Source organism: Candoia aspera, chromosome 1 (genome assembly GCF_035149785.1).
Source record: "Candoia aspera isolate rCanAsp1 chromosome 1, rCanAsp1.hap2, whole genome shotgun sequence".
Classification (NCBI taxonomy): domain Eukaryota; kingdom Metazoa; phylum Chordata; class Lepidosauria; order Squamata; family Boidae; genus Candoia; species Candoia aspera.
The window spans coordinates 313941242-314013330 of NC_086153.1; the positions used below are offsets into that span (position 1 = coordinate 313941242).

The 72089-nt window shown below is 39.2% G+C and overlaps 1 protein-coding gene across 2 annotated transcripts; it reads left to right on the forward strand.

Annotated features, from left to right (window-relative positions):
* The first annotated feature begins 15592 nt into the window (after nucleotides 1-15592).
* Nucleotides 15593-49212, forward strand: TNFAIP2 (TNF alpha induced protein 2). Of its 2 annotated transcripts, none has more exons than XM_063290368.1 (12): nucleotides 15593-15729; nucleotides 24820-25182; nucleotides 28515-29124; nucleotides 30682-30796; nucleotides 32031-32153; nucleotides 34827-34927; nucleotides 35031-35129; nucleotides 38051-38177; nucleotides 38907-39029; nucleotides 43475-43630; nucleotides 44712-44833; nucleotides 47263-49212. In XM_063290368.1, exons 2-12 carry the CDS (start codon nucleotides 24834-24836, stop codon nucleotides 47408-47410), a joined length of 2073 nt encoding a protein of 690 aa, XP_063146438.1. In that variant the 5' UTR covers nucleotides 15593-15729; nucleotides 24820-24833; the 3' UTR covers nucleotides 47411-49212. The 2 variants fall into 2 exon arrangements, with proteins under 2 accessions (XP_063146438.1, XP_063146439.1); XM_063290369.1 differs by lacking the exon at nucleotides 15593-15729 and adding an exon at nucleotides 15764-15835.
* Nucleotides 49213-72089: the final 22877 nt, after the last annotated feature.

A 72089-nucleotide genomic window follows, 5' to 3' on the forward strand; every position in this document is an offset into this window, starting at 1 on the left:
TATTTACTTTGTTAGCCTTCTATTCTGCCTTTCCTTTAAGACTCCAAGGCAGCACTCCCTCTTCTAGTTTTCCACACAATTGTGGGATATGTTGGGCTGAGACATAGTGACTAGCCAAAGTCATCCAAGGAGGTTCCATGTTGACAACAGACTCGAACCTGGATGTCTCAGATCTTAGTCTACTACCTTAACCATCGCACTACACTGATTCATCTTCCTCCCTTCTCCTTCAATTTGCTGTCTCCCTGTCATATAAATTTGTTGGTTTCAACCCCAGTCCTTACTCTGGCCTGCCTTCAAATAACACTCCAGTTACTCTTTCTTAGATTGTCAGCTGTCTGTGATCAACGTGTGGCTTTCATGTGATTGTGCCTCAAACCTTCCTCTAAATAAGCCTCAGGTCCTACAAATAGAGCTTGAACATGCTTGGGTGATCAGCTGCCTAGGCTAAGACAATAGACTTGTTCATTATCTTGGTTGTCTATAGATTTCCAGATAACATGCTTTATTTCTATGTTCATTGTATTTAGCAATATGAGGATATTGACCCAGGATTCTGCAAATATGTGTTTTGAATCCAAAATCCAAGTAATACTATTTCCTGAAGAAGCAAACAAGTGAAAATAGTGGTTTCATAACTTTATTGTTGTATTCATTTTTTCAGCCAATGCCAACACTTTTGAATAGTACTGATCAAAGAAAGATTGCATGCACTTTACTTTTCCAGCTATTACAAATCTAGCAGATAATAGCAAAAACTGGATCAATTTCTTACAGCAGAATTCACTATGAAAGAAAACTGTGATTTTACCAATTTCTTCAGAAACATTCACTTAAAGCACTAAGTCTGCTAGGGTTTTATATATTCCAGCTCCTTTTCCATACTAAGGAAATTGCTTATCTTCACCAACTGTTTTTCATCATTTCTCACTATCTCTCCCTCTCATCCGTATGTAGCTGCACATATATCCCCACACATACCTTTTTTTTCCTGTTGCAATTTCAAAATGTCTAAAGGGTCATCACTTCTCTGCCAGGGACATTAGCATGGATATGATATGATTCCCTAGTCCTTATGTAACCCAAATAAGATTCAGTGACCTTTCTGAATCAGCAGTTGACTTTGTCAACTCTAAATTTAGTCACACACAAACACACACACACACACACACACCTTAGAATGCAAGTCAAACTTAGGAAGTTGTATAAACTCTCAGAGAGAAAGAGTTTCCATGTGGGTGTTCAAAAAAAGTGAGAAAGTTACTAAGGAAGGAAAAACGTCACAATTTTAAAATTAATAAAGAATATTTGATATTTAAATTTCTCTCCAGCATAAAAGCAGACTCATTTTGAAATTTATGGCTGCAAGTAACATAGCCATTCAGTTGGAAGGTAATAGCAACCATAAAACAACTGCTTGCCTTAAATATAATAATGAAATACCTAGCATTTGGAATTTTAGGATATAACACCAACATACTTTTCTAGGATCTCTAAGATGCTCCAATATTATTAGAACCTGGAGTATAAAAATGAATTTTCAAAAAATATCTACACAGTCATCAAGCTGGAGTATCAGCATATTTTCAAAGGCTCGTGTCTGCGCATAAAGCAAAGGAATGTTCAGTTTCTAAGAACAGTTGAAAAGTAATGAAAAATACAAACATTTGTAAAAGAATATTGACAGTTCTGTGATACCACAGCAAGTGTGAGCAACCCCTTAAATATATACTGTATCTGTATCTGTATCTGTATCTCTCTCTCTCTCTCTCTCTGCCTCCTGGAGACCTTGCTTGTTGTTTCAAAGCAAAAAACAAATATGACAATAACATAAGCCATGAAGCAGACTTTATTTAAAAGAAGATCTTCCTCCAACTGCAGGGAAAATGACAAAATCTAAGCTCTGTCCATGTGCATAATAGAGCTGTATGTTATTCATCTCCAGAATAAGTATGGCCTCTGGGTATCAAAAGATGTCTGAGCAATGAGAAAGAAATATGTAACCCCCCTTACCAGTATTTTAAAACACCAGCCAACTGCTGCCAGGAACAGCTGTACATTGTCCACCACGTTCTCCAAAAGTTTAGTAGAAGGATGTGGATCTGCTTTGACTTGTTTGGTGATGACTGAAATGTCATCAAAATACTTGAAGCATATGCAAATGCTTGAAACTCTCTGATCTCCAAGGAGTTTCCAATGACTCCTGTAACAACCAAGATTCAACAAGCTAATCAAACCTTCCTCTAGTTTACTATGCTGATTTCCACAGTGGCCTGACAGAGCCTTTGAGAAGCCCACAAGCAAGCAGCTAATATTTGGAGACAGGCTGCCTTTGATCTGTGCACATCCATCAAAATTAGGAGCCACTGGGTTTTTTTCCTCCATCGATTTCTTATTCCCAATTTAAACCATCTTCATTAACGGCCAGTGTAGAGGCAGTAACCAGCCTGCTTTGCCTGATCCCAAATAAGGCTAAGCAGAGTGAATGAAAGCAGTCAGAAGACGTGATGAAACTCCTTAATCTCACAATACATGGACAGACTCAGCCACAGTTACAACTGGGAAACTGTGATCATCCCAGACCAAGCCAAATCCAAAAACACTAGGGAATTCCTGGAAGCTTGGCATTCAGACAAATCAGCCATCAATAGACACATAGAAATAAACCATATTTACGAACCATTCAAAAGAGGCAATAAAAAAGCTAAGAAGGAAACAAAAAGACAGAACACACCTCATTCTGCCGTGATCAGGTGCTCAGACAATTGGTTCTTTTAGATCCAGAGACAATAAGCACACCAGTGGATAAAGAGGTTTGAAGCTTTATTATAAACTTAAACAAATTTATAGCATAAAGAAAGGAAAACCATTACATACCAAGCAAGTTGAAACCCAGTCTCCCATAGGCTGTCAGGAGCCTCTTAATAAGGACAGCAGAGATACCCGCGGGCGGCTCAATTTCCACAGCACCCAGTGCTCAGGTCTGTGCAGAAGCTCCCAAACTCAAAAGGCAGTCCTAAGGTTTCTATCAAAGCCTGGCCCTAAAGCCTCGTGACCCTGTTTCCATGGTACAGGGACTGCAGGATCTGACCTTGACTGGATAGTTCCCAGGATCTGGAGCACCTGTTTATGACATAATCCAAGAGCCTGGGAAGCTATACAGATAAGGTAGTGTTAACATGAACAGTCTTGGAGTTTTCTCTTCTGCCCCACATTTCAAACAGAAATGAAAAACAAGCCAGCTAAACATTAGTATAACTCAAAATAAACTCTAAGCTTCTTCGTGTGAAGGAGAAAAATCAAAATATGTCACTTAAACTCCTTGAAATACAATGGTCTTCCGCGTTGCCACTACACATCTCTCCAGCAGCCAACACGCAGATAAGCAGGGATTAACACCAGATAAACAATCAAGCAGAAAACAATACCCCAATCAAGAAACTACCAAGGAGAAAAGCACCAACACTGGCAGGGCAAGCTACTGTATACAAACAGGGGGCAAACCCCACATTTACTCGCACTGATAATGTTACCTAGTTGGGTAACGAAATGTCTACAAGCAAACAACCAAGCTCAGAGAGCACCAAGGACTCCGCAGTTCAACACTGAGCTACACATATTCTCTTCTATCAGAGTTTTGAAATTGGTTATTTTAGATTGGAGTAGCTCACTTTCCTGCATTGGTTCAACACAATTTCTCTCGCTGGACAATTCAGATCCTGCTGAATTATTCTTTCCTCAACAATGCTATCATTGCCTCAGAAGAAATGAAGTGGAATATTACAAACATTTATTGTGGTGAAAACCTTGAAACTATCTGGCTCAAACCTTTTTAAGTTCAGGGTCTTCTAAACAGAAACTTCCCTGCAATCTTCATGAAATTCTGTCAAAAAATGAAGTCATTGCTGATGTTTCCGTGCTTCCCTAATGTTGTCTATGTTCATTTTTTAATTTAATTAAATTTCAAAATAGTTTGATCTTAGTCCTGTTTCTGTTAAATCTCACATTTCTAAATCAAACCAGATCTTGCAATGTTCAGATCTTGAATTTGAATCATATATTGATTGATTTGCACACTCCTATCCTTCATGACAATTGCCATTTTCCATTCTAATTTTCCCAAACCCTATGTTTTCCATCTAAGTTGGACATCAACATCCTTCTCTGGCTGAGCATTATGGAGCTGTAGTCAATCATTTCTTGAGTGCACCAGGTTGGGAATCTTGGCCTAAAATTTCTCAACTGAGAATCAAAGATTTAGTAATATCTCTTAGTGTAAAAGCTGTATGGGAGAAGGTCTCACAGAAAAGTCTAGATGGTGTAAACTCTTTCTTCCCATATATGGCTATAGAAGATTATATATGGCTATAGAAGATTACAACTATAAAAGGTCTGTATACAGACCTGGATCCCTCCCTCCCATGTTTTGGGTTGGAGGCCAATGCAGAACTTCTGGAAGGTGCAGCTCTTCCTTGTCAGGTAGATTCACAATCACTCTAGAAGCAATCTCCATACTTTTTCTACCTCCCATTCACCATTTAACTGATAAAAATAGCTCCGATAATAAAAATAGCAAGATGCAGAGGGAATTGCTTTGAAGCTGGCATGGTGTCTGGAGACTTATTTTGTTGACAGGTTAATAAGAATAAGGTTAGGTTTTAGAAAGTTAGACAAGATAGGCATATAAGTAGGCAATAGTTAGAACTGAGACTATGTTAGTAAAACTGACATTTTACTTTTCTAACTGTTAAGCAATAAAGAAACCCTTGTTAAGGTAAAACATAATCCTATACTTGTCCTGCTTGTGTCTGTAACATGCAGAAAAATGAACCTGTGACCAAAATGGTGGCAGTGCTGGGATGATACAATATCCAAGTAGGACAAAGTGAATGAAAAAGAGAAAAGAAACTGTACCCAGGAAGAGGGAATTTGGGTTTGGCCCAAGGGAACTTTAGTTACCATAGCCAGTTTATCACCAGATTCCTGTTAACATTTTGGATGTCCTTTTAGATACCCCCTTGGCTCAGAAACAAACTGCTAAGGTAGTTTAAATAATTACATTAAACTGTGCTGAAAAGCAATAACAGTGCTTGTTGTTGTTGTTTATTTGTTCAGTCGCTTCCGACTCTTCATGGACCAGCCCACGCCAGAGCTTCCTGTCAGTCGTCAACACCCCCAGCTCCCCCAGGGATGAGTCAGTCACCTCTAGAATATCATCTATCCATCTTGCCCTTGGTCGGCCTCTCTTCCTTTTGCCTTCCACTCCCCCTAGCATCAGCATCTTCTCCAGGGTGTCCTGTCTTCTCATTATGTGGCCAAAGTATTTCAGTTTGGCCTTTAATATCATTCCCTCAAGTGAGCAGTCTGGCTTTATTTCCTGGAGGATGGACTGGTTTGATCTTCTTGCAGTCCAAGGCACTCTCAGAATTTTCCTCCAACACCACAGTTCCAAAGCATCTATCTCCCTCTATTTGCCAGTTATCAATCAAGCTGGTTGCCATAATTTTTTTGAGGTTTAGCTGCAAGCCAGCTTTTGCACTTTCTTCTTTCACCTTCATCATAAGGCTCCTCAGTTCCTCTTTGCTTTCAGCCATCAAAGTGGTATCATCTGCATATCTGAGATTGTTAATGTTTCTTCCAGCGATTTTGACCCCAGCCTTGGATTCCTCAAGCCCAGCACGTTACATGATGTGTTCTGCGTACAAGTTGAATAGGTAGGGTGAGAGTATACAACCCTGCCGTACTCCTTTCCCAATCTTAAACCACTCTGTTGTTCCATGGTCTGTTCTTACCATTGCTACTTGGTCGTTATAAACATTCCTCAGGAGGCAGACAAGATGACTTGGTATCCCCATACCACTAAGAACTTGCCACAATTTGTTACGGTCCACACAGTCAAAGGTTTTAGAATAGTCAATAAAACAGAAATAGATGTTTTTCTGAAACTCCCTGGCTTTTTCCATTATCCAGCGGATATTGGCAATTTGGTCCCTAGTTCCTCTGCCTTTTCTAAACCCAGCTTGTACATCTGGCAATTCTCGCTCCATGAATTGCTGAAGACTACCTTGCAGGATCTTGAGCATTACCTTACTGGCATGGGAAATGAGTGCCACTGTTCGATAGTTTGAACATTCTTTAGTGTTTCCCTTTTTTGGTATGGGATATAAGTTGATTTTTTTCCAATCTGATGGCCATTCTTGTCTTTTCCAAATTTGCTGGCATATAGCATGCATTACCTTGACAGCATCATCTCACAAGATTTTGAACAATTCAGCTGGGATACCGTTGTCTCCTGTTGCCTTGTTATTAGCGATGCTTCTTAAGGCCCATTCAACCTCACTCTTCAGGATGTCTGGCTCTAGCTCACTGACCACACCATCAAAGCTATCCCCGATATTGTTATCCTTCCTATACAGGTCTTCCGTATATTCTCACCACCTTTTCTTGATCTCTTCTTCTTCTGTTAGGTCCTTGCCATCTTTGTTTTTGATCATACCCATTTTTGCCTGGAATTTACCTCCGATGTTTCTAATTTTCTGGAAGAGGTCTCTTGTCCTTCCTATTCTATTGTCTTCTTCCACTTCCGCACATTGCTTGTTGAAAAATAATTCCTTATCTCTTCTGGCTAGCCTCTGGAATTTTGCATTTAATTGGGCATATCTGTTGCCTTTTGCTTTCCTTCTTTCTTGGGCTACTTCTAGTGTCTCAGCAGACAGCCATTTTGCCTTCTTGGTTTTCTCTTTCTTTGGGATGTATTTTGTTGCTGCCTCCTGAACAATGTTGCGAACTTCTGTCCAGAGTTCTTCTGGGACCCTATCTACTAAGTCCAGTCCCTAAATCTATTCTTCACCTCCACTGCATATTCCTTAGGAATATTAGTGAGCTCATACCTAGCTGATCTGTGGGTCTTCCCTAATCTCTTTAGTCTGATCCTAAATTGTGCAATGAGAAGTTCGCGATCTGAACTACAGTCAGCTCCAGGTCTTGTTTTTACCGACTGTATAGATGTCCGCCACCTTTGGCTGCAAAGGATGTAGTCAATCCGATTTCGGTGTTGTCCATCTGGGGAAGTCCACGTATAAAGCCATCTCTCAGGTTGTTGGAAGAGAGTGTTTGTTATGCAGAGTGAGTTGTCTTGGCAAAGTTCTATCAGCCTATGTCCTGCTTCGTTTTGTTCTCCCAGGCCATGCTTACCTGTAATTCCAGGTGTCATTTGACTGCCCACCTTAGCATTCCAGTCTCCTGTGATGAAAATAACATCTCTTTTAGGCATGTTGTCCAGTGGTGCTGCAGATCCTCACAGAACAGCTCTACTTCAGCTTCTTCAGCATCTGTGGTTGGGGCATATATTTGGATCACTGTGATAGATGGCTTGCCCTCAGTTCAAATTGAGATCATTCTGTCATTTTTGGGGTTGTATCCAAGCACTGCTTTAGCCACTTTACTATTGATTATGAAGGCTACTCCATTTCTTCTGTGGTCCTCTTGTCCACAGTAGTAGATCTGGTGGTCATTTGATGTGAAGTGGCCCATTCCAGTCCATTTCAGTTCACTGACACCCAAAATGTCTATCTTTAATCTTGACATCTCACCAATAACCACATCCAATTTGCCCTGGCTCATAGATCTTACATTCCAGGTTCCAATGGTGTGTTGATCCTTAGAACATCGGATTCGCCGTTCACCACCAGCACCGTCAGCCGCTAGCCGTCCTTTCGGCTTTGAGCTAGCTGCGTCATCACGTCTGGGACTAGTTGAACTCATCCTCTGTTCCTCCCCAGTAGCATTTTGACCATCTTCCGACCTGGGGGTCTCATCTTCCAATGGTATACCGACATATCTCTGGTTGTACTGATCCATTTAGTTTTCATGGCAAGAATACTGGGGTGGGTTGCCATCACCTTCCCCAGGGATCGCATTTAGTCTGACCTCTCTGTCATGACCTTCCCATTTTGGGTGGCCCTTCACAGTTTAGCTCATGGCATCATTGAGGTGCTCAAGCTCCAGCACCACGACAAGGTAACGATCCTTTGCTGAAGACAAACACAGTGCTAAGGAACAAGGAAACAAGAAAACCATTTAAACTGCAGTAAAAACATTAAAGAGTCAATAAAACTAAGTATATTACACATGAAAATATTCATTAGAAGCTTGGTGGTTACTCTACACAAATAATGTGAACAATACAGTACATTAGCACTTGGGTAAACTAATATAATAATACATCACTTCTGCTGTATTTGTAACTAACATACAGTGCTAATGCTATACTATATATCATTTAGTGTGTTTACACTGTATCTATATCCAATATATAAATAATATACTATGAACAATAAATAGTGCTTGTGCTATACCATTTTGTGTTTTCTTACCAATTCTGTGTGAAGATTATCATTTTGACTTGATTTGTGACAGCAACTTACCCTTTCTTTCTCACGGACCAATTAAAATTGCTGGGAGGCAGCACCGATAGACCACTTCATAAACTGTTGGCTCTACAAATTAAAATAGGTATGTAATTCATATGTTAGCATCATTTTTATTATTAACATCACCTTACCACCTTTGTGCAAATGCTACCAAGACAATGACATAATCAATAAATGTATCAAAATAAATAATGCTATATTTTTAAGGTAACAACATTGCAAAAATAGCCATTACATTTCCAGAAACTTTTTGAGCTGGTAGGGACATGTGGGCACTCTTGCCAAATAGCTATGAACAATGGGGGCTTGTTTGTTCATAACATGGCTACCATGGTAGACTAAGTTATAGAACATCCATTTACCTAAATACAAAGAGGTACAGTAACTCCCACTCTGTCTACTCAGGAGACATCTTCTCATCCTGACTTACTTTTGCTGTTGTTCCTGGCAGGTAGAAACATTTTTCAAAAAAATACTGGGCTATAGCCAGCCACCAGTCTCAAAGCAAAACCCATGGACCACAGGTCATACAAGATCTACCAGGTAGTCTGTTGTCCACAGGCAGAGCTCCTTCGGCATCCCAAGCCTGCCTTCCCAAGCCTGTCTGGAGAGCCAACTGCCAGTTAGCAAGAGTCCAGTAGCCCCTGCCTCAGCCCTACCTCCCTGAATGCACCATCAGCTGGTAAAAACCCAGGTGTTGCCTCAGTTCTTGCCCATGGTGTCCATAAGTCATCTGACTTGTGAGAATGGATCAGAGGCTGAAAATTGGTTCATTGAAGCATACTGGTGATTACAGTAGAGGTGACACAAATGCTAAAATTCAGAAAATTTAGAATAGCGAAAGGGCTCAAGTGCATTTATCAACTGTGATTCCACATCTGCTGTGCAATGTGAAAATGTGATTTTGCACAAGCAGCGACTCTTCATAAAAGTGGGACTAGTAAATACAGTAATGAATATTTAAAAATGAGATTTCATTGAGCTGGAGATCAACTCATTCCTAACCCTTTAGTTGGCAGAGATTTCTGTTGAAGAATATGCTTCACTAGCAAATTTGAGCTAAGATTTGTTGTTATAATGATACATAACAGAGTTCAAGTGGTAAATAAATGCTTAATATTGGACTGATTTTGTGGGTGGGGGTACAAAATTAATCTTAAAAATGAAAAGAATCAGTCATATATAAATGCAATCGTAATCATCATCTGATTTGCCAAAAAAGTGAACTCCCATGCTCGTAAAGCCAAAAATGGGGTGGGGTGTTTCATTGGGTAATCCTCACATTATCTGATTGTTTATTCTTTGGTTCTACAATTGCAGAAAGTTTGAAAAACACCACCACAGTTCTTTGGGAGTCAGGCGAAGGAAAGTGAGATGGTTGAGTCATCTGGCATCCTACTATTTAAATTTACAGGCAGCAGTTCAGGAGGATTTCAGAGAGGAGTCTTTTGTAGTCCTATCTAGAGATGCCAGGGAGGAGTTGCACACCCAGCATGTCCTTTGTCACTGAGCAATGGTCCTTCCCTCTTTGCAGCTGGTGTCACACCCTCCGCAAACAATACAGTATGTGATGAATAAGGAATTCATAATTGTGGTGTAATTTCACACCACTGGGTCATGAGTATTTATGGACTGCATGAAAGTTGTGTTATGGATAATGTATGCCAAAATTTTATTATAAAGCAATTAGAGAAATTGCCATCAAAAGATAATCTCAAAGGAATGAACTTTGAAAATCAGACTGGATTTCAAGGAAGTTCATTCCTTTGAACTTTGAAAATCCAAACTTGGCATAACCTTGCCAAGAGAAATTATGGTTACCATTAAAAAAGCAAATTAACAATTTCAATGCTAGAAGCAAATGCCAATTTTTTTAGAGGTGTATCATCCTTTGGGTTTGCATTTTATTTGTATTTCTATTCAACATTTGTACAACTTTGAACTTCTTAAGAAGGTTACGGAATATATACAATATGTTCATATTATGAATAAATAAATATAACCCATTGAACACCCACATAAAGATTAACAATTGTATTTAATCCCCTATGTAGTAAAAGTCATCACTGCATTTATTTATTTTCTATGCCACCTTTATTATTTTTATAAACAACTCAAGGTGGGGAACGTACCTAATGCTCCTTCCTCCTCCTATTTTCCCCACAACAGCAACCCTGAGTGGTGAGTTGGGCTGAGAGGGAGTGACTGGCCCAAGGTCACCCAGCCGGCTTTCATGCCTGAGGCGGGACTAGAACTCACAGCCTCCTTGTTTCTAGCCCGGAGCCTTAACCACTAGACCAAACTGGCTCTGTTGCTGAATTGAACTAAATATTTTAATTGAACCCAGACAGAACAAATATAGAAATGATTATGAACATATACTTTCTAATGAGACATTAATGAAAAGCATTTGGAGGCAGGTAAGTTTGTGTTTCAGCCTCCTGAATAATGTATTTTTTTACTTCTTCATCAAATAGTATTATTGGTTCTTTGTATTTTTAGGAAGAAACAGATCTAGAAATAAATCTATGCTTAATTTTACATTATTTTTAATTTTCTCAAGGTATTTCCCAGGTAGGAATTAGTAATCGTTTGGAAAGTTCAATCTAACTAGTTTTTTTAAAAATACACAACTCATTCCACTGGATGATCAAGCATCGTAAATTAATGTCAGCTCCGAAGGAATTTCATTCAGATTTCTTAGTTGATTTGGATGCCCTTTGTATAAAAAAGATGGAAGTCATAAGAAACAAACATCTCAGCAATGGAAACTACAAAGTACACCCTACAATAAACTATAAATTGATGGTTAGAACTCTGCTTCTTAGCAAATATAAAACTGGAATTTTTAAAGGAACAATATTAACATTACAATTATTTTCACTGGAGATTTTACTTACTAAAAGAAGAAGTAGAAGAAATGCAGTTGTGCAACGTTAAATAACAATTTAAGCCTTCTTCCACATTTCATTTCGCAGTCCAGCATCCTGTTTCTCACAGTAGGCACGCATGCAACGCAGACATGAAAGCATGTGTACTGCTCCCTCTTTCCAGTTTTTTAATCAACCTATTGCTAGCAACTAGTCAGAAGCAAAGAATTAGTAATTCTTTTAGAGAAAAGCTTGAGGAGCCTGACCTGAAGTCATTGCTTAAAGCTGATTTCAACATGTTATGCCAAATCCAAGTTCACAGGGGGAGCTGCCTAGGGACAGAGCCATACGGATGGCATGCTGTAAGCACTCTTCTCTGATACAGTTTCATTTCACAAATATTTCATTATAGTCTTTAAAGCAGGATCTGGCTCCATGTGCTGGGAAACTCCAAGTGGAAACAGATGTGATCATTCTGCACGGTTTGGTTTTTTCTACAGGAGTGAAATAGTAAACTGTTGTGCAAGGCAATAGACAAACAAACATTTAGCTGCCACAGTCATAGCAATAATTCCTTTTCCAGCATCAGCTACATAAGGACCAAAACAGCCTCTCCTAGCCTGTTGTCCTCCAATTGTGCTGGACCACAGTTCCTATCCTCTATAGCTGTTGAGGACACATGGTCATCCAAACTATCCTGAGGAGTCCATGGCTGGAGACAGCTGAACTACATTACTCCAACTTCTATTGATTTGTTAAATTATAATGATTAACTCTTTCTCCATAGGAAGGAATGGAAAATTCACAAAAATAGTCTGTCAGATCCTTTTGACAGAAAGGGATTGTACACAATATTTTATTTAAGGTAAGGATCTTCACTCATATCTACATACACACCAAACAGATGGTTGGCATGTCACTTCTGACACTGCTGAAATAGTCAACTCAGGAAAAAATATCAGGATTATGGAGAAGAGGGCATTAACGCTTTCTTTCCTGCCCCATATGAGATGCTATTCCCCTCTTCTTTCCACCGCCACTCCCTACTCATATGATAGCAGCTATTTTTGCTCCAGAGGCAAAGCTTTCCACTTAGGACTAAGGACAGGGTTGGCAGACAATTTTGGTTAGAATTGTACTAGGTAAGCAGCTTAAAGAAAATCTTCTTACAATGGTTCAGCTTTAACCGCATAAAACCAATCCTTCAATAGATTAAACATACCACAGCAAGAGCAGACATTTCCAGCAACATAGTCATATCAGCAGTGTCCTAAAGCTGTGAAAGGTACAGCCTAAGAAAATCAGAAGTAGAGAAGATTTGAGTAATACATATGTGATGGAAAAGCAAACCCTAAAAATTTCTTGCAGAAATTTGCTGCAGAACTAGGCTGACCATACGTCCCATTTTGAAAGGGACAGTCCCGTTTTTTTAACATTTCCAGACCGTCCCGTCATTTTAACATAAATGTCCATTTTGTCCCATTTTCTTAAAAACCTTACTTAAAAATGTGAAAGTTCCCGTGAACCTGTCCGAATACAGTCTGACTTTGAGTGGAAGGGGGGGGAGCTCAGCAGAAACGGCGGGAAAAAAGCCACAGAGCTCAACCCAGCGGGAAACCTAAAAAGAAAAGAACAGGATCAGTTGATAGGCAGTGATCAAAGGGTGAGCCGATTGGCTCCTGCCTTGAAACGGCGGGAAGAAAAGAACGTCAAAGCACAGCCAGAGGACAAATGGCTTGTCGGGGACAACCATTTACCAGACTCTCCAGCCCAGCCTTGCCTCTCGCAAACGAAGGAATCCGAAGATTCCCAGCCCAAGAAAACCAGAGAAGTTCCTGCCTGCTGATCCAGCCCGTCGCCCAGCCCCGTTTTGCCATCCCAATGTCCCGTTTTTGTCTCAAGGAAATATGGTCAGCCTATGCAAAATCAAGTTCAAAAATGTCATCAGAATGGCACAAAAATGACAATATAAATGGGCAGGTCACGTCAATACACATGCAAGGAAATATATGGGTGCAAAAGATGACATACTAGTGGCCCTACATGCTCACAAAGTCAAAAACCTACAGCATAAGATGCAGAGTTGAAATATGAAAAGTTGAGTCCAGCTTAGACCCTAGCCCTGGACTGTACGGAGTACAAATGCCTGTTGATGCTCCAGGCAGTGAACCTACCCAAATAAATATCATGACCAACATACTGAAGGACTAGTAGCATAATGCTCAGTTGCCACCTGTCCTATGGCACCTAGTAAAAATTTAAAAGCAAACATGTTTGCACGCAACTATTAATCAAATGTCTAATTTAGTTCTCATGTGTTTTGATGGTACACACATGTATATAAGCAATAGATCCTTAAAGTTTCTGTCTACTAAATATACGAACGTATGACTTTGCAGAGCTATGAATCTGCTATAATTCAGCAGTGGCAAGCAGTAGCCCCCAAAGACTCAGTCATGAACCCTTTCCCATTCTGTTAGCTGCTGACTGACTCTAGGGCCTGCAACATATGTACTCCACACTCTTGAACATGAGTGTATGCATTCATACCATACACTCACCTCTTGAACACACAAGGAGTTCCAAAAGGATTATCCATATGCTACACCACCCAGGTCTTTATAACCAAGCAACCCTTGGCCTTGAATATTTTCTCACATTTATTAGATTATTAGGCCACCATTCCTATTCAGAAAGAATACTTGAGGCATCCCACAAGCATCTCTAATTGGATCAACTTAAATAGCTATGCAAGTGTTTGAATTTTATAGGAATTTTGTAAGCTAGAAGGCATGATATGATTCATAACAATTTCTAATACTGTTGGGGTTGCCACAGATGATCAGAGCTTCAGCCTAGGAGTAAAAGAGAAAAGCAGAGTCAGAGGGAACAATAATGGCAGCTGTCCTAGGCATAGCATTCATAATCTGCCAGTCAATCTCTGACAACTGGGAGTAAAATAACAAGGTGCCTTACCGCCACCTTCCTCCACCACCCTAAAACTGGCCAGAAAACATGGAGATAACAGAATGCATTTTATATACTTGGATCTCATTCACTGCAATGATCGTTTCCCAACAGGTGCATACTGATTTTTAGAATGTGAATAAACCTGGACTTAGTTGCTCATCTGAGCTATAACCACTCATTTCTAAAAACACCAGGCAACTTATCCTTCTTCAACCTGATGGCTTTCAGTAGTCTTGGCCATAGTTCCCATTATCCCCAGTGGGTGTGGCAGCAAGAAATAATACACACTGGAATGTAACCCATCTAGAGAGCATCAGGGCAGGGAAAGCCAATGAGAGGCCTGTGGTTTTAAAAAGACAGCACAGAGTTCTGGTTGCAGAGAATGTAGCCCTCCCATCCAGTGGATCTCCTGCTGGCAGGACTCAGGGCTACTAGTTTCATGCCTCTGGATGACTTAAGCCACTTCCTTCCAGCTATATTGCCCAAGGACAGAGGATGAAGGAGACACTAAACTGATGAGTGATCAGAAGACCACAGAATCTACCACTTGTTGGATCCCTGCTGCAGACAGACAGACTGAGGCACTAGAGGCCATGGCTTTTATCCAAAAGATTTGGTTCTCTGATCTTACTGTACTTTCAGTGACCAAGTACAGCTCTAAGAAAATCACTCGAGGTAGAAACTTAAGTGTCTTCCTGGTATGGGGCCACCGCAACTAAAAAAAGATTTGCCATCCAAACCAGTGGGAGTTACATTCCTGCTTTAGGGAAGATGAGTAAGCAGGGATGAATAGGAAAGCGGTTCTTGCTTCCTCCAGTTGCACGCTTCAAACATAGGCTGAGTCTGAGGAGCTTGGACGCAACGGCGCTCGGCTTTTCCTTCGTCAGGGAAGGGCGGGCACACGGCTTTGGTAACAGACCGCGGCGGGCCTTTCCAACGCCTGGCCTCTCCACGGACCTTATCTGCGGCGGGGAGGGGGCGTCCAAGCCTTACTGCTGAAGCGCCGGAATGGACGGCCAAAGACAGGCGCCAGGAGCAGCGTCTGCTTCCTCGCCCGCGCGCTCTTCTGCTCTCCCTCAAAAACGGCGAAGCCCGTGCGGGAGGGCGAAGGGATAGTCTTTCTTTTTTTTCTTTGCTACGAGACTAATTTTTCTCCAGTTTCCCTGGAGAGATAACCTCCTCGCTCGGGTGACTCCTGATGACCGCTCCCTCAAGCCGAGGCTGTTGGCTGGAAATTCCACTTTCCGGGAAACTTTCCCAGAGCCTCTTGGCTCATCTCGGGCGAGGCGGGGTTTCCAGCCGTTCACCCCCAGGGATGCGTGGGCTGGATCGCCGACGAGCTCCCGCCTCTTCCTTGTTATATAGCCCTGAGCGCACCCTCTCCCAAAAGCGGAGTCCGTGCATCAGCCCGAGGTGGAGCAAGGTTGTTCGCCTGCCAGCCCTGACTTCCAGACCCCGTAAGTCGCTTCCTGCCCTCCTTTCCGTCGCCTGAGCCGTCGCGCTGGCTTACCCAGCTCCGTTAAGGACCTCGCGCTCGTATTTGCACCACCTGTGCTAACCTTGGTTAGTTTTCAGCTCGGTTAATTTTTTGCATCTCATGCCACTTCAGCCTGTTGGGTTGGTTTATGGTTTATTGAGCAAGTCCAGAAAACGAGCGTGATCTGCGAACGCCATCGAAGTGGCGGATCTCGGGGCTTTTTTTTCTGGCCTGGTTTGTCAGCGCCTTTGTCCTTTACCTTCTGTACCTGCTGCCCTCCTCCTTTCCCACTGGAGCTGCTCAAGGAGAAAGCGAAGTAAATATCGTACGTGGGTTTGTGAAACAGACAATTCTTTAATAGAGTTGCCGGAAAGATTCGCCTAGACATCGTACCAGGGTTTGTGTCTCCTTGTTCCCGTCTCCTGGATGGGTCCAGGTTCTCTTTGGGAAAATTACACGCGCGTGGGAATGGACGTCCAGGGCAGGCTCAATTAGAAACGGGGTCTCCCAGGTTTAAGGGAGCTTCTGGTGATCTACTAAATGCATCATGGCAATCATGAGTGAGAATTAACACAATTGGAAACCACGCCAAAAAACTATGAAGTGGTATATTTAGCTTAAGCTATTGTGCAAATCCAGCCAACTATGGCTTTTAAACTATGATTTATGGTAGCCTTTTCTGACCTGATAATTTCCAGATGTGTTGGAATGGCAATTCCCAATAATAATGTTATAATTTTATCATTAATGTTATTAATATCCCATGCATTCAGTGGGAAGGCTTGCTTAATTTGATATATGAATTCAGCCATCTGTGGCTTATTCAATCCACATTTAACAAACCATGGCTTAAAATGTTTGAAATTGCAATATTTCTTTTAGTGATGGATTAAAAGGTGACAGTTGACTAAGTGGCAAGTCAGTATTTGTGGTCACTGAATATTTGAGTCAACCAACAGGTAAACAACATCCTGAGTCACAGATACACCATGCATTCAGATCGTATATTACATGCTTTGTTTACATATGGCAAGAAACCTAAATTTGTGGTGTGTTTAGGATTTTATCCAAACCAGAGTGCCTAGCTGAATTGTCTCATAATAAACCAGAACCTGAAAACAAGACTTGTCTTGTAAGGAGAAGAATCTGTCAGAGATCCTGGTTTAGTTAAAACACTAGGCAAACCAAACCACAGATGGAATTGAGTTTCTCCTACTAGTAGAGGGTTAGGGAAGGATGGGCAGCCATAGGGCATAGAAAGAAATGTGCTTAACATGGAGTTCCATCTGTCCCCAAATATCCTCTCACATCACCAGGCCAAAGAAACCACAGAATTCTGATAACCATAGGCTGTGATCCAATCAAACAAGTGAGCCAAGTCATAGAACACAGATGGTGTGGAGGACAACTTGACAAAAGGTCATCTTTAGGACTAGAGATTTTTCAGATGCTTACAGAAAGCTTGAAATGCCTGCTTTAATTTTTTCATTTTAAAGGTATAAATTTTGCTTCCTTTTAAAAATATTTTAAAATTGTTAACCCTGCTTCATCATGGAGCAAAAGATTTTCTTCTGAGATAGGGTGAAATATAAAATTAACTTTCATTTTTGTCTAGAATTACATAGTATTCACAACCCAAAGTGCAGAGAGTCAGCTTTATGCAGTCTTCCTTAATTGATGATGTTTCAAGCAATCCCATTTATCTGGTTTGATGAAAAAGATTCAAACCACAGAATAATACTGTAAATAGTTTAATTGAAATTAGTGGTTTATGAAAGTACTTACCTTCGATTGGAATGTGCCCAAGTAATGTTTTTGTTCTAGCATCGATTTTTTAATAAGAATTTTATTAAGTTTCAAATAAAGATAAAAGCTACAGAAAAACAAAAAACTACAAAGAAAAAAAACTAAAAAAGTGTAGAAACACAAGATAACATTTTTCAAAATTACAAAAAGAGGTGACTTCCGACTTTTAACAGCAAGGATATGCAACAATATTCCATAATCAATCCCTTACTCTATATTAAACCAAAATCACATTATTTCTATATATCATTCCATTGGCACATTATAAAAATCACTAAATACAGTTACTCTGTCTTTTTATAATAATATATATATATATATATATACACACACACACACACACACACACACCTCCTAACCAACTCCCCCCAAAGATAACATTTATTTAATTATTTCCTTCCTTCTACTATTCTATACATTCCTGTCTACTATAAAGATCAAACTAAAAAACATATAAATTGTCTGCCATTGAACTTGATAATACAACAGTTTTAATAGTCTTAATCATATTAAACCCCAAACAAGATATTTATTATTTTTTATTATACCTTAATAATCTTAATCCAAATTAAAGATAAATGAAATCAGCAAATCTTAAAAGCAATCCAGATAAATATTCTTAAACCCTTATCCCATTTCAAAATAAACCAGAGCATTTACATAGCCCCACAATGCGCACAGAGCTTTTTTCTTAAAAAAAAATCGAACAGCCCAACAGCCCCCCTCAAAAACTCTGACTTCTCTTCAGGAGATCTCCCATACATAATAACCCCTTCTTTTCCATGGTGTTCCATCAGAAGATCAATTTCACTTGTGGCTTGCAACTCCATCTCTCCTTTTAATTTCTTCAACTCAGCTATCTGATCTTCATCCAGCATTTCAACAGAAGTCCTGAGCTCACTCTTAGAAGAGGCATTTCTGTCGCTATTAAATTCCTCAGTTTCATCCACGACATCCCCAACCAGATGACACATTTTAGACCTCATATTTTCCACAGTGTCCTGAATCCCTTGCATAAAAACTTGATATGAATCAGAAAGAATCTGTTTAAAATCTTGTTGGAAGTCAGAGAAAGTCTGTTTAAAATCCTCCATGGCTCACGCAGTAGATTATGGCACCCCCTAGGAGCTTAACCAGCAAAAGTTGAAGATATGAAAGAATTCTGGAATGTGTTTACATAAGCAAAAGTGAGATATGCAGACAGTTCCCCAGGGAAAGTAGAAGCAGAAAACAAAGTTCAAAACAGCCAATTCAACTTGTAGGAAAATGCTAATATCTTCAAATTCAGTACAAAAATAATAACAGGGAGACAATTATTTACTCTCAATCCTCCTTAATATTAGGATGGAAAATAAAGTCCAAAACTTAAAAATATTTTTTTTAAAAATTGATCCCCAAAATAATGATAAGCACCAAGAGAACCCGCTTCTCCTTGCTGTAGAAAGCCTCTCTTAGGGTACGCGTACTTAAAAGAAATATAAATTGGGTGATTTAGAAATGGGGCAGCCGGTCTTAGTGTCCCTTTATGGCTACAGCACGGCTTGGAAATGGTGTCGTCCCAGCCTCCCGGCTAGCTCTTATCAGTCGAGCGCAAACACTGTTTGAGATCTTCTGGCTGCAAGCAGCCATCAGGACAGATGGGGTGATTCCAGATGTTTTCCTCTTTCCGGAAACACACTCAGGTTTAGTATAAAACAGTTACCTGTAACTGTTTTAAATTTTAAAACAAGATTAATAAAACTGATTTGAAACACTTCTGATGCTTAAATTTTGAACTGATTTTTATTTAATTCTGATGTTTATGATTTGTTTTTTTATACATTTTCCCTTTTTCAAAATAAGTCAGCTCAATGAAATCTAAATAAAAGCATTTTATGCCTACATTTATAGTCTTTTCAAACTAATTAAATTGAGAAATGAACACAAGGAAGCAACATTTGAAAGCACAGAGTATATATTCTCAGAATGTATAGATATGATGTGGGAAAAAATCCAGTGTTTAATCGTAATGGCTCTTGATATAAACCATGATGCTCTCCATGGAGTTTTAGACTTCAGCTTCAGTCAGCTCCAAGTAGCATAACCAGTGGCAAGGAACAGTACATATTGTAGTCCAAAACAAGGCACCGTGATGCCTACCCTTTGCTGTAAAGGACTAATGCACAATCCTTTATAAGTGTCAAGGTAAAGTAAATGTCACATTACTTTTTTTTTAAGTCTGCATTTTACAGATATTCTGGAGTATACAGTGGTTTGGGAAAGGAAGCATTACACATCACGTGTACTTTCTGCATAATTCTTAGGTAGCATTTTAAACTTGGAAAATTATAGAGCCATTGTTTTGCAGATGCAATTAGAGCTAGATTATGGTTGTATTCCTCCCTTGAGAGACCCTGCTGTCAGTATTTCCTTCTTTCCAGTCACAAGAAAAATAAACAATAGATTAAAAGCAAGAACTGTTATTCTACAGTTGCTACTGCTCTCATATTTTTCAGTCATTATTTTGCTTTAAGCAGCTATACATTTTCTCTGCCTTACTGGGCAATTTTGCTCTGAGAGACACCTTGATCTTGTCAGATGTGTATGGATTTACCAAGGGAAAACAAAAATCTTTTGCAGAGATAATTGAGAATATACAGACATTCACCTTATGTTGCTGTCTGCAGTGGAGGTGGGGCAAAGTCAGCAATATTCACCAGAATTAGTTATGGTCACCTGCAAAAGTCTTTCATCAGCAGAACATATTCTTGTGGATCTTCTGCTTTCTTTGCATTTATTTAGGGCTAACCCAAGATATGTTGCTAAGATGGAGCAACAATGGCCATGTACCTCGACCCACCAGATTGCTTTGGCACAGGAGGCAAGAAAGCAATAAAAATACATCGAAAGCAAATGAAGTAGCAACCTATTTGCTGCCTTTTAAAAACTGATGCTGCCAGAAGTAGATGCTACGAACTTTTTCATTATAAAATTTTACAATTATTTTCAATATTATGATTTATGAGGCACCAGTGGTTTCCCCATAAAGAGTAACATAAACTGAAACATAACATAGATTCAGCCTTAAAGTTACTTAGAATCCAAATTTCAACTACAGAAAGAAAATAACAGAGATAAAATAAATGATTAAGGAAGAAATAATTGATGCAGCTGTCTCCAACCTGGTGTCCTCTAGATGGTTTGAACTGGAGGACATGTGCAATCCAATGTATCTGGAAGACGCAAGGTTGGGAAAAGGTGATGATCGGCAGAACTGGAGAAGAAAGAGGCTGGGCAAGGAAGATAGGCCTCTTTGACATGGACTCTCAGTTGCTCCACACTCCATATTTAATATTTGAATCACTGAATCCTAGAACTGGAAAGGGGCACTTGTTGTTTATTCGTTTAGTCGCTTCCGACTCTTCGTGACTTCATGGACCAGCCCACGCCAAAACTTCCTGTCAGTCAACACCCCCAGCTCCCCCAGGGACGAATCCACCACCTCTAGAATATCATCCATCCATCTTGCCCTTGGTCGGCCCCTCTTCCTTTTGCCCTCCACTCTCCCTAGCATCAGCATCTTCTCCAGGGTGTCCTGTCTTCTCATTATGTGGCCAAAGTATTTCAGTTTGGCCTTTAATATCATTCCCTCAAGTGAGCAGTCTGGCTTGATTTCCTGGTGGATGGACTGGTTTGATCTTCTTGCAGTCCAAGGCACTCTCAGAATTTTCCTCCAACACCACAGTTCAAAAGCATTGATCTTCCTTCTCTCAGCCTTCCTTATGGTCCAGCTCTCGCAGCCATATGTTACTACAGGGAACACCATTGCTTTAACTATGCGGACCTTTGTTGTCAGTGTGATGTCTCTGCTCTTAACTATTTTATCGAGATTTGTCATTGCTCTTCTCCCAAGGATTAATCATCTTCTGATTTCCTGACTGCAGTCAGCATCTGCAGTAATCTTCACACCCAGAAATATGAAGTCTTTCACTGCTTCTACATTTTCTCCCTCTATTTGCCAGTTATCAATCAAGCTGGTGCCATAATCTTGGTTTTTTTGAGGTTTAGCTGCAAGCCAGCTTTTGCACTTTCTTCTTTCACCTTCATCATAAGGCTCCTCAGTTCCTCTTTGCTTTCAGCCATCAAACTGGTATCATCTGCATATCTGAGACTGTTAATGTTTCTTCCAGCGATTTTAACTCCAGCCTTGGATTCCTCAAGCCCAGCACATCGCATGATGTGTTCTGTGTACAAGTTGAATAGGTAGGGTGAGAATATAGAACCCTGCCATACTCCTTTCCCAATCTTAAACCAGTTCATTGTTCCGTGGTCTGTTCTTACTGTTGCTACTTGGTCGTTATACAGATTCTTCAGGAGGCATACAAGATGACTTGGTATCCCCATACCACTAAGAACTTGCCACAATTTGTTGTGGTCCACACAGTCAAAGGCTTTAGAATAGTCAATAAAACAGAAATAGATGTTTTTCTGAAACTCCCTGGCTTTTTCCATTATCCAGCGGATATTGGCAATTTGGTCCCTAGTTCCTCTGCCTTTTCTAAACCCAGCTTGTGCATCTGGCAATTCTCGCTCCATGACTTGCTGAAGTCTACCTTGCAGGATCTTGAGCATTACCTTACTGGCATGTGAAATGAGTGCCACTGTTTGATAGTTTGAACATTCTTTAGTGTTCCCCTTTTTTGGTATGGGGATATAAGTTGATTTTTTCCAATCTGATGGCCATTCTTGTCTTTTCCAAATTTGCTGGCATATAGCATGCATTACCTTGACAGCATCATCTCACAAGATTTTGAACAGTTCAGCTGGGATGCCGTCTTCTCCTGCTGCCTTGTTATTAGCAATGCTTCTTAACTCAACCTCACTCTTCAGGATGTCTGGCTCTAGCTCACTGACCACACCGTCAAAACTATCCCCGATATTGTTATCCTTCCTATACAGGTCTTCTGTATATTCTTGCCACCTTTTCTTGATCTCTTCTTCTTCTGTTAGGTCCTTGCCATCTTTGTTTTTGATCATACCCATTTTTGCCTGGAAAAACTTAAACACTATTAAATCCAACCTCCTGCTCAGTGCAGAAATCCAACAAAGAGATGGATACTGAGCTTTGTCTTGAACACATCTTGTGAATGGAAGCCCCTCCGCCTGCTATTTCTGTGTAATTGTTCCTATTGTTGAAATGTTCTTCAGGTTAGAAAACTTTTTCTAACATTTGAGTTGCTTTTTGTAAATAAATACATTTTTCTGTAACTTGTGAGCTGCCTTGGTAGAATACAAATGTTTGCTAAAATCATTCAGTTAAAAGAAGTGTATATAGCATACTGTCTTTGTGAATATAACAAATGACTCTGAGTCCCATTCATAACTCTAATGTGCCACTAAACCTTTCTATAGCATCAGTTATACCATTACATGCCTTGTAAAGCTAAGTTTAATCTCCATTCTAGGCCAACTGGCAAATTCTTCTATAGATACAAATTCTTACTTATTTTGGCTACTGCTTCAGTACAAGGTCACCAAACAATTCATCATGAATATTTCATGCTGTGTGAGCAGTATATAAATTTAATAAATAAATAATAATATAAGAATGAAAGTGATTTGTATTAAAACATGTCACTGATAAAAAAAATAACGTTGATATTTACACGTCACCCAAAGAAATTCCATTATTGGATGGGTAAAAATAGAATTAACAACAATAATAATACAACAGATGTCCTGACAAGCAGGAACCACGCCGAGACAAGGAATGAGTCTCTAGTGTTTATTACTGCTACAGTAGACAGAAAATCCTACCAAACTGAAGAAGCGTGGGAAAAACCCAGACAGATAAACCCCAAAGTCAAGGCGGGTCTGTTCTGGTTCTCTTTGAATGACAGCTCAAACTCTCTCTACTACGCATGTGTTTTCCCCCCTGGATAGGGGCCCCCTCCTGCTCACCATCAGTGCTCATGACAACAGAGGTGTGTTTAGTTTTCAGGAATAAGAGTAATAGGAGCCTTATGTGGCACAGAGTGGTAGGCGGCAGTATTGCAGCCAAAACTCTCCCCACGACCCGAGTTCAATCCCAGCAGACGCCGGATTCTCCGGTAGCTGGCTCAGGTCAACTCAGCCTTCCATCCTTCCGAGGTCGGTAAAATGAGTACCCAGCTTGTTGGAGAAGGTGATGACTGGGGAAGGCAATGGCAAACCACCCTGCTATAGTCTGCCAAGAAAACGTCGCGAAAGCAGCATCCCCCCAAAGGGTCAGACATGACTCGGTGCTTGCACAGGGGACCTTTCACCTTCACAATAGGATTATACCATCTCTGGAAAAAAAACACCTGTTCTTCCTGCTTTCTTCAAACCTGTTTTACCTGCTTTCTTTAATTGCAGTGGCAGCAATTCTTAATTTCATGGTAAATTAGACTTCCTTGGTCTGGTGCCTTCCAGCTGTGTCAGACTCCAAGTCGCATAATTCTAGTATTGGGAAGAGGTTGAAGTAATTGAAATCTGGCACAGCTGCAGGGTGTTGGAGTGGGGAAGGCTGACATGAGATCACCAGCCAACGTATAGCAAGCCTATTGGGTCTGCCTGAAAAGCCTGTGTCAGTTTAAGATAGAGCAATGTTTCTCAGCCTTGACAACTTTAAGCTGCGTGAACTTCAACTCCCAGAATTCCCCAGCCAGTGTATAAAGCCATTTCACAAGCCATTATTGCAAGGACTATAGATTGCAGACTGACTATCCCAGCTATAGGGAAGGAGGACTTGCACTAGATCCCCAAGTTGTTGGTTGTGGATCCTTGTAAATACACAGCTGATCAGTGCTGATCAATGAATGATGTGCTTTACTCTCCTCCCTTCCCTCAGGCACAATTTCAGGTGGGGAAGCAAGGAAGATATCTAAAGACTAAATATCTATATGGATTTTAGAAGCAAGGATATTTAATGTAATCAATATAACTGTTTCTTCCTATTGCACATTAAGTGTGTTCGTATACTGTACAGTACTGAAAACCTTTAAGTCATATTGCCAAAATATATTCTATAAAGTTAAAGTATTTTATTTTTCTCAGTTATATACGGTAGAATCCAAAGACTCTTAATATAATGTTAAGCATTATTATTTGAGCCTCAGAATAGTCTTGCTTTCTCAACTCATGGGGATTCATTGTCATAGTATGTTAAGACTATTTTATCTCTATTTTGCTTGTAGTATTACTTGCCTTTTTAATTACTGAATGAAAATTATGGAGCCTGATAATTTCTTAATATAATTTGCAGGGTCATAGAAGAAGATGCTAAAATCAATGCCCTTTTTATATAGCAGTCCTCCAAAACCTGCTAAAGAGGCTGAAAGCAAGAAGGCAGCCAAACCTTCATCATCATCTGAATCAGAACCTGATTCAGTGTCAATTGAATCATCCTCTGAAGAAGCCCATCCAAAAGACAACATGAAAACTGAAAACCACAGGCAGACTCCCTCCCTTGAACATTTTCCTCAGCCACCTTTGGAAGTCACTGGAACAGACCATGTTAAAGGAAAGCATAAAAAAGGACTAAGGAAAAGAATTGTTTGTTTATTTGACAGAGGTGGGAAAAGCAAAGAAAATAAACCTCAGAAGGAAAACTGTCAACTAGTTACAGGTATATAATGACCATATGGAAGGACAGCCTGTTCCTATATGTTATTGTCCAGTATTGTAGATTTACAAGAGGAATTGGCAATGTAGTGTCCCTAGGCATCAAACACTCAAAATATTCTAAGTGACAGCCACAGAACCTCAGTAATGAAAATGTTTTTTTTTAATTAAATGGTGAAATATGAAATTTCAAGTGTGAGTTGGCTGAAATTTCACAAGATTGAGCCATCTTGAAAATTGCAATCTTGTTTTTAAAAATTGCATCTGTCACCATGAAAGAGAATGACATCTGAAATAGTTGGTAAGTTTTGTATAGAGTTGGAGAGTCATGTAGACTATAAGATCCAATCCCATGCTTAATGCATGATATGTGGGCCTATTTCATCCCTAAGAAATGACTTGCTGGCTGATCTACAAAAGAGAAGGCTCATTCTTCTTATCAATTGTCCCTTTGTCAAACTGCTGTTAACTTTCAGAAATGATTGTATATGATCTACCAATATTAAAGTAATTCTTCCATTGGGATCAATTAAAAGCAGGAGGACTTCAAATTGATGCTTGCCCTCTGGAATATCATCCACCCTGAGATCATCCTGCCCCCACCCCCCGCTGCCCTTTCACAAGGCATTAAAAACCTGGCTTTACCATCTAGCTTGGGGCCCTGATAGTATGCGTGAGCCCATTTCATGGTTAATTTGAGTGGGATGTTCTAAATGTTCTCAGCTGCTATTTTATGCCGTTTATGTTTTTTTTAATTTTGGTTGTTTTTATTTTGTCATTAATTGTTAGCTGCCCAGAGTCATATATATGTGGGCAGTTATATAAATGTATTATATTAATTAATTCTTCACAGTGTACATATTTTAAAAAATGATAGGGTTGGAGAAAGAAAGAGGAAGTCAGGGTGTGATATTCTTCAAGGCTACTCTGAATAGTTGCTAGATTTTTTTTTGAGAGAGATTCATCCATGATTCTCCAACTACAGAGTTAATGGATAGCAGCTACATATAGGGTCTTTGTGATGGGACCTGCTTTTGGAATTCCCTTGCCAAAGAGATTTGCCTGATGCTATTACTAAATCTGTTTTTGATTATGTTCCATCAAATCAGTGTCAACCCTTAGCAACCACATAGATTTCCTCCATGATGATCTGTCCCTAACCTGGTCCTTCAGGTCTTCCAAAAGGGCATTCATTGCTGCTGTAACTCAGTCCATCCACCTTGGTTGGCTGCTGGTTGTCCTCTTTGCCTCTTTCCTTCCAGCCTTTCCAGCATTAGAGCCTTCTCTAGAGAGCCAGGTCTTCATATAATGTGTCCAAAGTAGGATAATTTGAGCCTGGTCATTTGTGCCTTGAGTGAGAACTCTGGTTGATTTGGTCAATGATCCATGTGTTTGTTTTCTTGGCCGCCCATTGAATTCTCAGAGTCTTTTCCAACACCAGAGTTAAAAAGCATCAATACTCTTCCTATCCTGCTTCTTCAAAGTCCAACTTTCGCTTCCACAGAGTGTCACAGGGAACCCCATTGCTTGCACTGTTCTGATCTCTACAAGTATGGACATATCATGGCATCTGAATATCTTTTTCAAGGCCATCGTGGCCGCTCTACCAATTCCTAGTCTGCAGCATATTTCTTGACTGCTTGTTCCTTTACTGTAATTGGTGATCCTATAAGGCAGAAGCTATCTATTGCTCCAATATTCTCATTATCAGTTCTAAGACTGGTAGTTATACCTGTTGTCATTGGTTTGGCCTTCTTTATATTTAATTTTAGCCACATTTTTTGATTGTACTCCTTGACCTTTATTAATAGAACTTGCAAATCCTTTGTATTTTCAGCTATCAGAGTAGACATCAACTTAGCGCAGGTTATTGATGTTTCTTCCTCCAGTTTTAAAACCATGCTCATCTTCCAATCCAGCTTCCATTCAGCATATAGGTTGAATAAATAAGTCTCTGTCCTTCTTCACAGCTCAGAGGGTGAGAGATCATCCTGCTGGAATGGCTGCCACTAGGTAAGATTTGGAATTGAAACCCTTTATTCAGACAGGTGATCTTGGACTAGCAATTACCTCTCTGCATGTGCTGCATCACAGATTTACTATAAAACTGTACTGATGTACACATCACTTAACATTTCTCAGAGAAATGGTACAGGGCAAATGCTACTCACTAACACTTCAAAGAACATTATTCTTCTGCCAGTGAGCTCCTGATTCATTTTGGCTACTATTAATCATCAAGAAGTTCTGTAAAGGCCAAAATGGATTTTGGAGTATCAGAAACATAAGTTTCTACCCAACTGAGACACAGTCAAACCACAGTTTAACAGACCTACATTGCAATGGACAAAAGTTTGATCCCGCTATCACCCCCAAATAAGGCAATTCTGTTGTATCCAAGGAAGTCCAGACAGTTAAATGTACAGTATGTAAATTACATGTTCGTGTAAATTCCGCAAATGATCTTAATTGATTAAAATGATAGTTATTTATTAGATTTCTAACGTGCCTTTCATTCAGGAGTTATTTGCATCATTTGTGTAATAATGGCATAATACAAATGACATAAATCACCAGAAATGATGTTTTTAGATTCAGTAGACATCCAGAATAACAGATACTCTCTCACCTGAATGGCCCATTAAATTTATTTTGAAGCTGGATTGATCAGTTCAACAAAATAAGGTAACAGAAATATTTAAATCACAGACAGGAAATAAAGAATTAGCAAGATATAAAGCTGCTAGATCAGCCTTCTGTCTGCTTACTTCTTGAAGAGAATTTGTATCCTTGAGGAGCAAGTCCAAAAAGACAGTAAAGTCTCATTAAGATCAAGAAACACTGAGGGATTTCTTTTTTTTTAATTGAGATCCCATAATCAAGGTGAGTTCTCACACTTCTTCTGTGGATGAAGTAGTATAAGTTCTGTGATGCCCGACTGCCTCCCAAAACATTCTAGAAGGGCAGTAGACCTTAATGAAATTACACAGTGCCTCAGAGAGCCTTTTCACTGCTTTCTGAGGGTTAATATGTTGGGGATGATCTCTCACCCTGTCAGCTGCGAAGAAGGACAGAGACTACACAAGTATGCTCAGAAGGTCTTTTTCCTCCTTTTTAAGGTGGTAATCTTTGAAGTCATGGAGAACAAATTTAGGGTAGCTACAGAGACCAATCTAAATTGTTTCCTTGAAAAAAGCAACACGTACATAATTTTTTAAACCATGAACTGCTCTGAGTACACTTAAGTTGAAGTTGGGGGAATATAACTTGAATTAATTAGTAACCTGTTAATCACATGATATTGACTACCGCAGTATTCCTACTTTGTTTTGCTAGCTGACCAAATCAAAAAGCTGATTAAGGAACAAAATTTTTATGAAGCCAGTCAACATCTCCTTATCATGCGACCAGAATCCAACAGCAACCAGGACAACAGAAGCAAAGAAGAAACATTAGGCGATCAGACTGAAATTGAGGCTTTATTTGAAGTTTTAAAGCAAAAGGTCCTCAGCATCATATATTCATCTATCAGCATAGCATCAGCACAGCCAGAATTGCTGCATAATGCAGTGAGAGCAGTAATTAACCAGGTGGAGGAGGAGGAGAGAACTGTGCATTCCCAGCCCAGAAAGTGGAAAGAGGAATGGAGGAACACTATCCAAAAATCTGTAGAAGAACGAATGAAAGAGCCTCCTTTGGTTGTTAACAAGGACCTCTCTAGCACTGCTAACAGTTTCTTGCATATGGGGAAGACTATGAAAGAGGACATGATCACAGTGGTGCAGCATATTAAACAACATTATCCTGAGCATTTTCAGGTGTGCGACACTTATGCCAAGTTCTACCACCATTGTTTCTCTTCTCAGATGGAGATGTTTGCTCAGTTTGGACTGAGCAATCGGGACATTTACCTTCTCCTCACCTGGGTGCAGAATTTTTATCCAGAGTAAGTAATGATTTATACTATAGCTGGGTTCTGCTGCAAGTCTTGCCAGTTAAGACACCAACCAACTCTGGGAAGTGTACAATAAAACTGGTGTACAATAAAACATAAAAACAGGATACAATAATTATAAAAAAATGAAAGGTAAACAACAAAAACTGATGGTGGATCTAATTAATTACAACTGCACATAATCTAGCAGGGTCCTCAACCAACCTAGCCCAAAGCCTAGGAGAACAGTTAGGTCTTTAAGGCTTTCCAGGATGCCAGCAAGATACCTAAGAGCTAGTATCAGCCACACAGATACCAGAGGGAATCTCATTCCAGAGGGCAGGCACCACAACAGAGAAGACAGACTTCTGGGTCTTGATAGATGGTGATGTTTAATTGAAGGGATGTGGAGCACACCAACTCTTGTTGGATCGAACTGGCTGGTCTGATATTATGGAAGATATGCAGTCACTCCTGTAACCAGGCACTACACTATATAGGGCTTAACAGGTTATAGCCAGCATCTTGAATCACACCTGGAAGCATACCAGTAACCAATGCAGCGTTTATTGAATTCTTGATTTGGAAAGTAATTGGCCTTTAGTTTTGAGACTTTTTATCCAGTTCTTCTATTAAAAATGCATACAAAAATCCAACCATGAAGAGAAAATTCCATCAGAATGTGTTAAAAATAGGCCTTAGGGGAAAATGTTTACCAAAATGCACGTTAGTACAGAAATTTGAAAATACATTCTTCTGAAAATGTACACCATTTTTCATGCTGGTTTTAAAAATATGTACAAACTGATACAAAAACAAGCTGTAATAGGCTTATGATTTAAAAAAATATGAATATTAGCAAAATTGAAGTCAACAAATTCTTCCATTCCCAGAAGATAATGCTGAGGTAGATAAACAAATACTTTAAGCTGGTGTAAAGCAGCCCTATGTTGATCATAATAGGATTAAGGATGCCTCTTTCATTGTTACTTGTTAGAGTGTTATGTATTTGAATCTGTTCAGTAGCGGAGAACATATTAGTCTATTTAGACTCTAATGAGGATTATTAAGGAGTTTGGGTGTAGCATAAAAGCAAGGCAAGCTTGAAAAAATCTAAATGTAAGATGCCCTCAATTACTGTTTAAGGAAATAGAACAATGGCAGAATATGGATATTCAAATGCAGTATTTGTTTTCTTTGAACAATTGTCCTCAGTGCTCCCCACTAATTCAACTCCAGTGCTTTCTCAGATTTCTTGCTTATAGCAAGATGGATTCATCTAGCCTTCTTTTAAAAAGTTTGTTTTAAATGCCTTTCCCACCTGTTTCAGCAGCTTGAATTCTCACTATAAAGGTTGCCAGTAGCAATTATTTCTTGAAGACTAAAAGCAAGTCAAATGTGAAATGTTGGTCATATAATATGGGTGGTTTTCACATTGGAATCCAAGCATTCTGTGGCAGTTAGCCTACTTGCACATCTGCTTCTATTGAGAATTTTTGGGAAATCAGATTTTAAAAAACCAGGAATGCATACGTTACCAGCTTTTGAGATACTTTTTGGCTATTTCAGGGAAATAAAAAATCACAGTGTTTTAGTCAAAGAGTTGGATGAAGCTAGTCTTGGAAACCTGTTGCCACTGAGACAGATCAAACAGCTTGAACTGACTTATTTGACTCATGAAGTGGTAAGAGACCTACTTGTTCTTTACTCCACAGCTTTGCAAGTTAGTTGTGTTCATGTGCGAATTTGTGCAATGTATCACATTTGTTCTGCAATTGCAGATACAGCTTTCCACTTTTGACAGCGGTTGAGTTCTCACATCACACCCATGTGGGGGTCAAAAAAATCAAGACAATAGGTGCAACCTCATGATCAAAGCCCTGCCCTTTTCTAAGATTTAGGGGCAAGGCTTAAAAAATAAGAAAAATATAACGGAAATAAGTAAAATAAATATATATTATTTTAAAAAGCAATATAAATAAATAAATTTTTAAAAGACATGGAGCAAGGCTTTGATTCTGTGTTCATACCCACCATGTTGAGTTTTTTGATCCCCCTATAGATACCCATGTACTAAAGCCAGATTTTAGTTTCTTTAGCTTTGGTTTAATGTGATATGTGGACAGAACCACTGTGATTTGTAAGCTGGTTTCCAGTTTAATATTAAACTTGAAACTAGGCTACTGTAGCTTATTCAATTAACCATTATTAAAACAAACTTTAGCTTAGCATGATGTGGTAACCCAACCCAAATGTCCTCCAACAGTAATACTGTACTACTGCACTGGAAATACAATGAGAGAGGGAGGAACTCCATCTTAACCATGTAATTCTTGCTTTGATACAATTATCAGTAGTTCTTTTCTCATTGTTCTTGGGCAGTTTACAATTTGGAATGTAGATGCAAAGATGTTTCTGTTCCTTGCAGGCCCAATGTCAGCACCTGGTGTCCAATATAGATACCAGGGCCCTGGTGCTGATGTCCATTCTGCTTCCACTTACCTGTTCCCAGCAGGATCATATTAGGAAGCCAAGGGCTATTGCAGAAAATGTAGTATGTGTTCCTGAATACTTTTGGGCGATGCTGTTGCCAGAGAGTCAAAAAGGGAACCGTTGATGTAGGTGGGACTTTCCAGAATACACTCTGCTGGGGGTGGGCAGTTTGGCTCTTTATCAGCTTTCATTCCATAGTGCCTACATAGCTCTGTTGGGAGGGCAAAGGCCTATTAATCTGAAGCCCAGCAGTCAAAATCCTTGTTCATGTACCCTTTCTCACTTAATGGAGGAATTGTAGTTCAGTGTTTGGCATGTAGCAGAGCTGCTGTTCAATCATTTTAACAGCACATTCGACTTAAATATATGTGCCTTTCTAGAGAGATGGCTGCTAATCTATATTTTGGTGTTTTCTTCTTATAAAGGATTCTGTTAAACATTGGCTGGTCAGGTGTTTGGAAATGGAAGTCAAGAGATGGACGCAAGGGAGAGAACCAGAGAATTTGGATGGTTATTTTCATAGTGAATTATCAATAGATGCCATACAGGTAATAACATGTATTTTATGTTTGTGTAAGTATTATGCAATCAGCTCCTGAATATTTTCTCCAAAGGACCACAGCATACCTATGGAAAGATCCGTGGTTATAGATCTACCCGGCTAGTGGAAGTGGTGTGAACAAGGCATTCCTAGACATTCAAGGCAATTTTAGTTCCACTGGATCCTTCTCTTTCCCTCAGCCCATCCCCAGTTCTGGCACACTATGATAGTTGAGGCCGGCAGAGTAATTTGCCATGAGTCTTAGTGGGAGAGTTAAAAAGAAAATACGTGCCAGGACAAAAAATGGAAAGCAAAACTACTTATGCTTCCTACCATGGCTGTAGCAAGTCAGCAGGGCTTTTGAAATGATGGATGGCCTGCTGTATAACTATCTAATCACTGTTACAGTCAGTGGCACACTTCCAGTGCTCCTACACTGAACCCTTTCATTCCAGATCTTTGGACTGCCTAATAAACCCTTTGGTTGATTTATCATCAAGAGCTGTGCAAATATATTTTGTCATTAGAACAGATCCCAGATTATGATGTTCAGTTATCCATGAGTTTGACTAAGACTACTTTAAATCCAATTTTGTCTATGATTTGGACCCTGTTCTTCTGACACACATATACTCACAGTTGCCAAAAAGCAAAAAAACCCCACCACATAGGCCTACAGACACTGGGAAGTCCCCTATCCACAACTTACCCCATTTTATGTCAGAATGATAATTAAAGATGAAAAACTAAAATCAATTTGTTCTGTTTTACTAGGGAAAAGCAAGCACATTACACTGATATAATGAAAGTTTACTGACAAGAAATAGGTGACAAGTTTTTCCTTTATCAAGAGTTCAAAGAAATTACTGAGATGTAGGTTCCAGTTAAGGAGCCAATCCTAACTATAATCCCAATGAGATAAATTGTAAATGCAGATGCAAAAGATAGAGAAGCTGGGATGACATCAGAGGGTGGGCATATGCATCTGTTTTGCCAAGTGTCCAGGCAGTGATCAGGTGCCCAGACAATTGGTTTTTTTAGATCTAGAGACAAGGATCACAAGTAAGGAAACTTTAAGCTTTATTGTTTAACTGTGGCAGGCAAAACAGAAACACAAGAAAACATACCAAGCCAGATGATAAGAAATCTCACCTCAGCTGTTGGGAGCTCCAGTAAATGACAGCAGAAAGTCCCAAAGCCAATTTTGCACATAATACCCGGTACCAGGGTCTGTGGCCAAGCTCCAAACTCAAAAGGCTAAGGCTAATCCTAAAGTTTTTATGGAAGTCTGGCCCTAAAGCCTCATGACCCTGTTTCCATGGTTCTGAAACTGCAGGATCTGACCTTGACTAGATAGTTCCCAGGTCTATGGCACCTCTTTATGACATAATCCAACAGCCTGGGAAGCTATACAAATAAGCTAGTGCTAATGTAAACAATCTTGGGGTTTTCTCTTCTCTCCTCCCCTTTTTAAGCAAGAGTGAAAAACAAACAGGTTATACATAGCTCAGAATGAACTCTAAACTTCTATAATTTTCATAGAATGAAGGAGAAATCAAAATATGTCACTTAAACTCCTCAAAATATAATGGTCTTCCTCATTGCCACTACAGCATCTGATGCCCAGCAGTGATGGAATGCTACCTGGGGTCTTACCCATAATACTCTTCTTTTTATCCTCTCATGTCTAGCTTACCAATCCCATGCTTTCTGGTTTCGACTTTTTGACTGGCTCTTTGCTTTGGCTGCTTTTTGCCTTCTTTTCTTCTAGAATGGTAATCTTGCAGCCTTACCTCAGGATTGCTCAGCTTGTGTGTCCACTCCAGGCAACCAGGAAATGTTTGAACAATACTGCAAGCTTTATCTTCCTAAGCTGTGGTCTTCACCACCTGCTTCCTGCATTACCTCCATCTACAGATTCTGTAGACCTTCCACCAGTTGTGATTTCCCCATGTTGCATCAGCTGGCAGAGGAACAAACCATATCCTATTGCAGCCTTTAGCTTTGCAGTTTTAAAGAGACAAAGATTCATCTCCAAAATCTGCTTTAAATAATAACATTAAACAGTATGTATTAAAATAGTAAAGCAAACCAGTGCAAATTCCAAAAATTCAATGCCAGGTTCAAAGTTTCCCAACATCACAACCCATTAAGGTTACTCTAATTTTCATTTGAAAGTGTATTGAAATACATCCTCAACATTCCTGACTCTGGAGCGGAGCCACAGAGTTCAGCTTGTAATGTAAGCAGGAAGAACTTAATTACAGGGCTGGGGAATCTTGTTATTCTGGAATAGAAATGTGGAAGCTGTCACCAAAAAATGCATTATCACTTTAACATCCTTAGGAATTTCCTGGTTCCAGGTTTCAGTCAGCCTGGAAAAGGAATCTTGTGGTACCGATCAGAATGGGATTGGGTTGTGGAAGAGTGGGTTGAAAAGCATGGACAAAAAATAATGTTTCAAGGTCTGAAGCATAAGTCCTAGTCCATTTGTTTCTGGAACTTTTATTTATTTATTTCCCAAGTGGTATGCATTTCTCACCTTCGTTTGGGTTTATCCATTTTGCTTACTAGTAAATCCTGTTAAAGGGAATGTTAATGAGCATGCTTATAGAAAGGGAGAGTTATATATTAAAAGTTACGGTGCTAATTCTTTTATTTGGGGGGATGGATGCTTTAGGCTATCTATGGAGCACAAAAGCGTGCTGAGGAAATCACTCCAGAGCTGGGCAACCAAGTGTCCATCTTGCTTTTGACAGAATTCTTGACCTTTCTGCAAAGGTAAGATAACAAATTTTGGGGAGAGTGCATTTAATATCATGGCATGCTTGGATTCCAGTGCAAACTTACTAATGGTTATTTCTCACTTTTATGGTCTCTCTAGCTACAGAACAAAACTGGAGATGTTCATTAAAGAAAAAACACACAACCAATATTTTGAAGCAATAATAATTGCAAACCTTAACAATTGTGTGAGTTTCTGGTAAGAACAGAATGATAATGATACAAGTTTCTTATGTATGTGTTAGAAAACCAAGAAACATTGTAGGAGTGTGCAAAATGTTTCATTTTGAACATTCTCATTTTTTTTCTTATCCATAGCCTCTTTCACTTCATCATCACACCAAGCATTCTTCTTCATACTTCTCATTAGCCTAGCTCTACACATTTCTGTAGTAGTTCATAATGTGAACTACTTTCACTCTCTTCCAAGCAGCTTCCTCATCCTCTTTTCTTACATCCACTTTGCATTCATTTTCTTAGGAGATTCATCTTATACTTTTCCAAACTGGATTTACAATCATTCTACTTTCCCTCTAGTTTCTTTCATTTTCCTCTTTTTTTCCATGTCCATTTTTTCCCCAAAAGATGCTCTTGACGTTATCAGAAAATGATTTGTCCAACAATCTGACCCTCTCATCCATGTATCTTTTACTAATTCTTTTAGTCATTCATCATAAACAATTAAATTAATCAGGATTTATGACTCATTTTTTTCCAGGTGTACATATGAATAGACTTAAACCATTTCTTCAGAACAGATCTTTTTCTAAGCAGATACTATTCTCATTCATTCCCATGTCTCCAAAAGGTCAAATGTTTTTTCCATATGCTCTCACTTTGTTTCCATCCTGCATTCACGTCATCTATCAGAATAATTATTTCTTCATGGATCACATCTGTACAAAATGTTGTACAATGCTTAATTCTTCCATTACCCCATTTACTGATGGGTAACATGGAACTGTCACCAATACACGTACCTACTTTCATATGCACTCATAACAACCTAAATGAAAGTATGTAATACTTTCTGACACTATAGCCCTTTCATTCATAATTACACCTACAGTTTCACTTCTCTGCATATATTCGTGAACTGCACTCCACATGCTATGCCCACTTTCATTCAAGCACATTCATTCTTCCCGTTTCTTTTCTTTTCACAGCCAAATTATATTTCTTTCATTTATTTCTTTTGTTAATACAACTTCTTTACCATTTAATCCTCTTATATTCCAACCTGCAATCTTCCATGTGCCATGGTCGTCACCAGACAAACTTATACATACATATATACATAATACATGTTTGCTACCCATCATGGAGTAGGTCAATCAAATCTTTCATATAGTGTTTTTTAGTAAGATAGAAGAAGGTATAGTCTTGCTTACCAGCCTTTCTTATATTAGTGCCACATCTAGCGTTCCCTCCTAAAGGTAAGGACTGTATTGGCCAGTTCTGATACATTTTGGGCAACATGCCACAAGTTCAACCAAAGCCTAGTTTTTCCCAAGCATGCTCACACTATTCTGTGCAAGGTAGCACCTCTAACCTAGCGATATGTTTTTACCATTATATTGGTAGTACAAAGATCAGTTACTTAGTTTCATTACATCTCCTGACCATTTGCTTTAGTTGTCTAGAACTGAGAGCTCCTCCTGTAACAGGCTGATCTGCAGTTAGCTTATTTTTCCCACTTTGTTAACCAACATTAACTGAGCTCAAGTGTAATATAAATCTCTGCCTTAAAGCAAGCCATGAATTTTGCAACGGAGGCAGTAAACAAAAGGAGCCACAAGGGAGGAGTTCTCTGCTTAATTGCTTTTGTTCTGGTTTTGTAAACCATGGAGATTGTCTGAACTAAACCCATCATGAGATTCTGATTGCCAAGTGTCTGCTTGTGCACTATAATATTAAAATAGGGCTACTATATCTGGGCTACAAAAACCCAGAAAGCAGCAGAGATACAGAACAAATGAGCTGCCTAGGATTACTATGTGAGATGGGCAGCCATATAAGTTCAATGAATGAATGAATGAATGAATGAATGAATGAATGAATGAATGAATGAATGTCTCTTTGCTGCTATTGAATGGTCATCTTGACTTTGCAGCCCAGATCTTTTAGCCCTAAGCTGAAAGCTAGGATTCAGAAAGCTTCAAATATCCACCTGCTATGAATGTGTTCATTTAATGCTAAAAGTAAAGCATGCTTTTTATAATATATATAACTTTTATTAAAAGTTTTAAAGAGAACATAAAAACTAACACTAATACAGAATAAAAAGAACAAAGAGAGAGAGAAAGAAAAGAAGTGCAGAAAAAAAGATGAAAAAGATGAAAAGAAATAGAAGAAGCTTCCAATTTCCTCTGCAGCAAATACAAGCATAATTACAAAGTTATCTCCTATTCTGTTATTACAAAAAAACCCTCACTTTTCTCTATTATCCATTTTTTTTCTAATTATCAAAATCACAAATCATAAGTGAATTTTTTTCTGTTTCACGCAAAAGATCTATAAGGGGTTTCCAGTCAGCCATAAATATTGTCTTTTCTCTAATCAAAGAAGTAAATTTAGCCATCTGTGCAAGTTCCATCAACCTCACCAAAATAAAGCATCCTTCATGTTGAGCTTGAATCATAGTGACTTCATGGCTACGTCTGTGTTTTACAGCAATATGGAAGTAGTTTGCCATTGCTTTCTTCTGGATTTTTTTTTAATTTGCCTGTCAACTTTCCTTACAGTCCTGATGTTCCCTGGCAGTCTCCTCTTGAAGTACTAACCAGGCCCAACTCTGCTTAGCTTCCTAGCACAGACATTAGCCAGGTGTGGCTTCCTTTTGAAACTGAACACTACACATGTGCAATCTGTGCAGACCCTTATCCAGAATTGCCTGGAGTTGGGCAGCACCTAAATTGAATAAATCAAATTATCATTAGCAACCTTTACAAATATTGCTGCTGTTACTATTCTCATTTATTGTGCATACTTTTTTGGTTAAGAATTATATAGCATTGTGTTCACTGGACTTTGTAAGCTGCTATAAGCATAAATACAAGAACTGATGTTTTAAAATAACTGAAGACCAGAACATTTAATTCATTTTTATTGGACTTTCAGGACTCATACAGAGAAAAACACAGACTCAGCTGAGAGTGATGTTAAAACAAACATCTTTTCCATACTTAACGACCTTCAAAACATTGCGTTTAATGTATTCCTTCACCGCTTGTTTCAAGAGTTAAAGGTATACTATAACTTCCATTGCTATATATTCCTACAGATATACTTCCATTGCTACTTACAAAGCTCACCCAAGATCTTTTGCTGCCTGAGGCAAAGCATCAGATGAAACCTACCTTCTCCATTCAGTGAAAGTGAATGGATGACTTTCTGTTCGGTTCTAAGGATGGAAAAGCAGCTTCATCCTACCTTCCTGCAAAAAGCAAAGTCTTTGTAACACAAACAGTTTTCTCTTCCACTGGAGGGCAATGGCAAGGAGTGGGGGAGGGAATTAAGACAAATAGCAGCAGGTCTGTCATTACCCCAGAGGACTACTCATTGTCCCTGATGGAATAGTTAGCCTTGCTTGTATCTTTAATCTTCAGTGGCAAAATGTTGTCTCCCAGGGGAACATTTCTAGAAAGTAAATAAAAAGGTAATTAGACAAGTCTGTAACCATCTTAAGAATGTATGGGAAATGCTGTGTGAAAATACTTACCATAAATAAATTATAATGTGCATTAAGGAAGCAGTAGAGTCTTTTTCCCACCTCTCTGTGATGGCTGTAGCCATGAAGGAGAAGGGACAGTAGAACGGTCTTAGTTTGCAGTTTTTCCCAGTCATGTAATAAGGTGATAGAATTAGGTGGTGCTTGAAAAATACCTAATAATATGGTTTTCCCCAAAGAAAGAAGGGGGATTTATGTGGATTTGCTCTTCAAAAAACTGAACAATTTTTAAAATTTGCTCCTCAGCCTCTTTTTAAAAAGTTTACTGAGAAGAAATCGGTCTTCTGCACTGACATTATGGATGAAATAATTTCAGTCACGGAAGCCCATACCTGTCTATTCAGGATGCTTAAAAACCCTAATCGCCAGGTAAGCTGATGCAAGGAACTACAAGTGCAAACATTTTTATGCTTTTCAAAATTTAGCACTAAGAGTGAAGTGAGCCAATTCTTGCAACCTAAACCTTTGGTTGGACAACTAAATGTGGTTTTAAAAAAGCTTCATTTTTCATGGCATGCATGTGTATTTCCATCACTACCTGTCTCCCCTGTTAAACATGTTTTACATGGTTTTGAAACATTACAAAAGCCTTCACGACCAGTGTACCAAAGGGTAGAAATGGAATCATTTCAGATGGTACGCACATAGTTACAGCTTTCTGAAATTACTGTTTTCTGCCTCCAAATGTTAGAACAGTGCAAATGTTACAAACTAAGTTCAGAAGCTGCTGAGAACTACGTTAAGGGAGGGGGAAAACTTGAAGGCTTTTTATTACAACTTACAAGTTAAACGCTGAAATCGGCCATTTTCCTTTCATTATCATCAAGATGACCTCAACCCAAAGAGGTAAACTCCTCACCCCAAGTTCTAAAGATATGTCTTTTCTGGTCTGGATTCCAATATATTATCCCTGATGGAATCAGATGAAGAACACAGCTAGTTTGACAAAAAGTAAAGGACTCTGGGTTTTCTAAAGATTAAAGACTAGATTAGTCCAGTCTCTAGTGGTTAAGGGAATGGTCTAGAAACAAGGAGACTGTGAGTTCTAGCCCCACCTTAGGCATGAAAGCCAGCTGGGTGACCTTGGGCCAGTCACTCTCTCTCAGCCCAACTCACCTCACAGGGTTGTTGTTGTGGGGAAAAGAGGAGGAGGAAGGAGTATTAGGTATGTTCCCTGTCTTGAGTTACTTATAAAAATAATAAAGGTGGGATAGAAAATAAATAAAATAAAATAAATACATGTTTGCTGAAGTCCTGATCTGAGAACATGAGAGATGAGTTGCTACTTGGATGAGAAAAGTTGTTCTTTTGGAAATAGAGAAATATCCAGCACTTTTCAGGTAGCAAAAATCCCTCCCCCCACCCCTACTTCATTTCACAATTATAGCAAGTGCATCTTTGGAATCCTTACGAGTGACAAAATGGTGGGCCAATTATTTTCTTCTTCTTTAAATCTTCTTTCCATCTATTTTTTAAAAATACTTGGCAGCACTCCAGCACTCCAAAATGCTGCCATGTATTAACCAAAAACTTGCCTATTTCAGTACACAGCAATCAAGGCAGATATATAGATCTGTGCTTGAGGTTTAAATATTAGGCTTTCAATCAGAATTTGTCTGTTTTCTTTATGGCCTTGGAAGGCTCCTGATCTGTGTTAACAAGGCAGCAACTGGTGACAAGATTCAGCTTCTACAGTTTGTTTCCAAAATCCAGTACAAATTCCCAAGCAAAGGCCCATTTGTTTTACTTCCTACTTTGGATAGTAAATCTCAAACTTTGTTTTAGCAAAGATGCAGTGGTCAGAATCTATGAATGCATAAATCCTGTCTATCATTTTATGCGTGTGTAAAATACACCTGTATAAAATCTCATTCCTATTTTATGCATGCATAAAATGTGTAAAATATTTAAAATACCCATGAATAAATTACATTCAAAATGCATGAGTAATTCCCAGATTTAACAGACATTCTGGTTTAACAGACACCCCTTCCCTGTATTAGCCCATCAAATTGATGGTATATGCATTCCTAAAATAATCCACTGTATTAATGGGATTTTGAACTGGTTGATGAGCAGCATGAGCGGTTTGTTTATTTCTCATCATTCATAATCATAATAATTATAATCATCCTAATATTTTCAAAACAAACTATTGAAGAACAAACTTAAGATCCAATGATGTGAGACATTCATTATATGAGATGACTCCAGTTTATATACTGAGTAAGAAATACAAACAGGAGATTTTAAGCTTTCTGTGAAATTATTAATAATCTACAGCAACTGTAACTTGGTGGCAGACTTCATGTTATGCATTTCTAATCCTCACCAGGATCCTCACCAGCACCAGGTAGTGCTGAAAAAGCATGTTTGAAACTCTGTTTGGCTTTTGCAATCAGTGTAGCCATACAGGATCTTCCAGATATTACTGAACTGTGAATCCCAGCATCCCTCACTATTAGTCACTCTGGATGGGCTGCTGGGAATTGTTTATTCAGCAACAGCTGAAGAGCCATATATGGCTCATCCCTGGGATATCCAATACTGAACTAGATTTACCAATGGACTGACTTGATGAAAAGCATGTTCCTATGTTCTTAAAGAAGCTTCTTTATTTTAATTATGAGATTGGAATAAAATGTGCAGATTGTAGTGGCTCAGGACAAATGCAGGCTTCAACTTTGCAAAACAGTCAGTCTTGCCAACAAAAACATTTGTAAACCTAGTCACCATTCCCTTGCTGCTGAAATTTCATGCAGCTTCCAGAGATAGGAGTGTCTCTGATGTAGAGATGGAGTAATACAGAGAGGAAACATACTCTTGCTCGGAGGAAGAAAAAGGGAGCACCCTACAATCCTGTAATATTGTAGTTTCTGATTACTTTCAGCTCTCTCTTTGCCCACCTTCGGCTCTTACCCTACTCACATCACTAGTATGTAGCCCACACAGACTTTTTTTCAAGGAAATGCATTAAAAAGGGTTTCCTGCCATTAGTCTATTTTTTATAATAAATTTTATTAGGTTTCAAGAGAAGAATAAAAACTATAAAAAAAACTACAAAGAAAGAAAAAAACTAAAAAAGTGCAGAAACACAGAATTTTTTTTCAGATTTACAAAAAGATGTGGCTTCCGACTTTTAACAGCAAGGATATACAAACATTTCCATAATCAATCTCTTATTCTATATTAAACCAAAACACCACATTATTTCTACAAGTCATTCCACTTTAATGCATAATAAAAATCACTAAGTACCATTACACTCCCCCTTATATTAAAATAAAGAAAAAAAATCATATAAACCTGCTAAACATCTTGCTCCCCTCCAAATAGAAAAATATTTAATTATTCCCTTCCTACCACTATTCTATAAATTTCTATATCAAAAAGCACATAGGTTGTTTGCTATTATACTTAATAGTACAACAATGTTAATAATCCCAATCCTAATAAACCCAAAAAACAAAACTCAAAACAGTAATTCCATGTCTTTAAAAGGGAATAGCATCAATCAAATCCTTAAAGCAAACCAGATAAACATTCTTTAATCCTAATACAACAGTTTTAATAATTTTCATCTTAATAAACCCAAAAAACAAAGCCAATTCAAAACAGTAAATCCAAATCTTTAAAGGCAAACAGCATCAGTCAAATCCTTAAAGCAAACCAGATGAACATTCTTCAACTATCCAATCTTCATTCAGCATCTTGATAAAAATTCCAATCTCAGTCTTAAAAAAAACCTTTCTATCACTCTTAAATTCCTCAGTTTCATCCACCACATCCCCAACCTGATGGCACATTTTAGATCTCATATTTTCCACAATGTCCTGGATATCATGCATAAAAGTTTGATAGAAGTCAGAAGAAATCAGTTTAAAATCCTGGTGAAAGTCAGAAACAATCTGTTTGAAATCCTCCATGTCTCACACAGTAGATTATGGCGCCCCCTAGGAGCTTAACCAGCGAAAGTCAAAGATATGAAAGGATTCCGGAATGTGTTTACACAAGTGAAAGTGAGATATGCAGACAGTTCCCCAGGGGAAGTAGAAGCAGAAAACTGAAAGTTCAAAACAGCCTATTCAACGGGTAGCAAAATGCTAATATCTTCAAATTTAGTACAAAAATAGTAAAAGGAAGACAATTGTTTACTCTCAATCTTTAGAATTTCCTTTGGAAGGAAAACAAAATCCAAAACTTAAAAGAATTTTTTAAATGTAATCCCCAAAATAACGTTAAGCACCAAAAGAACCAGCTTCTCCTCACTGTAAAAAGCCTCTCTTGGGGTACATATACTTTAAAAAATACAAATTGGTGATTTAGAAATGGGGTGGCTGGTCTTAGTACCCCTTTAAGGCTACAGCATGGCTTGGAAAGTGATGAAGTCCCCGCCTCCCAGCCAGCTCTTACCAGTCAAACGCGAAACGCTGTTTGTGATCTTTTGGCTTCAAGCAGCCATCCGGAGGACAGATGGGATGATTCCAGGTATTTTCCTTGATCCGGAGAATGTTTCTGGGCTTCAGGAAAACCTGCCTGAACCAGAAAAAAATTACCGTGTTGTCAGTTCCGCCCACTGAACCAGCAAGCACAGCTGTTCAGTCCACCATTCCCACCGGAAGCCAACCTACCATTAGTCTAGAGCACCTCTCCCCCCCCTCCCCCCCAGGCCATAGAAGCCACTTTGTCTTAAGAAAACCAGTTATGTACATCAAGAAGGTCTTTGATAGCACTTTTATAACTCTGATAGTAGAATTTGTTTTCTTCCCTGTAATTGATCTCAGAGAATTAACCACTTGCTGCTTCTGCTACAGGCTGTCATGGAAAAAATTCACCTCTTTTTAGTCCAAGCATACATTTTCCAGCTTCTGAAGAAGAAAGTCAGCTTCAGATCTCCAGAACAGCAAAACCAGCTGTCTGAACTTATCCGAAGGAATGCTTCCATTTTGTACACATTTTGCTCAGAGAATGTAAGTCCACATCTCCAGTCCTGTAATTCCAGTCTGGATGCCTTGTTGACCTTGGGGCATCCAGTAACCACCTCCAGGTTTGAGTGAGAAAGCTTTGTTCTTTAGCAAATGGGTGATTGGGAGAAAGAGATAACAGGCTTAAATTCAGGTAGCCATTTTGTATCTACCTTGTGAAGTCATATGTTGGCAGTAAAGGGGGACAGGTGAACTTGAGTCTTCAGTAAGCCTACTCTCATCTCTTTCCAACCTGAATCCCATGACCTACCAAAAGGTTCCTGCTGGACTAAGAGCTGTGGCTTAATGCTTGGTGGAATACACATAGCTCAGTTCAGAGTACATGCTTTGCATACAAAAATTCTCTACTTCTGAACAGGGCATGGAAAGATTCCTGTCTGAAAGTTGAGAAAATTCCTGCCAGTAAATGTAGATCAATGTTTCAGAACTAGCTGCTTTTCCATCTTCATCCTCCATAATTCTGTTTATAGATGTCCAATACATATGGGAGGGCATCAGACTGGGAAAGGTTGTCCTAAAGAATAATAGAAACTCCAGGGAGACTAGGCTCAAATTACTGCTGTTGTGGTCTCTCCACCTAACTTAGAGGATGCTCTGCCACTCCCTATCCAATGATTCTCTGTTTAGAGCAGGGGTAAGAAATCTTTTTTCCAATTAGGCAAGTATACCTTGTATTCCTACTATTTTTAGCCTTTGTAGCTTTGGGTCCTGTAGTAGTCCAGTTACATCATTAGAGAGGATGGTACTGAAATTTTCAGTACCACCCTTTCCAATTTGGGGATTTAGGTTTTATTTAAAAAAAATACATGTGCTTCGCCTAATCATTGTTCAATATATGTTCTTGCTTGACTTCTTTTTAAATTGAAAAGCATACTTCTATTTTTCAGTGAGGCTGCTGAGAGGGGGAAGGTGGTCTTCAGAGGTTGCAAAAAAAAAATTGGGTGCATGCAGGCTTTAGTTTGCTCATCTCTGATTTTGAGCATCCTAAACTATATGGGTGAGAGAACTTATAATTGGCAGGAATCTGCAGAGTAAAATATTTAAACAACCTTTTTTAATTTGGTAGGGGTCTAAAGCCAAATGGCTGAAATCCGTTCTCCCAAGCCTGTCTGAAATCATCAGACTTCAAGATCCAAATGCTATTATGGTAGAAGTCAGTGTACTTGCCAGTAAATATCCTGATATCAGGTAAGGGGGAAACCTTATGAAATTGGCTTTTAAGCACTAATCCAATACCAGTTGATTCCTCTGTGGTTTTGAGCCAGTACATCACCATCTACACTAGGGAGGGGCAATGCATGCATCTCCCAGCATCCCATTTCCAGCAACAGAATCCCATTTTTACATCACTCAGAGTCCCCTCTAACCACATTTGCTGAAAACAAGACAGCAAAGTTTCTTGCGAACTCTAAAAGTCCCTCCGCCCAGCAAATTCTGCTGTGTCCACTGTGAGAACTAATTTTCCCATAGACAGAAACAATTTGATAGAAGATCTGACCAACCACAGTCACTGGAATTATTTTATTATGGCTTTTTAAGTCTTGTTCCATAAAATACTGTCTATTATACGTTCTTGGATATGTGTGAGCTTGCCTAACTGATTTCAGTCCTGCCTGCTGTTTGAAACCAGCCAGTTAATTTCAGCAAGTGTTGTTAAATTTACAGGATCAAGATTTGAACACTTACGCACTTTTGTCTCTTGCCTGCCCTGTGCAACAGGCTGTCCAATACCTTTGTTGGAGTGGACATATTCCATCTGTCCCTTGTTTTGACAATGGTCAGATCAGCTATCAAGTTGTTTCTATTTGACAGTGTGAAAGCTAACTCTCACACCCACAGGTGAATAAGCAAATACTTAATCAGCACATAAAAGCAGTAGTAGATATTTGCAGATATAGAATCCCTTCATGTATTGAACATTCTTTGGCATAAAAGATCATCACTTTTTCAAGTGTTCTGGAAATTAATCTCGTAATAAGAATTTTCTGTATAATTGTTTGGCATTTCCTGGAGTCTTAGCTAAGAGAAGTTTCTATAATATAGGCAGTGCAACACTGACATCATATAATCAGATATGATCTAACATGCCATCCAAAAAGGCTGATAGAAGTAAACCTTCCATTTAATAGACTAATAAGGGAGAAGAGGTTCCCTTATGGGCTAAATGCCCATAAAATTGAGGGTTAACCTTAACAACAAGGTTCCTGCCTATCTATCTCTTGATCTTCCCAGCATCTTCCTCTCCTTCCCTTCCCCCTGCTGCCACCATTGAACTAGCAGTTCCCATCAGCCTGTCCATTCCCCCCTGCACTTCCCAGCACCTTCCCTCACTACCCCTAATGCTGCTGTTTCAGTGCAGCATATCCCCTGATCTTCCCAGGGCCACCCTTTCCACTCTACCTCCTTGCCCTTAGCCATTGCCACTAATATTCCATTGTGGTATATCCCTGCTTAGATATTGCCCATAAATCCAGAGTCAATTAAACAAGTTCCATTAAATCAATGGTTAATTGTGCATTAAAGCATGAATGTGTGAAGATTCTTCCCTGACTTACTTCACTAAGAGTGGTAAGGTTATATTCACTAAAATTCTCCCTAAAATCATCAGCCCTGCTACAGTTATACACCATTTTCCATTTATGCATGATAGCTCAATCTACTCTGCAACTTTTAGTCTTCCAGAATGTTACAGCCAGTCTTTGGACCCAAAATGGTTCCCTTCAAATGGCTTAAGGGACCAATGTTGTGCCTCAATCCCATAAAATAAAATAAAAAATTGAACATTTCCATGGCACTGATTTGAGTCACACAGCAGTTGTTCAGCCATACACTTTGTGGCTCCTAGGCAGGACACAGGCAGAAAGAAAAGGTAGATCATCCTTGAACTACCCTTCATGATATACTTCAAAGTCTGCTGCAGTTGGATGGTATAATCCATCTAGGAAATGTAGGCAGTAAGGAAGGGAAATGTCTGACTCAACCACATGTCTGTCATCTGAGCAGTGGTAGCTTTAGGATACTCCAGTATCAAAAAGCCTGTTTTCACAACTGCATTAAAAGAAAAGAAAAAGGAGACAACCTAAGAAATACTAATTTGTTGCCACATCCCTGATTGAAAGTAAAAGATAAGAAGAGGACTTAACACAAAGAATTTTACATGGTGAGTCATACTCTCAATGAAGGCATCAATCCTTTCAGTTAAGCTTGTAAACCGCCCAGAGTCCCCCATTGGGGCAGACGGGCGGTGACATAAATTTAATAAATAAAATAAGAAGATGATCCAGAGTTTCTATTAGTCCTCATGTATAATGAGTAGCAATAGCATTAGGGGCACAGCTTCTATCCTGAAAAAGCAAGCAACACTTTGCTCTCCAACAGGAAATATTTGTTGCATGAGCTTCTTTCTTTTGCATTCATCCTTCTTCTCTGTGCTACCTTTGTGGCTGAGAGAGGCATATTGAAGTGTGTTTCTGTCTGCTCTGAATATCTGTTGTTGTCTTTTATAAATGTATGTAAAGCTGAAATTGCCAGATTTGTTTTTCTGATCTCATCTGACCATTTTTCTCCCTATTTTATTCTGTCGTTTCTCATGCTTTGTTTTTCTCTCTTCAATACAGCAAGAGACATTTGTCTGCCATCTTGTTCATCAAGGGCAATTTATCCAGTGCTGAGCTGAAAAGCATTCTGAGTGTGCTAAACATTCGTGGAAATGCCACACTGCCACCATCGTCAGTTTTTAAGCATCATGGTACTATAGACTTGTGACAGAAGCCTAACTGGGATAGTTTCCATTTGTGCAGAAGTTGTATTTGATAAAGTCCCACTGCCTGGCACAGTTGGGTAACTCATAAATCAACCCTGGAAGCAACAGTGAAGTCGGGATGGAATGTAACACACAATGTATAGTCATCTTGCAGAGTATCCAGCATTTCCTTGCTGCCTCATTTTCCCGTGTTAAAACTGGGGGCCAGATCTCCTCCAAGCTACCTTGGGTGGTACAGATATGATGCTCAGACATTGTTTCATTTTTCTGCTATTTGTTGAAGCATTTGACTAGAAAAACTTCATGTTTTGCATATGATTTCTCTGGGGGACAGATAGATTGAAGAGAACAAAGACCTTTGTGAAGTTGGAGAGGAAACAGAATGAAAAGAGCACTTTAGACATAGCCTTAGTTGAGAAACAAGATCCAGCAAAAGCTCTCAGGAGCTGCTACTTTGGGTAGAAAATCCTTCTGGACATTAAACAAATGACCCTATGAAAATCGAATGTAAACTGATCTTTGCCTGTTAGCATATCTGTACCAAAAGCCAGTTTTAACTCAGCAGTTTATTTACAGCTACTGAGATAAGAGCTGGTGTGGTGCAGCATTACAGGACTGACTAGAGGCTGCATTCAGATTCCTACTCAGATATAAAGTGTGATGGGTGATTTGGGGCCACTCATTCTTCCCCTGCTTGACCTATCTCACAAGATTGTTGTGAGGAAATAAATGGATGATCACCCATACCGTGCCTTGGATGGCTGATAGACACTATATAAATTTTAATCAAGTCTGTACATGATAGTTGTAAATACAAGCATGTCGCTGTATGTAGCATGCTTTAGTTTTAGCTCTGACATTAAGTGTTTTGCTAATTAAGATACATTTCTATGAAAATACATTTTCTCAAACATGCATTAAAATGTAATTAATTATAATCTGGAAATTCTAAGTGGTCATCCTTATTAATTGAAAGGTAGCTTCATGGTTGTGATTTGATTCAGATTCATTACATGATGGATTTTAATAACACATATATTCATTATAGGAACTAATATTTTCATTTCCCAAAAATTACTCCAGCTTTCCCCAACCTAGCAATTTATGAATGTGTTGGAACAGCACATAGTAGTCTGCGGATAATATCAGTTATAATCCCAGCATGTTGGGACAGCACCAGGTTGGCGAAACTAGGTTAGAGTGCTCTTATTACAGTTCCATAAGGAACAAATTATTCAGAGATGTGTGATCCCAGGCTGAAATATGGATAGCTTAAAATATTTTTAAGCTTTATATTTATATATTTAAACTTTTTTTAAAGCTTTATAGCATATATACTTTATATAAGCCATGCACTGGTCTTTTTGATCCATTGATTGCCTTTTTTTGAAGTCATACAGTTTCAATAGAAGTGGGCAGTATATGAAACTCATGGGGGCAAGATCATGTTCTTAGCATAGCCAAATAAATAGGCAGCCACAAGAAGAAAGAGGAACAGCAGCAGTAGCATTATTAGTAGTAGTTTAGATGATAACCTCAGCAGTTATGCTAAATGCCAGTCAATGTAACATATGTTTTGGAACAAATATTTGCATGTTTATATGGCAGATATACCAGTATGTTCAATAGGGATGCATGTTCCTGGCTCTAGTATTTCATATGTGGTTAAAAGTCCATGGATATTGCAGCTTTTTTACTGTCAATTGTCAGATGGGACATTAGCCTGTTGTTGTTGTTTTCTTTCCTTTTCATGGCACTTTTACAATTGTCCATTGTTGCTTCAATAAAAATAACATTTTGGGAACCACAGACTGAGAAGTACAACTTTAGAAAGAACCAACACTACTGGATCAAATTTTATTTGTGTAACTGAGCTAGAATTAACTAATGCATGCCAGATTCTAATACAGCAGGACATGAAAAGAACGTGAACTTCCTAAAGAACAGCTGAATTTTCCAAAAGACTCATGATCATCAGAAAAATATAAAGAAACAAAGGGCAGAGAGACCTAACTTGCCCAAAAATAACAGATGGGAAAATATTGCTCCTGGAGAATATCTACATACCTCATTCAGTACAGTCATGGAGACTCTATACTGTAGAATGACACTGTAGATATGCTGAAAAAGTAGAGTACTGTGTCAAAACATGGTCAGGATTCTCAAGATCCTGTCTAAGAGGATTTGGATACTTGTAAAGCAATTGTTTCCAACCTGGCACCCTCCAGTTGTGTTGGAATGACATTTTCCAGAATTCCCTAGTACTATGACCTTTGGAATTGTAGTTCCAAGACTTCTAGATGAAGGTTGCTTTAAAGATACCATAGAAGAAGAGATCCCACCCACCCACTCTATTCCATCAATACCTTACAAATCTGGTGGAAGCCATTGCAATAGCTTGAGGTTAGGTATGGTGCTCTACTGCAGTCCCATGGAACAAGCTAAATCGGTTAGGCTAACAATAGCTGGTATGGTATAGTGATTAAGAGACTGGGCTAGGACTGGGCAGACCCAAGTCCATTCTCAGCTATGGAAGTTTACTGCTGATTTGGCCATTCACTTTCTCAGTCCAACCTACCCCACAGGGTTTTTGTTGTGAGGAAGAAATAGAGGACAGAGTACTATGTATGCTAACTTGAGCTCCTGGAGGAAAGATGGGTTATAAAACCAACAAATCTAAATCGATAGCCATGCAAGTAGATTGCAAGTCATCCAGATTATCACTTCAGCGTATCATTCAGAAGAAGAACTTTTCTGGATTAAAAGAGTATGCTAGATCATAGTCACCATTCTCAAGTGGCTCTATGTTGTCATACCTATCATAGAGTGGAAAGGATTCTTGTAGGTCATCCATTCAACATTCTGCTCAATGAAGAAAGCACAAATTAATCCCAAATTAAGCTGTGTATACATGTGACCCTGTTAGCTAGGAAGGGTGGAATTGTAATTAAACTCAACTGGAAGAATGTGATTTATGATGATGAATTGTAGTTCATAGACATACAACCTAAATCAGGAACAGGCAATCTGTTACCCTCCTATTGTTTGGGATTTTAGTTCTCAGTAGCTTCAGCCAGCATGGCCAATTGGGGACTTACTCTCCAAAAACAGCTGGAAGGCACTATTAATCTTTACGGTGCCATTAGATGTTTTGTGGGGCTTGTTGCAACAAATGAAAAGGCCACCTCTCTGGAAGCAATAGACATCCTCTAACAGGCCTAATGTTGCTTACTAATCACTCGGTTGTAAAAGGAAGGACGGACAGACGGACAGACTACACCTTAGCCATAGAAAAAAATGGAGAAGCTATTTTCAAGGGTGGCAAGTCCAAAAGACAAAATAAGTAACCTGTACCGCTCCTGCTTGCCACAGCATTGTAAAATCCTGCCTGGCCCTCTTGGATCTTTATCCAGGAAATGATCTCCTAAACACATGTAAAATCAAGAAACGTTCTGGCTACAGAAAAAAATTATGCAAATAGGAGTACTTGCAAGCTAGAAGAGATGAACTAAAATGACATATTCCTGTCAAAAACAGCAATTAAGAAACTTCGAAGGTCATTCCACACTGCAACCCAGCAATAGACACACTGCTTGTGAGAGAAGAGATTATACACTGCAAACCCAAATCTTCCTTTGCTTGTTCATTCTTGGATTGACCGTAACTTTGTTTATAAAGTGTACAGTATACAGTATAAATCATGAACCATGCCAGACAACTGTAGTATGACTCATCCACTGTAGTATGAAGTTTAGGAATTAGGGGGGTTTTTTCCGCTACGTGACTGCAGACATCTCCATTCCATTTCATTTACATTAAGGGATCAACAAATTCTTACTCTACCCTAGCAGATGCCCAGACAAGCCTCAGAAGCCATGGATCATGTGTAGCTAGGGAGGTCAATCCCATAGGTATCTTCTGAGGGACAGAACAATCAGTAAGGACTAAATCATGTTTGTGAAATTAAACAGAACTATGTACCACGAGCACACATTTGAGGAAACTCACTTGTGAAAACTGCCAACTTCTGAGACACTTGACAGTTGAAAGAGGGGTTAGCCAATGGCTCCCCACCAAAGAATTCCAGGAAATTCTTCCATCCCAAATTGTGGAAGAATTAAGCGCATATTCAAAACAATAGATTTAATTTAAAAAGAAAAAATGCTGCTAATCTGTTTTGCTCCTGATAATATACATGCCTTTGTGACTGTTCATTATTTCTAAGATTTGCATACCATACTGGTAGAACAAGATACAATTAGGCTAGAGATGAAGGGGTGTAAGATGGAAAAATGAGAATGGGGTGATGAAAAAAGGGAACTTGTGGGTTTTGTTTTCTTTTTTCCCCATGGATTTTTTTTCAGTGTTTCCAATAACAAAAAGTCCATTTCAGACAACATATAAACAAAGCTAAAAAAATTAATAAGAGTTTATTAGAATATTATTTGTCATTGTTGCTACTGATGATTTTTTTAACCAGCCCCAAAACCATAAAACTTTGAAATGATACACGTTATTTAAAACATTTACTTGTTTATTTATTTAGAAAATATATATGCTGCCTAGGGCCTTAACAGCTCTGGGCATCTTTCAAGATACAATAAAAACATCCATTAAAAAATAATAATACATACATACATACAAAGTACAAAAACTAGAACAGTGACATTAAATGGCCTAGAAAAAGATGTACTGTATGTTTTGAGCCACTCAGGTGTAGAAAGGAAGGAGCCGGCTTTGACTCCAGTAGTAATTTATTCCACAATATGGGTCTGCCATGGACAACGTCCAACTGGTTGTTCATGCCAAACATATATATGCAATAGGCGTTCCATTCATGACCTGAGAGGGTGGGTGGACTGTACAGAATTAGGCAGTCCTATTTTGGCCCAAGCAGCATTTGCTTTATATACATCATAAGCCACTTCAGTTGAGTTTGAAAGGCCATCAGCACCCAGGGAAGGTGTTTCAGTAACAGATTGTGAGAGTGAGAGCTCAGGGTAGCCCTATTTATCATTTCTGCTGCCACATTCTGGGCCACTTGCAATTTCCAAATCAATTTCAAGGGTCACCCCATACAGAGTATATTACAATAATTTAGGCTTGAGGTTACCAGCACACAAATCACTAAATCTGTCTCTCTTCTCCAGAATGGAAACAGAAAGGGGTGGTGTAGCAGTTAACCAGTGGCTGTAGCTTCTCCTACACAGCATTTCAGTTGTCTGGTATGCTATTTGTGCATTTTCTTTTAGAAAAACTTCAAAAAGTAGTCACAGCTCTGTAACTCTCTATTGGACGTCTGGTCTGTTCCTATGAAAGCCAAAGTGATATAGTGGTTAAATGTTAGACCATGGCCTGAAAGGCCTGGTTTCAAGCCCAGCTTCAGTCATGGAAACTAACCAGGTGAGTGGGGTGAGGAACTCTTCCTCATTTCAACTCATCCAACAGGGTTGTGAGATAAAATTGGAGGAAGGGGTACCATTTGTATCATCTTGAAGTCATGGAGAATTCTGTTGATTATGGTGAAAACAAACTGAATAAATAAATAAATAAATAAATGGAAAGGATACAGGGCGTAAATTCAACATACAAACAAAAGGGTGGGCTGGGTGAAAGTTTTCTGGACTAATTTTTTTTCAGTAATCCATTGTCTTTAAAAATATCCATGTGCTTTAATGCTTTTAGACCTTTGAACAGGCATGAAACAAGCTTTTTTGGCTGCAGAAAGGAAAAAAACTGATAGCATACCTATTGTTCCTTGGTATGTGTTCTGGGGAGGTGGGGAGAAGCAGAAAAGGGAGTATCTTTATAACTTTAAAAACTACATTTTTGATTGATTCCATTCAAATAAATCATTATAGCTTGACATGAGCCTTGGGGCAAGTCTTGTTGGGTCAATATGCTTCTTACACACAAATCCCATTGCATGGTGACATTTAGCATGTACTCAAAAAGCTTTTTGCTTTTCATGCAAAAGTTATTAAATTTAAAGTGGATTTCTGGAAACTCTGGATACATTTGGGAAATATTCTTGTCTGCAAATCTGGAGAATCACTATCAGGCAATTAGATGACAGTGAATGAGATGTCTCAGTGGTCCAATTAATATACAGCGAGCACTTCAGAATAGGGAAGCTATGCCCCTCTAGAAGTTGCTGAATTATTATTCCCTTCATCCTTAATCAGTGGCCATATTAGCTGGGATGCTAGGAATTATAGTTCAGCAATACCTGCAAGGCCATAGATACCTCACTCCTGGAAGGGTCACAGCTGAGTGGTAGAAAAACTTCTGTATTTAAGGCTGGGAAAGAACCATGCCTTCTGAAGCCTTAAAGAGCTACAGCAGTCTCTAACGAGGTGCCCTCCAGATGTGTTAGATGCTATGGATGCCCTCCCTGCAAGACGTCAGAGGCGCTGATACTCCAATAGTGCCATTCTAAGTAGTACTCCATTCACACTGGAACAGCATGCCCCCTCAGATTAGGCTGGCCCCTGCCATGTTGCCCCTCAGGAAAATGGTGAAGGCAATCCTCTTCTGTAGAACATTTGGACAAGATATAATTCAGACAGGAACAGATTCTATTTTAATTGTTTTTGTGGATGTTTTTAGTTCAGTATATTGTAATAAATGAAAAATATCTTGCACTGAGATGTTATTTCCTGAGGGAACATTTAAAAAGTAGATAAATAAAAGCAACCTGCTAGATTAAGCAAAAGAGCACCTAGTCCAGCATAGTATTTCATGCAATGGCCAACCTGATAATCTGGGAAGTCCTCAAGTACCCTGCATACCACCTAGAACTAATCCTTGGGTGAACATGGGGAAAAAATTAGGACTACCATATCTGGGCTGCAGAAATCCGAGTGAGCACTAGACAGCAGCAGATATTTTTGCAGTTCAGATATGGTAGCCCTAATAAAAAATGTAATTGAATTGAGAGTAAGGTAGAGCTTCCCAAAAGTAAGCTAGGACGATTAAAAAAAAAAAAAGCAGCAGCAGCAGCTTACAACCGAGAGTGAATAAGAGACATGATCTGAAACTTTTAAAAGACAAATATGCAGAAGAGAGCTGTCCAAGCAGCTGGAAATTCCTTGTTTTTCTTTTGCTGCTCTTTTCATACAACCAGAGAAACTGGTTCTTTCTTCTTTTCATCCCTGGATCTTAGCCTTGGAGATTATTTACTGTAACATTTCACTTTGTCAGGAAACAGACACAGTGACTGGGTGTACTCACCATGCTCCACCCTAAGGATATTTGGCTTCATTATGAATTCTGTGAAACCATCCATTGTAAGCTTTGGTTTATGGCTTAGCATTCTGGCTAAAACGAAACTGGAACTAAAGAACCACAGTATGGCTCATCATGATTAGCTGAACAACAAGTAGTTGTAATAATGTTCACCCAAAGTCCAGTAAGTTAAACAAAGGGGCAAGTCATAGATGCACAGGTAGTCTATAGACTGGCAAGGAGTCTATAGCTCATGCTACTTTAGCTCATGCTACTCTTCCAGATGATTGAAAATAGCCTCTCTCCCCTCCCACTCCCCCACAATGTTATGTCATAAGTTTCATTTTGACACAGTTAAGGTGGTTAGACTAGAAGCAAGGAAGCCTGGTTCTAGTGCACCCTCAACCATGGAAGCTCAAGGTCATTGGGTGACCTTGGGCCAGTCACTCTCTCTCAGCCTGACCTGTTTCACAGGGTTGTTGATATAGGGAAAAACAGAAGGAGGGAGCACTATGTACACCACAAGATGCCTCAGAAGGAGAGGAGCGCTATAAAATAAATATAGATCCATCTAGATCTCCAGTGGCAAGATGATCTCTATCAAGAAAGGGAGGTGGAGGTGGCATTTCATCATCATCATCATCATCATCGTCGTCATCAATGCTGTTGTTAAAAAGGATTATTATAAAATAGTGGCAGTAACACTGATAATGTATCATAGCGACATAGTTGAAATATAAATATACTCTAGAAAATTGCCTACATATTGCCTGTTCAGCAAGTCCTCTTTCCAAAGGAGTCCATGATAATGTGTTGCTCTGGAGTCCATGATAATGTGGAATCCATACACTACAAAGATTAAAGGGGGCCCTTTCCCAATAAAAGTGTCCAATTTACTTCTACAATTAACCTATGGAATTTGCTGCATGAGGTGTGATAATGATCACAATTTTAGTTGACTTAAAAGAGAACTGGACAAATTCATGAGGTGTAAGTTTTCAATAGCTAGTAATATTGATGGCTATATTAATGCCTCCAGAATCACTGGGAGCACACCTTTAATATCAGTTCTAGGGATAAACCGTAGAAATGGACTATCACCCGCCTGTCCGTGTTTGTGAGCTTCCAAGTGAACTTAGCTAGGTACTATGTGGGACTCAATGCTGAGTCCAGAAGATAGTTTTCTATATTCTTATGTCCTTTTATTGAGTTAGGATTCTTAGTTTATTTTTCCACAGGGGCAATTATCCAAACATATTCCATCTCTTTACTCCAGTAGATCTGCCATGTACTTTCAATGTGTTGCTGCTTCTAATCTAATGGCCACCAAGAGAAAATTTATTAATCCCTTATGATTCTTTTTAAAACATTGGTCTTTTACAAGAAAGAAAAGAAATAAGTCATCACAATAAATAGCTTTTTCTTTATGTCTCCTATGAAAAACATGAGGTGAAAATGTCACAACAAAAGGACATTCAAGCCACATGTCATAATACATCTTTTCTTTTCTTTTTTCCCCCAAGCAACACAGAGCAGCATTTCATGTATATATCAGTGAAAAGGGTTCATTACTTTGCTGACAGAGTTAATATCAGCCTGACATTATTAAATTCCTCCCAACATCACAGTGTTGAAATTCAGCCATAGTAGAAAAGCCTGAGGAACAAGACAGGCTGCAACAGGAAACCAAATGCTGTCTAGGGAAAAACCCATCTCCACAAAGGGAAAGGGTGTAACTCATCCTTGAAGTGTTAAATCATAGATTAAAAAAAAAGTTTTAAGGAAATCATGTGACTTTTTTGAATGTTTTCTTAAATATGGTGTGTTTCAAGTTCTATCCATATTCCTTCCTGTTAACCTCCAGATCATTTCTCCCTCTTTCTCCCTGAATATTGAAGTATGGTGAAGAAATGTGTTTAACATGTTAGTTATACTTAAGTTGGGAGTAGGGAGCACTGATTTGGGGTGGCTCTCCTCCTTTCTCTGTGGTAGGTTCCAGTTGATGTTGGGAGGGAGGGGAGAGAGATCAAGCCCTAAGCCTCTATGGTGTGGGGTCCCTCATTGCTCAGGTCTTTCATCGCTCCTCTTTAATATCTACATGAGACACTGGGAAAGGCAGCACAGGGTGCAATATTATCAATATGCGATGGAACCCAGTTATACATCTCCACCCCAGGCTGTCCAGGTAATGCCATCCCAGTATTGGCCCAGTGCCTGAGGCTGTAAGGTCTGGATGGAGAAGAACCGGCTTTGATTCAACCAGAGCATGACAGAGTTGCTCTGGATTTTTGGCCCCCTGGGTCTGGTGAGGTATCATCTCTGACTCTTGCTGGGGTAGCACTCTCCTTGAACAGAGCTGGTGCGCAACTTGGGGGTCCTCCTGGACTCATGGCTCCTGCTCAAGGAGCAGGTGGAAGCCATGGCTAGGGGGTCCTTTGCACATATTCATTTTGTGCACCAATTGTAGTCTTTCCTAGACTGTGAAGCCTTACTCAGTTACTCAATAATTTGTTTTATTGTGGTTGTTCTTTATTGTTTTTCTTGTCTTGTGAGCTGCCCAGAATTGTGGTTTATAATATGAGTGCCTGTAAAAGTCTTTTAAATAAATAAATGTCACATTTCCCAACCTTACACATAAGCTGGATGTGATTATTTGTTCATATTCGCATATTTCTGAGTTTTGCAATTGGTTCATGAATTTAAAAAAAGTGTAGAAAATGCAATGTTATGAAAAAGGTTATACACACAAATAACTGTGGGGAATGTGTAGTTTGGCCCTTATAAAAATTCTAGTCCAGCTTCTGGGCAAGATGGTCAATCAATGACTTTAGCTGTACTTTATAGAAAATATTGGTTTGATACCTGGTTTTAGTCACTGATGGGTTCATTATCTGATTCAGTTATGTGCTGCTTTCTGTCTTCATTTTTTTTTCCTGAACTATAGTTATTCTGATTTGATAGTTGATTTGTAATGCTACTGGCAACTATGATCTCTCTGTAAAGAGAAAATAAGATCAAACTTGTTGGAAATAAGCAGAAAACCTTGTAAGATTAAATCAACATTGATGTAAGAAAAAGCTCTGGAGCTAAGACAATCACTGTTTTTTCTATTATTGCTACCAAGAAAATATTTGTCACTGCAGGAAAAAAAACCAGATGAGCAGTCAACTCCTGAACTCTACGAGGACTTCACTTCCACTACAGCCAACTGGAGAAGACAGTTGTTTATAGTAAGATCCTAAAAGTAGATAGACACAGTCATCCTAGAAGGAAATCATCCAGCCTCCTTCTCACTGCAACCCTCATGGCTCTCCAGTGGTCCCATGTTATTGTCACTTAAGGTGCTGGTATTCAAGCTTAGATTCTAACACATTAACTGGAGGAAGATCTCAAAAGGAAAACGTGTTATCCTTCTGTCCTGTAATGTCCTGTGCCACATCCCATGTTGTTCAGGAAGACCCTCTGAATCTCTGAAGTTCTTCTCATGAATTCCCTTAAATTAGGCAATCATAGGATCTAAGGCAATGTAGTTTTCAGAGAATCTTACTCCATCTCTGTTGAAGTATCTGTCTGAATCTCCAGATTTCAGAAGCTGAAGAGCTTGACCAGTCAGCCTCAACTGTACCACAGGAATTGGCTGAAGAGAACATATCTGAGGAGACACAGGTACAGGCTGACTCTGCTGATCCAGAGCTTAAACTAGGCAAGGTCCTGAACCTAGCAACACATCACAAATTAAGAAAAGAGCAAAGGAAGTCACACTGTCTCCTCAAAAAGTGAAAACTGCCAACTTCTGAGACACTTGACAGTTGAAAGAGGGGTTAGCCAATGGCTCCCCACCAAAGAATTCCAGGAAATTCTTCCATCCCAAATTGTGGAAGAATTAAGCGCATATTCAAAACAATAGATTTAATTTAAAAAGAAAAACAAAATGCTGCTAATCTGTTTTGCTCCTGATAATATACATGCCTTTGTGACTGTTCATTATTTCTAAGATTTGCATACCATACTGGTAGAACAAGATACAATTAGGCTAGAGATGAAGGGGTGTAAGATGGAAAAATGAGAATGGGGTGATGAAAAAAGGGAACTTGTGGGTTTTGTTCTTTCTTTTTTCCCCATGGATTTTTTTTCAGTGTTTCCAATAACAAAAAGTCCATTTCAGACAACATATAAACAAAGCTAAAAAAATTAATAAGAGTTTATTAGAATATTATTTGTCATTGTTGCTACTGATGATTTTCTTAACCAGCCCCCAAACCATAAAACTTTGAAACGATACATGTTATTTAAAACATTTACTTGTTTATTTATTTAGAAAATATATATGCTGCCTAGGGCCTTAACAGCTCTGGGCATCTTTCAAGATACAATAAAAACATCCATTAAAAAATAATAATACATACATACATACAAAGTACAAAAACTAGAACAGTGACATTAAATGGCCTAGAAAAAGATGTACTGTATGTTTTGAGCCACTCAGGTGTAGAAAGGAAGGAGCCGGCTTTGACTCCAGTAGTAATTTATTCCACAATATGGGTCCTGCCATGGACAACGTCCAACTGGTTGTTCATGCCAAACATATATATGCAATAGGCATGTATAATAGTTCATGACCTGAGAGGGTGGGTGGACCGTACAGAATTAGGCAGTCCTATTTTGGCCCAAGCAATGTATATTTTTGCTTTATATACATCATAAGCCACTTCAGTTGGGTTTGAAAGGCCATCAGCACCCAGGGAAGGTGTTTCAGCAACAGATTGTGAGAGTGAGAGCTCAGGATAGCCCTATTTATCATTTCTGCTGCCACATTCTGTCATGCCCCTATGTAGGGGTTTGATAGGACTTCTCTATTTTTACACAGCATGTATCCTGTGTGGTATTTTCAGTTACATTGACCCCCAGGAGGCAACATGTGCCTGGTTCCTTTTGAGTAGATAGCGTGACTACTTTTGGAAGTTTTTCTAAAAGAAACTGTACAAATAGCATACCAGAGAACTGAAATGCTGTGGCATTTCTTGGTAGAAATCACTTAGTTGTACCCTAGGTTATTGTGGACATTGCACTAATGCACTGATCGCAATGGGTTTCCAACAGGCCAAATCATTCTTTAAGCAATGTATCAAAGATACTGACCTCCTAAATGATTTCAGCCAGATTTCATCTTACTTTATTCCAATGAGACCAGAAGATGTGCCACGGTGGTTAAAAAAGTCAAGATGGCAGCCATAACCATGTGATCAAAGCCCTGCACCTTTTATACATGGATTGCGATGCATGTAAAAAGGGATGGGGCTTTGATCACATGGTTGTGGCCATCATCTTGACTTTTCTGACTCCCTCCGTGTGGTCATGCCTGAAGATGTTGCACCTGACCTTTCTTTAATACTGCATCCAAAAATACCATACATTTGTCTGCTGTAATGTACATTGGCTATGGTAGAACATAAATGATTGCTTCAAGTGGGATAAGTCTAAATGTTGTTTATATTAACATAATTTTATGTGTGTGCTTTGGTATATTATCTAAATTATGTTTTCATCTTAATAGCTTTTCTGTTATTTAACTTTTAAGTTACTCTGGTTGTAATGTTATAACTTAAACAACTATTATAGCAATTATAATAGCAACCATTTTGTAAGGCTAAAAAAGCAAGATGCCAATAATGAAAGCAGATGTCCTAGCCAGAGTTTTGTGTGCATCCAAATACCACCATCTAGTGGAAAGATTTTAATTTTGGCTGTGTAATCCACATAGAAGGAGTAATCACCTTGAACCCAGGCACTAAGAAGGGATTTGTCAAAGTAGCTAGAAAAAGTGGTTCATTGCCTTTCGAGAAAATAAGGCTGCCAGATTTAAATATCTGTTCTCTTCTTACCCTGCCACATGTTTCTTTGTCTGGAGCTAGATATTAGAGAAAAGCCAGGGTGGTATTGAAATTAAAGTGTTGAGTTTGGTCTGCAAAGTCCTAGATTCAAGTCCATCCTCAGCCATGAAAACTATTCTGGGCAACCTTTGAGGCAGTTACCATCTCTTACACAACTTTGCTGAGTTTTTCCAGGGAAAAATGGTGAAGGAAGTACAATGTATGCTACCTGGACTCCTAGAGAAAAGGCAGAACATAAATCTAAAAAAGTAACAAGCAAACAAAATGTGGGACTTCCGACCAAGGGAACAACCTTACATTTCTTCCTTCTTTTACTCTCCCCCATCTCCAGTACAGTGATATCAACTGTGGGATGTGACTGTGAAGAACACACCAACCCAATGACTGGGGGAATTTAGCTGACAGAGCTCTGGAATCCCCCTTGGTCAAAAACTAGAATGAGCAAGAACAACATTCCACAAGATACTGGTTACCTTGTTGTCCCAAGAACTCTGGGTTCTTTAAAACCTGGCATGCTTTGTCAATTAACAGGCAAGGCAGAAATCTCTTTTATAGCTTTATTCTGTAGAAGAAAGGGCACTCATGACTTTAGTTCTATAGGTGCCCGAGCTTGCAAACCAACACAACTTTTATACATGCTTGGAACAAGGAGGTACATGAGTATTGGCAAACAATAATTATTCACACCCTTGGGTGGGCAAAACACTCCCAAAAGGTGGGCACTTTCACTGTAGCTGGGGAGAAATATGAGCTAGCTGTTATCTGTCTGTTCCCATTCAGTACACAACTGACCACTTCCTCCTTCCGTCTGTGTCCAGTTTGGGGGAGACTTACTGTCCTTCTCTGCTTGCACCTGGCTGATAAGCTCCAATCTTATCTATTAGCCTTTGAAATGTTCAAAGCAAATGGGTTCTTCAAATTAACCCTAAAATCACCATTCCATCAATCTCTCACTAGAGTAAAATTCAGTTCACTAGAGATTTGGGGGCAGGGGACACTGTTTGCTTTGCTTCTGCTCTTTCACATTTGGGCCATCAGATAAGATTGCATGGCAACCCAAAGGTTGCCAACCCCTTTTGATTTAGATCAATCTGCAGATCCCTAGACCAGCTAGCTCCAGCATCCAGCCCTCACATCATCAGCTTCTTTTTACTCTCACGCTACTGCCTACTTTACTGGGGTCTGGTACACACAGCAGTGCAGAGTGCAAGGTTATGTGGAGAAAGCTGCATGTTTTTGCATTTGTTGCCAGGTGGAATTCAGAATGGTCAACTGCACAACACCAGGATACCTTCTGCTGCAGAAACCTGCCCACCTTCAGACAGGTCCTTATTAGTCATGGCCCCCTAACTGTGACCAGATGCCTACTTTATATTATACATACTTTTTTGTTGCAAGCAGATTTTCATGTTCATTTATCTTCACCAGAGGTGCATAATCTTTAGTCTCCCCACCTTATTTTCATGTAACTCAATCAGAAATCTCATGTTACGTTAAAATACTTTTTTGTGATTTATTTGGATGGTGTTGTTCCCCTCCCCGCCCCCCAAAAATCTACTGTTTCTTTGTTTCCTCTGGGTTGCACTAAACCAGGGATGGGCAACATGCAGATCCAGAGGCATATGCAGCTCCAATACTCACTTTTTTCTGGAACCTACTGTCAGTACATTAATGAATTCTGGCAGAATTATCCAAAGCTAGGAGGATGGGTATCTATCATTTTGAGGTCAGTAACCTAGAAACATAGTGCAAGCCTTAAAGTAGGTTTAACATAATCTATAGGAGGAGGGAGAAGTATTTGGTATGTTCGCCGCCTTGAGTTATTTATAAAAATAATAAAGGCGGGATAGAAAATAAATAAAATAAAATAAAATAAAAATCCTGGTCTCCCATCCACTTTGTATCGTTGCTCTGCCCACTGTGGTCCTTATCCAAAGGATTGTCCACTTCTGTATGTACATTTCTTCAGACATTTAGCTAGCAAAATGGCTCGTTCAAAGGACTTGCATGTACATAGAAGCAATTATTAAAGAGTGGGATTTGCCACAAAATATCACAGCAAGGAAGACTTCACCAAGACCCTCAATTCCTTTGATTTGCCACAAAATATCACAGCAGGGAGGACTTCACCAAGACCCTCAATTCCTTTCTGTCCAAGAATCATTATAGAGCCACTGAATATACTCCATCATCACTGGGCTGTGCTTATAAAAATCATTGATTCTTCAAAATCTGGGGTTCCGTTCCTGTGAGCTTGCCAGCTCTTCCATTTTGTGTATGGATGGTCCCACATTGGCTACAGAGGAACCAACATTCCATCTGAGTTGTTGCTAAGAATATATTATGTGTCCTGGTTGCCCTGAGAAATTTCCATGATTTTTAAACAGCAACCAACTGTTTGCCTCTTTCTCATATGCTGCATCATTTCTGGGAATCAAAACTGAAACCATTGGCTATGGAATGGTCCGACATTCCTGTATCCTAATCTGGGGAAAAGGTTGTAGAGCTTTTACATGAGGCCACTCTTTCTGTGGTGGCTGAGAAGCATCTGTTGTAGACCAGCAGAAAAACTGGATGAAAGAAAGTTCAAGCACAAAAACAACCCTCCCTTTCTGCAAGATCATTGCTCTGTTTTAAACCATGAGAGACACAGTATTGATTTAGAGCAAGGGAGCAAGAACTAAACTAAATGACATTATTTCTGATGCCAGCAATTGCAACATGTAGGATTTTTGGAGGGGAGTTATTAACAAACTCAGTCAAGCATTTCCACACTTTTAATTTCAGATATGCCTGCAATGCAATAAATGTAAGCAACAATTAGCAACATGTTTTACAGATGGCAGCCCCTAGCTAATCTTGACTGATCTTGAAAAATGCTAAACAGGATCAGGCCTGGTTAGTATCAGGATGGGAGACTATCATAAAATCCCATGAGTGTTGGCTAGAGTGGGAACCTGAAAAAATCTGGAAGAAGGCAAGCCATTTCCATATCACTACCAAAAGAACAACAGGGACATCTCCATGTAATCACTAGGGGTTGAGCTTGACTTGAAGAAGACTTCATTTTTGCATGGGTCAGATGTGCTAAAATTTTGAGAACAAGTTATTTTGAGCTCAGTGATGAGAGTACAATCAGGGAAAGCAAATTTGTATTTAGGATACAAATCCTAAATAGGTCTTTGCAGAATTCAGAAAACAGCTCAGGGCCTGCCCAGTGTTGGCTCAGTTGGGAACTGTTAATTTATTGCTAACTTCACTGCAGCGCATATGAAATTGCATCAAAAACCTGGTCTTTGCTCATGAAGCACTTCAGCTCTACAAAGTTAGTGGAAAGGTTAGTTCCCATTGGTGGCCTCTTAGCTCTGTTCTCCTCTCCCATTAACCCTGTATGTTGCATATCCAGTAGACATGAAATCTATCCAAATGGGAAGGGGCTGGCTCCCAAATGCTTCTGAGGAATTGGTAAGTGGGTAGAAAAGATGGTAATATAGAAGTGCTGTCCAACAGCTCCCAAATTTTATCACTAAGTAATTTCTGTCTGAACCATGTTTATTTTTCTGATTTTATAAATTAAAAAATATATATAACCAGTACTTTCACATTTTTATTTCAAATCTCTGTGTGAATACACAAAAAGAAGCTATTTTATATGAAATCATAATCTATACCAGCTTCTCCAATCTGGTACCTTCCAGAGATGTTGGACTTCAACTCCCATTTCCCTAATCCAACAGATTTTGGAGTGTAAATGAGGAAACCTTGCACATAAAAGTCACTGAAAGATCACAGGGAAGGCAGAAGAGAAACAGCAATGCAAGTTTTTGGAGTGAAAGGCAAGGCTGTGTAAAAGCCTACAGGGTCACAGAAAGATTTTCAGACTGGAACATGTAGGGGGAGGGAGCTCATATTGTCATGACTTTAGGCTAGAAAGCACAGACAACAGAAGACTGATCAAGTCACTCTTTGAAATCAACAGAAAAACAAATGAATTGATCACGAACAAATACAGCATTTAAAAATGGACTCTACAACAAATGGCAATACTAAAAGAGCAATGAATGAAAAAAGCAAGTTCTTTTCTCTTTGCACTCCCTTGTCTCTGTAGAATATGTACACAGTCCCACAAATCCCAGCTTCCCAAGATGTATCACACATGCAATGTAATGTTCAGCAGGTTCAAATGTGGCCTATGATCATTAAACCCCCAAACCCAGGTTCTACAGTAGAAGATATGCTTTCCATGAAAAAAGCACTGTTGTGTCTATTTGTAGCTGCTGCTGTGTGGTAAACCACTGAATTGCAGATGGCAACTCTTGACTGACTCCATTCATACAAAGTGAACACTGATCCTCCTGAAAAGGAAGAAATATAAAACACTGCTTAAATAACAAGATCTTCCAGATCTTCTCCAGATCCAGATCTTCAAGTATCCCTGATTCCTCTTTAGTGGCCTCTTTTTCTTGCTGCTTGGCCCTGTCTCCAAAGTCTGCCCCCAAACTTCAGACTTTGAATTCTGACACTGGTTTCAATTATTAACTATCTAGTGATTCTTGCTTCACCTTAAATATCATAGCCCAGCTCTAACACAGTATCCGACAAAACAAATCCAGGTAACTGGGGATTCCTCTCTTCCTAAATGCGACATGCTAACTGAACAACACTTCACATATGTTTTTCCTAACTTTACTGACAATGCAGAGCAAACATTGGGTAGAGATCAGCAGGACTTTCTTCATGCTCAATTGATATGAACAGTATTGCTTTTACGTAGGTTCCATTCTGTGGCGAAATAGCATGCAAGCATACTGCACTTAGGTATGCTTTGCTTAAGGCAGAGGTCAGTAACTTTTACAGATGCCAGGTACCACTGTATGATTTAATGCAATGTTGCAAGCATCAAAAAGTAATTAAAAAAATTAAATCCCCTGACTGGAGAGGGCAGTGATAAAAATTGATAAATAAATAAAATAAATAAATGTAAAAAAGCCCCAAATCTCAAGTGGTTTGCTAATCTCACGGGATCTCAGCCTCAACCATTTTATATAGCTGCCCGTCTCGAAGCAATTAGGATCATCATCTTGTAAATCAGTGGGTGCTATCTAGCATAACAGTATCTTGGAAGGATATGTACTGTAGGTCTTTTCAAAGGCTTGTTTAAGGCAACATTGACTAGAGTGCTTGTCAGTATCAGAACAGATGTTCCTCATTTAGGGGCCTCCCCAAAGATGTACAACCAGTACGTCTTTCCACATTTTAATCCACTGATCTTTCCTGAAACGGGAAGCTGGAATTATCCTCAAGGCAAGTCATGCCAGAAGAGTCCTGGACTCAGATATCTCTCTGGCTACTAATAATCAGTAATTATTAGATGTCACATTTCCAGGTTAATAAGTAAATTCTCATTACTGCGTAAAAAGCAGGGCAAAAATCACAGAATTCTTCAGTTAGAAAAGAATCTCAGAAACCATAAAATTTGACCCTGATTCAGTAAAGGAGCTTAGTGTCGAACACTATTAGAGCATTCCAGACTTGTGACTGTCTGGCTTCTCCCTCCAGTAAAAGAAAACCTGACAGTATTACCTTACATGGCAGCCCTTGTAATACTAAGGAAGTTTCTTATTATTTAGCATAATTTTGATTCCTGATCATTTTTACCAGTAGTTCTAGCTTTGTTCTCTGGAACAGCAGAGAATAACTATTCCTCTGGACATTGCAAGGAATGTTAGGAAATATAGGACCACCTGATATAGGGCCTCCTGTCCTTCAGAGACTTTTATTCACCAAGGCCAATGTTCTCACTATAGCGATAAAATAAATAAATAAGCAAATAAATAAGCAAATAAATAAATACTCCAGTATCGCCAAGGAAGTCTTTGGCGTATGTAATTGTAGTTAATAGAAAACACCAACCTTCTTGAGAGTAAGCCTCACCAGCAGGGAGTAAGTACTTTCAGATTCAATGAAAGGCTGTGAGTCACGCGGGAGGAGGGACAAACCAGTAAGACAATGATTTCAGCTGATGACCTAGAGCAGTGTTTCTCAACCTTGGCAACTTGAAGAATTCTGGGAGTTGAAGTCCACACATCTTCAAGTTGCCAAAGTTGAGAAACACTGACCTAGAGAAAACAAAAGTGGGGGGGGGGGAAGCCCCCTGCTGCTGGACTTCTCTATTCAGACCTGTAAAATTTCCCTAACCCTTCAGAGAGGCTTGGCCTTAAAACAGCTCACTTCCCAGACAGAGAATCCAACCATTCCATCAAACAGGAATCCCAGGTGGAAAGCAAATGAACTAGCTACTGTAAAGGAAAACACCTACAGCTGCAGAGTCTCCATTTCCTGGCTCACCTGTTGGGGAGAGAAACTGTAAAAGGAGATGAATTGCTACTACCAGACTGCTTATCCCTTAACAGACTGCAGTTACAATTTGATTTAATAGTTTGACAGACTGAAGCTACAGGGGAGACTGTACAGTATTTGTTTTAAAACCCTGTCCCTGAGAGTTTAAAGGAGCAGATGTAAAGAAATGAATTCAGTTGTCCTATTCCTTTGTGTGTCCAGCAATTGCCTTCTGATGCTTGCAACTGCTTGTCTGCTCCCCACCTCTCTACATAAAGGGCTACAGTACCATGTGGAAAGGAAAAGCGCCCTCTTCAGCACCTTCTGGTTTCCACTAGATGGTGCTCGTGTGTTTTCTCCAGATGGTCCTCCAATATACAGTACATGTATAGATCGAATCTCTGCAAAGGGCTCGTGGCTGCAGCCTCAATTCTCTGTATATTTGCTCCTAGAAGAAACTCAAGAAGCTTGTAAACAGGATACCTATAGGTCTGTCTGCTTCCAGTTGCTCTGTGTGTGTGCATGCAGGTGTTAAAAGTTAATCTGCCGTTAATCTAAGTGTACATAAGAATCTGAAATGTATAGATCTAAGGCCAAGCTCTCAGCTGCAACCTTGCTCTCTCCATCCCTAAACTGCAACACACTGGTTGCACAAACAGCTAGTTCCATATTATGGGGTCTGGAAATGGGACCCCAAATAGCCATGTTCTTGCAGGTGATTGACATGATTTGGCCTCTGCTAGAGGGCAACACACACTTCCATGTGCTATGTACACCACCTTGGACTGCATGTTCCATCACACAGGAAGGTTGGGACTGATGTGCCCAGGCCAAGAGTTGAAGTATGGGCCAAGAGAATTGGGAAATCAACACTTTAAGTTTTGAACTGCAGAGATTGGGCTAATGTTGTCATGACTTTAGAACTACTAGCCTATATGCTTGCTATACACTGTACATTTAATCAATACAAATCACCTTGCAAAATAGTAATATCATTATTATAGAGGTATTAAATGGTTTTGATGGTTTCCCCTCTGAATGGAAATGACTCTTCAAGGGTTAAGTGGGTAAGTCCTCAAACTGGAAAATTACCAATTTTGGGTGGCAGGCTTTCTTTTCTTTTTTTTTAAATAATTGTATTAAGTTTCAAGACAAAGAAAAGCTATGAAAAAACAAAAAACTACAAAAAAAGAAAAACTAAAAAGATGTGAAAAAACAGGAGAATTTTTTTTTCAAAGTTACAAAAAGATGTGATTTCCAACTTTTAACAGCAAGGATATACAAAAATTTTCCATAATCAATCTCTTACTCTATATTAAACCAAAACTACATTATTTCTATAAATCATTCCACTTTGGCACATTATAAAAATAATTAAGTACAGTTACTCCCTCCCCTTATTTTGATATAAAAAAAAAAAATACATATGAACCTCCTAAACAACTTTCCCCCCCAAAAGATAGCACTTATTTCATTATTCCCTTCCTACTACTATTCTATACATTGCTGTCTACTATACTAAAAATCAAATTAAAAAGCACATAAATTGTCTGCCATTATACTTAATAGTACAATTTTAATAATCCTGATCTTAATAAACCCAAAACCAAAGCATTTTACCCTAATAATCTTAATCCAAATACTTAAAGACAAATAACATCAGCCAAACCCTAAAAGCAATCCAGATAAACATTCTTAAACCCTTATCCCACTTCAAAATAAACCAGAGCATTCACATATCCCCACTATGTGCACAAAGCCTTCTTCTTAGGAAAATCAAACAGCCCAACTGCCCCCTTCAAAAATGCCAACTTCTCTTCAGAAAACCTCCCATACATAGTGACCCCTTCTTTTTCATGGCATTCCACCAGAAAGTCAATTTCTCTTATTGCTTGCAGATCTCTCTCACCCTTAAATTTCTACAACTCCATTATCCAATCTTCATCCAACATCTCAACAGAAATCCCGATCTCACTCTTAGAAGAAATATTTCTATCACTGTTAAATTCCTCAATTTCATCCACTACATCCCCAACCAGATGACACATTTCAGACCTCATATTTTCCACAATGTCCTGAATCCCTTGCATAAAAGCCTGATAGGAGTCAGAAAGAATCTGTTTAAAATCTTGGTGGAAGTCAGAAAAAATCTGTTTAAGATCTTCCACGTCTCACACAGTAGATTATGGCGCCCTCTAGGAGCTTAACCAGCAAAAGCAGAAGATATGGAAAACTTCCAAACTGTGTTTACACAAAGTGAAAGTGAGATAAGCAGACAGTTCCCAAGGGAAAGTAGAACCAGAAAGCTGAAAGTTCAAATCAGCTGATTCAACATGTAGGAAAATGCTTCAAATTTAGTACAAAAATAATAACAAGATGACAATTTTTTATTCTCAATCTTCCTTAATATTTGGAAGGAGAATGAAATCCAAAACTTAAAAAAGAATTTTTAAAAAGTAATCCTAAAAATAACGATAAGCACCAAGAGAACCAGCTTCTCCTCACTGTAGAAAGCCTCTGTTAGGGTATGCATACTTTTTTAAAAAGTACAAATTTAGTGATTTAGAAATGGGGTGGCTGGTCTTAGTGTCCCTTTAAGGCTACAGCGCAGCTTGGAAATGGTGATGTCCCTGCCTCCCTGCTAGCTCACACCAGTCAAACGCGAAATGCTGTTTGCAATCTTCTGGCTGCAAGCAGCCATCCGGAGAGCAGATGGGGTGATTCCAGGTGTTTTATCTGGAGAACACTCCTGGGCTTCAAGAAAACCTGCCTGAGCCCACCAAAAATTGCCACATTGTCAGCTCCACACGCTAAGCCCGTGGGCACAGCTGTTCAGTCTGCCATGTCCCTCCCGGAAGTTGGGTGGCAGGATTTTCTGTTTGATTTGCATTTTAAAAAGGTAGAAAATAAGGCTTAGTGTGGAAGTTTGTGCTAAAAAGATACCCAAGTCTTTCAAAAAGGCTGAAATGTTTCAGATTAGTGCCCATTGCACTAATGGGCATACCCTTTACAGCCCTTGGAGGTAAAAATTATATAGAGCTATAATTCCCCAGGGCATAAAATGTTCAGATTTGAGTCTATTTCAACAGCCCAAAAGGGAGGAAACTGGAGCTTTTGATTTGCGAGGTGCCAACATGGTCACTGTGGTGCCCTTAGGGTAGGATTTTGAGATTGAAGTCTAGGGCTCCATCCAGACGAATGGGCAAGATGGTTGTAAAACCCAGTTAGAGTGGTTTACCATGTTTTAAAGTAACTGAACTAATGCACATTATCATCTAAAGTAGGAATTTATCTAACATTTGGGAGGCGAGAGCTGCAGAGTAGAGCAATGATGCTATATACTTATATGCTATAAAGTGCCACTTAAAGTTCACACTACACACTTTTGTGAATTTCCTGTCTCAAAATGATGGAAGTTTTCAGCAATGTTGGTCAAAGGGAAATCCAAGGGCTGCGAAAAACAAGGGAGCAGGGGCCACTCTGGCCCTGGAGTCACTGACTGCTCACACATGATCCAGAAAGAAAGGGCTTAAAAGCAAATATTATAGCACAAGCTTGATGAATTCATAAATAGAAAACTATTCTAACAATTAACAACCCTTCTTTTTCACAGTCTATAAGCTCTTAACAATCCAGGGTTACTGTAATTTGGAAGCTGGATATGTTGCAAAGCCTTATTTGTTTCCAAACTTCTTCCTCCGAAAGCTACACAAAGGGGGGAATTAAAATAGCGGCAGGCTTTTCCATATGCTTATCAGGAAACTCAGCAAGTGGGGGCAACAATCCAACCAGCTCTTTACTACTCTAGTCAATTTCAGGAAAAAACTCACATATATATTACTGCATGGCAGAGGTCATGTGAACTGGTGTTTACAACTGCTTTTCCATGAAATCAAAGACATTTACTACTTAATGTGCAGTCCATCAAAGCCACCGTGTGAACAGCACAAGCCCTTTCAATATGCAAAATGACTCCGTCTCCAGACTCTTCTACAGCTTGGCATTTGATTATGGGAAATAAAATTCTGAATAATGAATGGCCTTGATAAATGTTGGATACTTATTAAGACACTGGAATTGTCACATCCCACCTCCTGGGTGTGGGGAGCTAAGAGTAACAATTTGTACTTACAGTATAATTACACACAAAAGGGAATGACAATCCAGAATGGCAGAGGAAAGTCACAAAGAAGTGCCAATATGGCAGGCTGAGGAGTGACTTCTTTTTGCAGTGTCAGCCCAACTCTTATGCAGAAGGAGGCAATTACCTCAGGCAGCAGATACTGTAGTGAGGACTTCCAGGGAAGCAATGGTGGACTGAAGATGGCTCCACAGGCAGAATGAGAAGCTGGTGAATGGATCGGCTCCTCAGAATTCCTCTCCAGAGCAAGGAGAGGACCGGGATTGCCCACAAGCACTACATACAGTGGCTCCCCACAAGGAAACCATAAGACAATGGTCTCAGGTGGATTTTATAGCTTTGGGAACTGAGGAAAAGTAATCTGCCCAAGCTGTATTCAGAGCCTTCAAAAGGACACTGGGTTCATATACTGTTGGCAGATGCTGGGAAAGCCTTTAGCCCAGGAGAGGTCAACAAAGTCACACACCAAGCATTTCTATAAAAATAATTTATTTACAGAAAGCAAAAACAAAAGCAAAACATTTAAAGTACTTAGCTCCCTTTTTGGAGCAAGCCTTGCTGAGCTACATTTCCAGCAGAGAGAAAAAGAGGAAATGAAGAACAAGTCCGGGCAGGATTTCTCCCCTCCCCCCAGGCTATTTGCATGAAGCACCTGAGAGGAGACAATCACTTGCAACCTTTTCACCAGGCCAAAATGACTAGGCACATATAGCAGTCTTAATCTGTTAGTAGGAAAACCTCAACACTCCCCTTTTTACACTACAGATTAAGATGCAAACCAATCTTCTCTGACTTTATATGTCTTTCCATTCACATTACCATTATCTCCCCTTTGGTTTAACAGAAAGTTACCATTTTTCTTCCTGTGTTTTTCCAAACCTAGGTAATTGGTCACAACTCCAAGGCTTTTTTAATATGAAATGGCTTTTCATGCAGGCTTCAAAATCAAGCCTTTGTTTTTCTGTTGATGTGAATAGCAGCAAATCATCAACATAAATGCACAGATACATACAGCCTTGTTTGTCCTTCTTCATATATACACAGGGATCTGCTTTTCCTTTTTCAAAACCAACATTCTGCAGT

What these genes read in the sequence shown, in the direction of transcription:
- TNFAIP2 (XM_063290368.1), top strand. Translation starts at nt 24,834, where the DNA reads ATGCTAAAATCAATGCCCTTTTTATATAGCAGTCCTCCAAAACCTGCT. An exon ending in TTCTTGACCTTTCTGCAAAG is followed by an intron (nt 34,928 to 35,030) that starts GTAAGATAACAA and finishes TGGTCTCTCTAG; the next exon opens with CTACAGAACAAAACTGGAGA. An exon ending in AACAATTGTGTGAGTTTCTG is followed by an intron (nt 35,130 to 38,050) that starts GTAAGAACAGAA and finishes TTGGACTTTCAG; the next exon opens with GACTCATACAGAGAAAAACA.